Genomic DNA, 72089 nt, shown 5'->3' with positions numbered 1-72089 from the left:
ATATCTAAAGAATGGAAAAACAAACACCACTGGTACTTGCTATTAAATTGAAAGTAACCAGTAAGCAAACATGTAAACAGAGGGAAGTAAAAGTCAGTGGAAATCAGGCAGGGAGTAGAGGGGAGGAGGCCATGGGTGAAAACCTACTTACCCGAGACAGTGAGCACTATCTGGGTGATGGGCACTCTTACGGCTCTGACTCAGGCATTACAAAAGTGATCCATGTAGCTAAAAACATATGTACCCTCATAATATCTGAAATTAAAAAAAGGAAAAAAAGAGAAAATTCTAAATAAATTATACTAAGAGATGAAAAAAAAAAAAAAAAAAGAAGTCCTTATCTTGGTGTTGCTACATTTGGATTATAATAATTTAATTTATAATTTATAATAATTTATAATACAAATCAGAAAAATAAAACACTAAGTGACTATTTTGGAGTAAATATTAGTGAGTTCATTGATTTATACAATATATATTCTCAGTTGTCAACTTAAATTATATTTTTGTTTGTATTTTTTTCTTATTTACTAAAATTAGGGGGCAGGGTGAAATGAATGGCAGATTAATGTAAAAAATGGAAATCAATTTTGTTTCTTTTTGTCTTCATTTGTTTGTTTTCTTGAGAGGGGTATAGTTGTCTATAGTAGTCAACCTGCAGATGTGGTGGTACTACAATCACTGATTATGAATCGTTTGAGTTTATCTCATTACTAGCAATAGATTAGTTGTGTCAGCTGAGGATTAGACATTTTTACCTAATTATCTGTATGAGACTAATGAACATATCAATTTGGAGAATCATATTTTTCATATTTCCCTCATAGAACTATATTGGGTTTTTGTCTCTTGTTAATTAAATGTTGGGTGTTAAGATTAGAAACTTTTGGCCAGACCAGTATCATAAAGACTTTCTGTTTTGGTTTCTTCTAGTAGTTTTATAGTTTCACATTACATATTTAATCCATTTTGAGTTGACTTTTGTATATGGTGAGAGATGGGGGTCTAGTTTCATTGTTCTGCATGTAAACATTTAATATATAGTTTTCTCAGCACCATTTATTGAAGAGACTGTTTTCTCCCACAGTATGTGCTCTTGACATTTTGTTGAAAATCAGTTTGCTGTAAATGCATGGATTTATTTCTCGGCTCTCTCTTTCGTTCCATTGGTCTATGTGTCTGTTTTTATGCCAGTACCACGATGTTTTGGTTACTATAGCTTTGTAGTATATTTAGAAGTCAGGTAGTGTGATACCTCTAGTTTTGTTCTTTTTGCTCAAGACTGCTTCAGCTATCTGGGGTCTTTCTTGGCTCCATACAAATTTTAGGACTTTTTTCCTATTTCTGTGAAGAATGTCATTGATATTTTGATAGGGAATAAATTGAATCTGTAGATCACTTTGGGCAGTATGGGTATTTTAATGATATTAATTCTTTCAATCCCTAAACATATTGGGCAGGGATTTTTTGGATAGGACCTCAAAAGCACAGGCAACAAAAGCAAAAATAGGCAAATTGGAAAGTGTAGCTATCCAGCATATATAAGGAACTCAAATGACTCAATAGTAAAAAATATTAATAAATGATTTGTTTAATAAATGGTCAAAGGACCTAAATAGACATTTCTCAGAAAAGACATATTAATGGGCAGCAGGTATATGACAAGATACTGAATATCACTAATCACAAAGGAATGCAAATCAAAACTGCAATGAGATATAACCTCACCCCATTTAGGATGGTTACAATCAAAAAGCCAAAAAATAACAAATGTCACCGAGGATGTGGAGAAAAGGGAACTTCTATACTCTGTTGGTAGAAATGTACATTAGTACAGCCATTACAGGAAACAGTATGGAAGTTCCTCAAAAAATTAAAAATATAATTATCATATGCTCCAACAATTTCACTACTATGTCTATAACCAAAGGAATCGAAATCAGTATGTTTAAGAGATATCTGCACTCTCTTGTTTATTACAGCACTGCTCACAGTAGCCAAGAGATGGAATCAACCTATATATCCATAAACAGATGAATGAATACAAAATGTGGAACATATAAATGTATACACAATTGGATACTATTCAGCTAAAAAAAGGAAGAAAATACTGTCATTTATAACAACATAAATAAATATGGAAGACACAATCTTAAATGAAATAAGTCATAACCAGAAAGACAAAAACCAAATTATCTCACTTATATGTAGACTCTAAAAAAGTTGATCTCATAGAAATAGTGATTAGAATAGTGGTTACCAAAGAGTAAGGTGGGGGAAAGGTAAGAGGGTGAGATGGGGAGAGGCAGGTCAACAGGTACAAAGTTGCAGTTAGATAGGAAGAATAATTTCTGATGTTCTATTACATACTAGGGTAACTATAGCTAATAACAATAAAGCTAATATATTTCAAAATGACAAGAGTGAATAATACACAAGAATTTTATATCCTCAGTCTCACATACCCCAGATTTAGGAAACACAAAACAATTTTGGGGAAAAAAATAGCAGAAAGTTTATAACATAAGCACTGAATTCTTTTTCTAAAGCCTTTATCATTTCTTTGCATTGATAACTTTCAAAATCTTTTTCTAGTAATTCAAAGAAATTAAGTAATTATATAATTAGCATAATAAATTTAATTATATAATTAAAACAATATTTAATTATACAATTAGCATAGTATAATAATTATATAATTAGCTTAATTCATCAGTAACAGTTACTGTCCACATCAAAAAATGTCTTTTGCATGTTTCCTTTTCCATAGACTCTAAAATATTTTCATTTCTTTCCATGGGCACATAAAATCTCTCATCTATTATTTTCATAAATGTCATGTGAGAAGTTTATCAATTCTTTTTAAACATTAAAAGGAGAAATTAGAGAAATTGATTATGACACGATGTGCTTTGAAGATAATTATTTGCAATAATTTTTGCTTAATATAGATGTCATGTAAATATATTATAATAAATAGTTTATACATTCTCATGATAATTTATAGATATAAAATTATATTAATATTTCTTATTTAAAAATTTAAATACTTCAGGATTTAAATATTAGGCAACTATGACATTAATTTTAATAAGTGGGAAAACTGCAAAGATCAATTGTCCCAGAACTTCCATTCTTAAAAAATAGAGGTCAAAATATAAGACAATTTATAGAAATCTGACAAAAAGTACGTTATAGTTAACAAAAGCACCATGACAAATAATTCCTTACCTGTAAAGTTAAGGATATATAACTGTGAATAGCATGATGCATCATAAATTTCAAATTTGGCTAACTTATTATTTTTTGCTCTCATGTGATATCATTTATTTTGATAAAAAACATGTTTTAAGATAAGACTATTCAGTAAATAGGAAGCTAATTCATTAAATTTGTTAGCAAGTTTATTAATTTAAAATTTGTCTTCTCTTTTTCATCCCTGAAAATAGATGAAATAAAATAACTTGCCATCTATGAGATCATACACAGGGATTAAAAATAGACATTGTTTATGTTTGAAAAGACTAAAAAGTAAGAAGTTAGAAGCAACTGAAGGAATGTTGGGTTTAAAATGAGAACTTCTAGCCTTGAATTACAGGCTTTATGGAAGACATCTTAGCTTGCCCCAATTATTTTAACAAAGGACACAGAACCACAGAAAGGTACTGATATAATATTATTTCGTGAGCATATGCAAATAATATGGCAGAAGAGCATAGCCTTCCTCTTGCTCTTGGACAGGGATACTCATGAAAATATAGCATTTTCATCATGTGTATTTTATAAATATTACAAAACAACTTTTACTTCCATTTCTACCTTTGTAAGTGGAATAGAATAATTGGTAGGCAGCTTCAAATTCAATCAACCATCTTAATTTCTATAAAAGCTACTTTCCCCATGACACTATTATTTTTTAGAAATTCCTACAGAAAAAAAATTCACTTTATTCAGCTGTGGGTGGCACAATTGGTATTCAAATATTATTCTCTATGCAAATATAAATGATTTTGTTTAATGTAAAATAATACAGTTGATTAAATTTTAGTACCTAGATATCATTTTTAAATGCAGTATTAACAAAAGCCAAATAATGATGTAAGTATCTAAAACGGCTAAAGAAATACAGATATATACCTAAAACTGGAAACCAGTTATTTCAGGCTTTCAGTAGCAAATAAGATTTACTATTAATAGAACGCTAGTGTGCTGAAGTAACTATGCAATATTTATTGCCATGTAATTCAATTCAACTTTAAAAATGTAACATTATTCTCTATAATGAATTCTAAACATACTCTATACCAGAAAAATCATTTCAATTAATTAAATATATAATTTCAATATGCTTTTAAAATATACTTTAAAATGCTTTTACTGGATTATTTTGTCTGAAAGCCTCTCTTTTCTTTCTTTTTCCCCTCTTTCTTTCGTTTCTTCCCTTCTTCCTTCTTTTCTTCCCTCCTTTTTTCCTTCCTTCCTCCCTCCCTCCCTCCCTCCCTTCCTTCCTTCCACCCTTCTCTTCTTTCATTCAGTCTTCAATTAACTATTCAAAAATGTACATTGTATACTTAATATGTACCAAGGACTGTGTTTGCTCTTGGAAGAAGAAATGAAAATCTAAGAATTCAAAAGGAACTTTCAAGGTAGGTGAACCCATTAGTTGCCTTGTAATCCAACCTGATGAATTTCTCAAAACAAAAATGTCATGAATCAGCACTCAAATCAAGAAATAACCAAAAACCCCAAAGGCCCTTTCTTGATTCTTCCCAGTCACTGCCTGATACACAAAGCCAGTGTTGGGCTAATTAACTCTCAGGAAGAGCAAATAAACCAACTACTAATTTGCAGAATTTCCCCATTATTCTAGTATTAAAACCCACACCATGAGCTAGCTCATGCTACCAACTGAATGTGGAATTAGAAAGAGCAGCAAAGGATTTGCAGTTTGGAGAAAGCAGAAGCCATCCTCAACATGTTGCTGCGTGAAGAGTACAAGAATCATTATTTCTAAAGCAAGAGATTAGATTTATCTGCTTTTGAACTTTTACAAAAATGATCTTTTACATGAGGCATCTTTCATTTAATATTAAGTATGAGATTGTTTCTGGTAGTTTTGTGCAGTGTGTTTATTTTCATCGCTATGTGACGTACAGTTGTAGGAATATATCACAGTTAATTTAGCCTTTCTATACTTGATAGACATTTGAGTAGTTTCCAACTTAAGGCTATTAGAACTAACTAGTACTATTACGGGTTCACTTGTGTATGTTTCTTATCACATATGTATGCATTTCTGTTGACTATTTACCTAGTCATGAAATTACTGAGTTAAAAGTATGTGCAACAGTAGTAGGCATTGTCAAATAGTAATGATACAAAGTAGACATACTATTTTACTCTCCCACTAGCAATATGTTAGTGATTCATTTTACTACATTGGAAACAGTCATTTCATTTATTTTTTACTTCATTTTTTAGTCAGGTCAATGGAAGTATAATCACTAACAGTAACATTCAATGACTTTTGACAAATGTATACAATCATATAATCACCACCCCAATTAAGATACAGAACCTACTTCTTCCTACTTGAGCAATTTTTACCACCAAAGTTCAGGGAACACTATAACCAAATGTTCTAACTTTAGGTGATCCCAGCCAGCATTTACAGCTGGAGAAGTAGGGGAAAAAGAGCTTCCCTTCAAATAAATACATTTTAACCTCAGTGAAAAATCAGAAGATTATATGTGGTCCTTCTTGGGTCCCATGGCTACCCCAGGACTGATCATCATACCAGGCATAGGAGGAAATATAAATGGACAGACTGGAGTCAAGATTCTCTGATGGAGATTCCACTTTGGAAAACAATTTGTCAGGTTTTATTTTTTCATATTATACCCATCTATTCCACTCCTAGTAGAAATAAACACATGAAAGGATATGTCCATTCAAAGGTATGCACATGAATGTTCATGGCAGATTTATTTGTAATAGCAAAAAACTGGAAACAATCCAAATGTTCACTGGCAGGTGACTTAGCTGTTGATAAAAACACTGGTATATATATATAATGGGAAAATACTCAGTAGTAAGAATACAACCAATGACACATGTAGCAACATGAATAAACCTCAAAAGAATTATGCTGAGTGATCAAAAACACTAAATATTCATATTTATTGTATGATTCCACTTATATGGAATGCAGACTCATGGATAGTGACAAAAGGTAGATCAGTCGCCTGAAGATGGAGTAGGGATAGGAAGGAGGACAAGGACAGAAAAAGACATGAGGAAACATTTGGGGGTAATAGCAATGGATACATTCATTACTTTAATATGTTGATAGCTTCATGTATGTATGGAAATGTAAAAAATTATCAAATTGTACAATTGAAGTATGTGTAGTTTATTGCATATCAATAAAGCTTTGAAATAAATGGATACAAATTCACTTACATGACCAGAAAGTTCTTGAGAAATTCTGTTTTCTCCCCTATTTTATTCTTGTATGTGCTCATAGACTATGTTAAAATGCATTTCACATCCTACTATCCTTTTATGTCCAAATATCTTCAGCTAAATATCAACTATCACCATAATTTCTTGGTTTCTGTCTAGTTCATTAGTAATTATTAGCTATGCTTTAGCAATGCATTGAAATGTTAAAGATATACTCATGTATTCTTAATACTCTACTCTCTGATTCCAATAATAATACATTATGCTATTAGCAATTATATAGAATATTACCACTTTTGTATAGCTACAATTAACCCTGATCTTACACAGACTGGCTATCTTAAGTCAATCATGAGTTTATAAAAGAAGGTAGCATTGTGAAACTAGAAAATTTGACTAATAAGAAAGAACACAGAATGCTTTCAATGCAAGAAATAATGATACTTATTTTTTATTATCTTCAACTATTGTAAAACGTCTTGTATTTTTTATGATTAGCCCTGTTTGAAACCAAATTTTAAAAATACTAGCTATTTAATACCAAATAAATGGACTAATGGTATTTTATGTAAGAAATAATGGGAATTGATGCTATTTCTTCCAATTATTAAAATAGTATTTCTATACCTTTAAAATGAGCTGTGATAGGGAATTGAATTGTTTTTAACTCCATTATTATTGTTCATTAATAAACATTATATTACCACTTCTTTAAAGGAGCCTTTAAAATATTACCAACTTACTTTAAAGTCTACACACAAAAAAATTGAAATAAACTATTTTTCCTTGAAACGGGGTTATTTATTTAATTTTATAGTGTCTAATTTCCCTATCCAGCAATTGATACTATCAAATTGTAGTTAACTGCAGTTAACTGCTGAAATACATTGTTTGTATGTGAGCCAGATCATCTGTCAGTCCTTGAAAGAAGACTTTACAGAGCTATATATATTGTAGTCCAATTTGTATCACTGACTTTAAACATTGGGTAATTGATACTCCATGTTGTCAGTAAGCCTATTTCACAGCAGCTGAATGATTTTAGTATGTGCTTCTTAGAGTAACATTTCCCTTGTGACTCCCAGTTTAATTTAGATTGACTGACTTCTGTATCATTGGAAGTTGCCAAAATTATATCAGTGTGCTTTGGATCTAGTCTCACTCTTCCAAAAACCTACATAGATTTAAGATGTTCAGAAAATACCTCATGGTTTCCTTCTGAGTCATCTTTTTTCGTTCCCTCACCACCCTTGTCAGTATCTACATTGGGCAAATTGCCCAGAAATTCCCTTCTGCTCCATTTAAAATGTGAAAACAAAATAGACTGAGAGAGGGAGGCAAGCCAGGAAAAGTCACTTTTGATTGACCTATGTCCATGGTCAACAGCAATCATCACAGATGTAGGTTGCTGTATTCTGATAAAATTCAGAAAAAATATAATGGTATGAACTCATTCTTCATGCTACTAAAAAATTTTCCAATACCTTAAGTGAATAGTACTTTAAACACATTTGCTATTGATATATTAAATATAAATATGTTAAACATTTAGTATTAAAATGTTAAATATGTGTGGATAAAAATATTTTAAAAGTCATCATATAATCAGAAAACAGAGCTAGATATATATTCATAGTTCTCTCAATAGAAGTAATATTTATCTAATGCAAAATTTGTAAGTAAACTGCAATTACACACGTTAAGCCTGAATTTTCTATTCAGATTTATGTATAAATATAAGAAATGCTACTTTAGATTTAAAAAAAAAAACACTTCAATTCTGTATAATTCTGTAGATTAGGGAAATGCGGGAAGTTAGTCTATCTCTGTCCCTTAATGTTCATGGGAGCAAGGATATATATGATTATGTTTACAAAAAAGTTAAAATGTAATGGCTAGATAAATGAATATAAAGATTTTTGACAACTAATAGGTGGGATTCCATCATTAAATCAGGCCCAGAATGACCTATTTGTCTACATTATGTCTTCTAATCCCTGAACATCTTGGTATTTATGAGCTCAGTTCCAAAGTACCACCTACAAGCAAGCACTTATTCTCCACAGGAAGCCAAGGTTTTTCTGTTCTAGGTCACACTGTTTAGCTGACAAGCTCCTTTATCCTTAACGAATGTAAGCATTTTGTTCCTGATGTGGCTATGTTCTCCAGGGGCTTAGTAATTCAGAAAGAAAGCATTTTGAATTGAAAAATAGGTTAGCAAGGGATCTGGCAGTGGAGAGAGCACTAGAGGCAACCTGAGCTGCTCAGGGAAAAGGCTTAGCTGCTCTTCAGGGAGAAAGCTTTGCTGCTCTAATACTGGCAAGCATGCCGAATTATCACTTTACAACCTCAGTTTAGTGCCCTTGAGAGAGGTCTAGTAAGACTGTTGAAATAACTGCTTTCTTTAGCAGTTCTTTTTATATTTAGCATCCACGGACTTAAAATGCATGTATGGGAATTACATTTATTCAAGAACCTACTGACCTTCTGTACTTCATACTAACTACTTATTTCAGAGAAAATCCAACTGAAAGTAAGAAAATAGCTTACTATCACCTTGCGAAATAGCATGAGACGATGGAAAGATGGGAGGACCCTCAAGTCTTTGAACATTCTGGGCAATGTAATGGACCATGACAGTCCTTCCCAAACTTACAAAAAAAGACTTGTGTTATTTTCACATTATCCAAAGGCTTTATCCCTTAGAAATCTCAGGAGTGTCTCTACAGTAGCACTTCACTTATTATGCAGAAAGCATGGGTGCATGTGCAGAATATAATCAGATATTAAGCCTGAAGTAAATTATCACTGAGGCACTTACAAAAGATAAGCAACTTGTAGAGAATATCAACATTACAACTGAGAATGGATGTTACTTTGACTGAATGCTTTGAACAGTATGACTTTCTGAATAGTTTTTATGTTGCCTAGATGCAAAAAAAAAAAAAAAAAAGAAATGAAAAGAAAAGAAAATATAATTCTCAGTATAGAACCTTTACATTTACATGTATTAAATATCAAAAAAGAAAAAAAGGAATACATGATTATTGAATAAGAACAATTTAAAAATGGTCAATACTAACTAAAAAGAATAAACCTGTTTATGGAAGGAAGGTCATTGCAAATTTAAAGTTGAAAAATATTTTAAGACAATTTCCTCTAATTGTTAAATTTTTGTTTTTAATATATACTCAAAGACATTTGATAAACAATTAATACTAGCAAAATAGAAAAATAATGCCTTAAAAAGAATTGAAATTTAAAATTAAACCATTTAGATATATTTATTCTCATCTTTTAATGAAATGGGACTCAACTACTGTATGAGAGATTTACATTAAATTAAAAATATAGCCCTAAAAAATAAGAGTTGTATTAAAAGATTAATAGGATATTTTTAGATTAGGATAGTAATAGGATGATGATCTTTAAAACAAAATAACCTGATGAAAAAGAATTAATATAAAGTGTTATGATAATAAATGTAATGCAATGCTAATATGATGTAATAACCAATATACAAATTTTTGTCTAGATACACTCCATTTATCTAGTAATAGTTTCCCTTTTGGACCACTTGGCATGAGGTCTTCTTTGTCACACAAGTCAGTAATTCAAGCAGAATCAGAAAAAAAAAATTATCAAGTATTAGATTGTAGTTTAAAAATAACTTTTCAGTTGTATGGCATATATATATATATATATATACACACACACACACACACATATATACACACACACACATATATATGCATATATATATGAGAGTAATTGTTAACTAATTTGCCCTAATCTTCTTCTCTAGAGCTGAGGAACAACATATTTCTCTAGACTACTGGAGAAAAAGAAAAATAAAAGCAGAGATATAATAGACTTATGGGATTAGAATTTTAGAAAAAGGCCATGTGCTTTCTACCATGGGAGATTAGCTTCAGTGGGAATGGTGATTACATTGCAAAAGAAGTAGTGATATTCACAAGTAGACCTACATCTCCATCCTATGTGGTCACCTGGGAGATGAAGCCACACAAGAATTATTTAAATTACCAGTGCTGGAGTATAATAGAGCACGAAAGGGGGAAAGTCTGCAATGATGGTGTTAGAGGCGAAGAGGGCCAAAGAAATCACCATCACTCTTCTGCAACCCCAGATTAGTAAGGGTGTTAGAGTTAAAATTATATACTCCAATAAGGGTGTGAAATTTATGAGATATGTGTGAGAGAGAGAGAATTAGAAAATATGGTAGTGAAAGCAGATAGAATGGGTTATAGCAACCTGTCTACCAAAGGATTAACTAGGAATAGTAATGTAAACACTGGTGTGGAGGGATGGCCATGTTTGAGGATGATGTCATCTAGCCATGATTCCACAATATCACAATGCTACTGAAGCACCTGGAATTTAGAGGCCGCTGCCTCAGAATAAAAGAAAGTGTAATCAGAATTCTAAATAGACTTGAGTTTATTTTTAATTTACCAAGAAAATTCTGATTTTATTGTATTTATCATTATTTGGCAAAGTAAAGTATTCTATTCTTGGACAAAATATGGGCTTGAAATTTTAAAAAGGACAAAAGCTCTATTTCTTCTTGACTGAATTTATGATCTAAAAAATCTATCCGCACACTATAATGCTAAATAACACTTTCAATAATATAACTAATATTTACAGAATGTGCCAAATGCTAAGGTATTAATTTATATGCTTTTCACAATAAACCATAAGAAAAGTGCCGTGGTTATTTCCATTTTACACACGAGAAATTGATATACAAAAATAAGAAGTAGCTATCTCAAGCTATTGAGCTGATAGATACAGGGTTTTGAAATCAGGCAAATCTGACTCCAGACTCTGGACTCCCAATCACCATGTGTTGTACTATTACAAATAAATCAGTGCATTATGAGCTAAAAACTAAGATAAAATAACAAAAATAATTTGGTAACAGATGAAATGTGTGAAGCTAAGATATTATAAATGGGCATTTATGATAAAGCACACTAGTTTGAAACCCTGTTTAATTTTGCTTTTCTTTTTAATATACCTGAAATATTAGAAATACACAACATGGTGTCCCCTTTTGAATGCTCATGGTTATTGGTTTTGTTTCTGTAGTTTTATGAGAGCAGGATCTTGAGATCAACTGGACGTGGATGAGTGATTGGGATTAGAAAGCCATGGATGAATACTAGATTTGTTCAGATTAAGTGTTTAACAATAATTCTTTTCACTGAGGTAAAGAATCATGAAAAGTTTCATCTTTAGGGAGAAGATAATGCTTTCAATTTTAGAAAATTAGCATTTGTGATACTTATGATATACATAAGTGGAATTAGGCCATATTGGGCACTACTTTATGTGACCGTTATGTGGTCCCACATCTATGCTGTGTGTAAGCCTGAAATTAATGGAAATGATTTCATGAAGTAACAGAAAATTTTAATTCAGTACATACTAATTTTAAAATATTGCTTTGAACATGTTGTCCTGATGTTGGGATGGGATTTTTAAATGATTATTTTAATATCTAATATTAAAGTATAATTTAGATAGAAATAAATTAATTTTATAATATCATTAACTCTCAAAACATGGATATTTAAGAATAAATTCCCCTCATATATAAAAGCATGAAAACTACAAAAATAAAAACTGGAAGTTCTATGAAAACATTAATATATATGCCACCTTTTAAAAATGTTTGTGGTTTTTCTGGGGATTTCAGAGAAATATATTTTAGTTTATTATGGTGACCTACAATTTATGTTATACCAACTCATATACAGTGTAAAAGCCTTAAAAGTATATATTTCTATTCCCTCCCTATCTCTGCAGTATTTATGTTATGTATTATATTCTCAAATATTATCCGTATAGTATACTCTTTTTTATTCATTTAGACAATCAATTATCTTTAGAGCAATGTAAAATAATTGGGCTTTTTATCCTTATTTTTATCTCTTCTGGCACTCTTTATTTCTTTGTGTAGTTTCAATTTCCATCTGCTTCCATACTCCTTCTGCCTTAAGAAATCCCTTTAACATTTATTTTAGTGCAGACTTGTTGGCAATGGACTCTTCCAGTGTCTATTTCTCTGAAAATGTCTTCATTTAATTGTTATTTTTAGCTATATATTTAATGGATATAGAATTCTGGGTTGACTTTTTCTTTCAGTTCTTTTAAGATTTTTATACCATTGGCTTCTGGCTTGCATAACTGCTGACAAGCAGTTCACTGTAATGTTTGCTTTTATTTCTCTCTAGGTAATATTGCTATTTTTATGTGGCTTAATTCAACATGTTTTCTTTACCTGTGGTTTTCAGTATGATTATTCTAAGTTTTTCTTTATTTTTTTTAATTTTTGTATTAATCTTTCTTGTGGTTCTCTGAGTTTATTGGATCTTCTTAGTCATCTCTTCAAATATTTATCTCCCATTCTCTCTGTAATTTCCTTCTCAAATTCTAATTAACTGTATTTTATTACATTTTATTAATATATTATCACACAATTCTTGGATTCTCGGGTGTTTTTGCTTTTTTAAATTTTTTGCTTTTTTCCCCCTTGTGCTTAAGTTTAAATAATTTTTATTGACCTGATATAAAATTTACTACTTCTTTCTTCAGCTCTGACCATTCTGTTATTTAGCTTGCTGATGTAATTCATCTCTGTTCTTATGTTTTCATTTATTTCTAGAATTTGCCTTTTATTTTTCCCTTCTCTGCTGAAATTCCCCATCTATCTGTGTATAATATTGTTTTTTTTTTTACTAGCTCCTTTAACATTTTGATCATTATTATTTTAAAGTACTTGCATGTGAGTTCCAACATTTGGATTATCTCTGAGTCTAATTCTGTTGATTTCTTTATCTCTTGACACTGTTTGGTTTGTTTTGATTTTACTTGCTTTTATATGAGTCTCCTAATTTCTAAAGAAACACAAATCAACAGGTGTAAGAAAATCTTAGCTTATGAGATAATTATTTATGTCCAGATTGTTAGTACTTTTTTTTATTGTTATTCTTGTTATGCTATTTAGTGTGAAAAAGGGCAGGGGTAAGGGTTGAGTCAATATATCCAATAGTTTACCTAGGTTGTTTTTTGCTATGGTTGTTGTAACATTCAGTAAACCACATAATTCAAATTTCTCCAGCAGTAGGCTGCTACCATTATGTGCCTAGTGTGAGGCTCTGGAAAATACATGTCAATACTCCTGTTCAGTCATTAGTTTGTAGCAGTCCCTACATACCTGCTTCATACAGAGGATCTCTCTTCACTTTCTTGTTCCTCTCTAGCCACAGAACACCACTGCTTATGACTAGGCACACAATTTATGTTGGGGCAGAGGGATGATTCAGGGTATTTTTGAGCCACCCTCAGCATCAGACACTCAAGATGGGGCATTCTCAGTACTACCTAACCCTCACTTTAATGGGATCCAAATTGTCACTTGTTGTGCTGGCTTATAGGGAAGAAATCATATCTTTCCCCCTCCCCCGCAGTGGTAAAAAAAAAAACACTTGCTTTATATCATTGCAAGTTTTCTCCCCCACAGTCGGGACAGAAGATTGCACTTTTCCTTCCACGGGAGTCATGTATCTGTCTGTGGTCACTGTCTGGAGGTTCCCCTCTCCCTACCCCACAGTTACACGTCTGCATTTGTTAGTGCAAAAGCCTGGGCCCAAAATTAATCCCTGCCCCTCCCTTGGTGCAGAAGTAATTCTTCTTTTCCACCTCCCCCAGAAGCAGTGATCCTTTACCTGGTCCCAAGTGGGAATGGGGTGGAGTGTGAGAAGATTTTTAAGTTTCTTTAAAAGCTGATGCATTTTCTCCTCCTAATTCCCCTGAAACAGTGGATTTTTGCCTGAGTTCACAGAGCCAGATAATTTTCTGCTTCAGCAACCTAAGGTTTTTGATTCTTAGGAGAAAAACAAATGTACATGCAGTCGCATAGTTTTTGCCTTCAGTTTCCTTATTTTAATAATAATGAGTTGAATTGGATCATTATTTTCAATTTTAGCCTTTTGCAGTTTTAACATTCTCATTTTCATAAGTCCTAGTTTGGCATTTCAGCACTAAATCAAGTGCAGATAGTTATCAGTTATGTGAATAAAGTGTTTTGATTGAGAACGAAAGTGTTGATATAGGCACAAATTGGGAAATGAACCTTCTCAGCAGTATATGGCACTGGTTCCAAATGTAAAATCCTGTCTAGGGTTAACAAAGAATGGCTCTTGGGACTATTGCCCTTTCAGGGAAAACAACAACAACAACAAAAAAAAAAAACCCAAAAAAACAACACTCAATGCTTTACATCTCATGTCTGGATTATTAAGATAATTACATACCTGGTCTTCATTTTATGTCCTCTCACTTAGAAACATTTCCTTAAAAACTACATTGACATATTAGAGTCTTTGAATGATGTTAGACTATATTTTTCTCACAAATTCATCAGGGTCATCCTGCCTTTAAATGCTTTATAAAATTTCCCATTTTTTTTTTAAATCTTATTTGAGCTGGAAGATCTCTAACAAATCCCTCCTATGCCACAAAGCCTGTATTCATCTTCCCTCTCTTCCTTGCTGAAATTTGTTTAAGAATTGTGATACTAAAATGCTCATGCATTGTTTTTTTAATTTGAATATATAGTGTTTTTAATCTGAACATAAAATAGTGGCCTAACTTGAAAACAAGTTCTTCTAGAAACCATTAAATGTGTATATATCTTTTGTGTTCATCCACAATCTAACATGGGGAGAATCAGCACCAGAATCATTATCATAACCCATTTTTCCTGTTGGTACTAAACATATTAGGAAATATTTATTGAGAAATTAGTATCTTTCAGAAACTGTCATGCATTCGACACACATCATATCATGAGAACTGAATAGCTAGGTACTTTTACTATTAATGTCTTAAGAGTAAGAATATTTAGTCCTAGAGATGTTAAAGAATGTGCCCAAATAGCATAGGGAGAATTGGAATTCTGAGATTCTAACTGTAATGGACGAATGATGGGAAAATCAATGTTTGCCAAATGTAATTATCAAGCCATCATAGGTGTCAGGAGGCTTTTGAGTTGCTAGGCTCAATTCACCTAAGCAGATAGTATTAGTACTTAGTTAAATCTACTTCATTAAAGCAAAATTCCAGGTATCATTTCCCAAGGTTTTTGGTATCAAAAACATCTTTTTTTTCAAGTTCAGTACAACTCTGAGGTTTTGGATAACGTGGAATAAAGTTTTCTATATTATAGCTCAACTTGTATGCTTTATTAAAGGTAACATATTAGGGTTTCAATTCAACTCAAACATATTTATCAGCAAATACACTTTCTTAGTCATGATTCCAAATGTTTGTTGAAGCTCAAAACGTTAAATGATTGATACCACTAATTTTAATTAGATTAACAGAAAGTAATTTTGGTGTTTAGTAACAATAACAGAAGGGGCTATACATTTTGTTCTCTGTTTCTCCCTTTCTCTTCTGTTTCTCCCTTTCTCTTCTTTTTTTTTTTTAATTTTTATTTTTCTGAGGTTTTTAAAATCCCATAGGTACAGACTGGAGAATGAAACAAAATACTCAGAACTGCCTAACCTAGGATGAAATATTTTGGTACTGTGATTTGGGGTTGAAATAAGTTTCACAGAACTTTTATACAGATACACAGGCAAAAGAAGGGGAAAGGATTCCAACAAGAAGCTCTGCTATGCTATCAGGAATCTCAACCACTTATTTTTGTGAGAGCTGTAGGAGCTTTGCCACACACAGAGTCATGTAAACAGAAGTTATGAAGGTTGTAGGTTCAGGAAAGATATTTAAAACCCTTCTGTGTTGCTCTATTTTCTACAGAGGTTTTCCACCAAGAGGTTTTTACACTTTATAAGAATGTTTCACTTGAGAAAAACAAATATCAAAATCTTACAAATTATTTTTTAAGAGAAGAGCTTTATTTCATGTTTAATTTATTTAGCTAACCCTGTAGCTAAGATTTCATGCTGAACACATTTTTTTTTTATAATCCTGTAAAGGTAGGTGATATAATTTATGGAACACCAGCTGCCTCTTGGGTTGTTTAGAAAGAACTTAAAAAGAAATGGACCCAGAAGAAGCTTCTTGATCTTGTAAAATTCTGTGTCCTTGACTCAAGTTTGTATAGCATCTCATTAAATATAAATATAAACAGAAGATTAGATGATTTATTTGAAACACTGAATTCCTTTTAAAAATAAAATGAAAAACAACTACCAGATAGGAAAACCAGGTCAGCATTATTTGAATTGCACCTTATTAAAAATTTCTGTTTTATTTATTCATGTTTTACTTATATGGGATATATATAACTTATGATGTTTTCCAATTTTAGTCTTAATGGTGCTTTCTCACACTTTCATTACTAGAAATAAGAACATCCTAATATCAGTAAACAAAACTGATTGGTTTTATAAAATGTTCCTAGTAAATCTGGTTGAAAATGGAAATTTTTTATGGCTTTTTAAAATCTGTATTGGTAAATCCTGGACTAAGCTATCCAAAATTAGGGCTCCTGAAATTCTAAATATGTCTAAAACTGTAAAATATTGTCACCAAACTTGATATAATATATTCTATTTCTATGCTATGCTTGTAATTTTTTATTCTGGAAAAAGATACAAAATAAAGTTTACTTTTTAATCATTTTTGATTGTACAATTCTGTGGCATTAAGTATATTTACACAGTTTGTTGTGAAATCATTACCAACATCCATTTTTAGAAATTTTCTTCTCCAACTAAAACTCTGTACCCTTTAAATACTAACTCCTCATTTCCCTTCTCACCTTAGCTCCTGGCAACCACCATTCTACTTTCGGTCTCTACAAATTTGACTACTCAAAGTAACTTATATAAGTGTCAGCATATAATATTTGTCCTTTGGTGACTTGCTTATTTCACTTAGCATAATTTATTTAAGGTTCATCTATATTGTAGCATGCGTCCATATTTCTTTTCTTTGTGAGACTGAATAATACTCCATTGTAGTATTAATATGTACCACATTTTGTCTATCCATTCACCTGTCAACATTCCCTTGGGTTGCTTCCTCCCTTTTGCTGTTGTGAATAATACTAATATGGGCATACAGCCCAAGTATCTGTTTAAGTCTCTGTTTTCATTTATTTGGCTATGTGTTTACATTTTTAATTCAAAGTAAAAAAAAAAAAACTTTTTTAAAGCATCAAAATACAAATGAGTACAACATTAGTAAAATATTAGAAATTAGGTTAAGGGGAAAATAAAGAAGAAATTGAACCATAAGTCACTAAGTAGCATGAGAGAATTTCAAAAGGAGGAAAGGAAGATTGAGACTATAATATCAAATTAAACAGTAGTTAGATCTGTATATAGATAATTTTAACATGTAGTCATATGTCTGCCTGTGAGCTGGTATTTATATTCTTTCATTATTTCAGTTTTCTAAAAGTGCAATTTGAGAATTTTGTGATGTTAAATAACCGAAACATGTCATATATTTGGATATATTATCTTTGAGTACAGGCTGAGTGTTATTGAGTGCAGTTATAAATTAATATGATAACAGAGTTAGTCTGCAAAACTTAGGAAAAATATATATTTGCACATACAAATGTATTTGTTGGCTGGGCGCGATGGCTCATGCCTGTAATCCTAGCACTCTGGGAGGTCGAGGCGAGAGGATCACTAGAGGTCAGGAGTTCGAGACCAGCCTGAGCAAGAGCGAGACCCCATCTCTACTAAAAATAGAAAGAAATGATCTGGGCAGCTAAAAATATATAGAAAAAATTAGCCGGGCCCGGTGGCACATGCCTGTAGTCCCAGCTACTCAGGAGGCTGAGGCAGAAGGATTGCTTGAGGCCAGGAGTTTGAGGTTGCTGTGAGCTAGGCTGATGCCACGGCATTCTAGCTTGGGCAACAGAGCAAGACTGTCTCAAAAAAAAAAAAAAATTATTTGTTTACAAAGCTCAATTGTATCATTCAATTAAATTATCATTTCTAACTATTGGCAGAGTAGCATCAGCAAAATAGCTGACTAGAGATGCCTGGTGTTCATCCCCCCAGTTAAGAAGGACCAAGGCAATGAATAAACAACTAAGATTTGACTGGAGTATTGAAGGGAGCGTGCTAGAATGCAGTGGGGAAGTGGAGAAGCACCTGTGGTGATTGAAGATCAGGAGGGCAATGTGGAGGCACTGGACCCTGCAGCCTTGTTTTCCCTGCCCAGGTTCGATCTGCTCGCTGTCAGGAGGGACTTCTCCTTTCAAAGAAAACATAAGCAAAAGATCCCCACCAGCCCCTATTGTTACCACAAACACCTATGTTTCTTACTATAGGAGAATCACAAAGTCCCCTGAAGCCTTGAGCCCAATGTGAAGAGCTGTAAGAAATTCACACAGCTGCGTTGCCCTGGATTAGGAGCACAAAGTGTACACTTCTCACACCTACCCACCTCCTATAAACCCAGCTGCTACAGCACAGTATAATCTTGAGTGCAGAGTCATCTCTGGAGTGCACTGTACCCTAGGGGACAATAGCCACTGCACCTCTCCAACACTGGGGCTCCATCTTCATTTTGCCAAGCCCACGTGGGTGGCTAAATCCCATAACCATGGCACAGCAGGGAAACAAACCCCTGCTGCTGGACTTTTAGCCAGATAAGCAGCCTGCCAGTCCCACCCAGTGCAAACTCACTCTTGAGTCTGCTTAAGCACTAAGTACCCTCCCTCAGAGGAGCCCCCCAAGCAGCTACATGCCCATGCTCAGGACCTGAGGAACAGTTCCACAGTCCCCCCATCCCCCATAGACATGCCCTGCTGGGCATGCCCCAGGCTGGCTGAGCAGTCATGTATTGGGGTCACCAGCAGACATACCCTCAGGACAATGAAGGAGCTGTGCACCCACAGACTGGGCCTAAGAAATAGCCCTACTAGTCACCTCTGGCAGGCATGCCCCCAGGCCAGCTAATCAGCCCTGCACCTAAGTCCAAGGCCAACAAAACACCTCCCTGGGCCATCCCCTGCAGAAACACACCCAGGCCAGCTGAGCAACCATAAAGTCATGTCACAGGTCTGAGAAACAGCTCTGTGACTACCCCTGACAGACATGCTCAGGCCAGCCAAGCAACCAGCCACTCACGTCTTGGAATTGAGAAACAGCCCCATGTTTCAAAACCAGCATGCATGCCTCTGGCCATCCATGCTGCCTTGTATCTGCATCCCAGGCCTGAGAAGAAGCCCTGTGGGACCTCCCTAGCAGACATATCCCCAGGCTGGCTGAACACCTGTGTACCCTTATCCTGAACTGGAGAAATAGCTCGTAGGCCACGCACAGCAGATGTGAACCCAGGCTACGAAGAAGCTGTGTAACCATATTCCATAGCCCAGTAGGTTGCTGGGCTATGGACATATTCCCTGGTTGGCCAAGTAACCACACACATGCATCCATGGCTTGAAAAATAGCCCTGTGGGCCACTCCTGACAATTGCACCCCCAGGCCAGTTGGGCAACCTTGTGTCTGTGCCCCAGGCTAGAGTAACAGTCCTGTGGCCCCATGTCCAGTAAACCAAACCTCAAGTTGGCTGGCCTACTGTGTGCATTATTTCACTCCTGATCTGAGAAATAGCTCAATGAGCCCATCCACAGCAAATCTTTACCACCTTGCCAAAAACTGTCAACTTAGGCCACTGAGAAACTCACAAATGCCACTAGTGTGGATCAAGGCCAACACACCCCAAACAACATCCCAAGACCCATTCATACAAATAAGTCTTTCCCTACTCCATAAAACCTACTCCATAAAATTGTAAAAGGTCACTTTTGCACCAAATGTGTAGAAATCAATGTAGGGATACATCAAATATGAAACAGCAAGGAAGCATGATATCTCCAAAGGAACATAATAATTCTCTAGTAACATATGCAAACATAAGTAAAGATATTAAATGCCAGAAAAATAATTTAAAATAATAATATTAAGAAAACTCAGTGAGATACAAGAGGATACAGATAGACAATTCAACAAAATCAGGAAAATAATTTATGATTTGCATGAGAAATTCAACAAAGGAATAGATATAAAAAAGAAACAAACCATGATCCTAGAACTAAACAATTCAATGCATGAAATAAAAAATACAATTGAGAGCTTCAGCAATGGACTAAATCAAGAATAAAAAGAAAATTCTGAATGAAGACAGGTATTTTGAAATGACACATGTAGACAAAAAGCAAAAAGAATAAAGAATAAAAAAGAATAAAGAAAGCCTATAGGGTTTATGGAACACCATTAAGTGAACAGATATTTATATTCTGGTTGATAAAAAAAAGGGAAAGGAAGGGCAAAGGTGAGGAACGCATATTTAAAAATCATAGCAAAAAACTTCTTAAATCCTGGGAGAGAGAAGGACATGCAGGTACAGGATGCTCAAAGAACCCAAATAGATTCAACCCAAACAGGTTCTCTCTGAAGCATATTATAATCAAATTGTCAAAAGTCAAAGACAAAGAAAGAATTCTAAAAGTAACAATAGCACAGTGTTAAGTCATACTTAAGAGGATTCACATTAGACTAACAGCAGAATCCTCAGCAGAAACTTTACAGGCCAGGAGATGATGAAATGACAAATTCAAAGTACTGAGAGAAAAATATATTGGCAGCCAAGAATATAATACCCAGCTAATCTATCCTTTAACAATGAAGTGGAATTAAAGTATTATATTTCACAGACAAGCAAAAACTAAGATAATTCATCACCACTAGACTGGCTTTAAAAGAAGTGCTCCAGGGATTCTTACATCTAGAAGTGAAAGGACAACAACAACTATCATGAAAAAAATACAAAACTCACTGGTAGAGTCCATACACATACGAAAAAGAAAGTAATCAAACCTTATCACTACAGAAAATCCCACAATAAACAATAAGAGAAGAAGTAAGAAAAAAGATACACAAAACAACCAAAAACTATCAATAAAATGACAGGAGTAAGTCCTCACCTATCAATAATTACTTAGAATGTAAATTGATTAAATTGCCCATTTAAAATATATAAACTCTCTGAATGGATTTAAAAAAGACACAATTTTATGCAGCCTACAAGAAACTCACTTCATCTGTCACAATACAAATGAACTAAAAGTGAAGGGATGGAAAAATATATCGCATACAAATGGAAATCAAAAGTGAACCAGGGTACATTATATTTATATCATACAAAACAGACTTTAAGTCAAAAGCTATAAAAAGAGACAAAGAACATCATATAATAATAAAGGACTAAATGCACAAGAGAATATGACAATTGTAAATGTATACACATCCAAAAACAGAGCACTCAGATATGTAAAGTAAATATGATTAGATCTGAAAGGAGAGAAAGATCCCAATACAATAAGAGCAGGAGACTTCAATATTCCATTCTCAGCATTGCACAGATTACCTAGACAGAAAATCAACAAAGAAACATAAGATTTAAACTATATCTCAGACCAAATGGAGCTAGCAGACATTTACAAATACTTCACCCAACAGCTTCAGAATACACATTCTTTTCATCAGCACATGGAATATTTTCCAGGCTTGATCATATGTTAGGACACAAAACAAATTTCAAATTATTTTTAAAAATTGAAATCATATCAAGAATCTTATAGAACTGGAAATCAATAACAAGAGTAACAACTGAAACTATAAAAATACATGAAGATTAAACATGCTTCTGAATGATCAATGGGTAAAGAAAGAAATTAAGAATGAAAACATTTTTTAAAACAAATAAAAATAGAGACACAATATACCAAAATCTATGAGACATAGCAAAAGCAGGCAAGTTGATAGCAATAAATGCCTACATGAAAAAACTAGAAATTATTAAAATAAATAATCTAACACTGAACCTCAAGAAACTAGAAAAGTACAAACAAACCAAACCTATAATTAGTAGAAGAAAAGATATAACAAAGATCAGAGCAGAAATCAGTGACAATGAGACTAAAAAATTTACAAGAGATCAATAAGACAACAAACTGGTTTTGAAAAGATGAAGAAAATTGACAAACCATTAGCTAGACTAAACAAGAAAAAAAGAGAGAAGACACAAATAAAAACAGAAACAAAAATGCAGACATCACAATGTATACTACGGGAAAAGAAAGGATCATTAGAGACCATTATATGTCAATTAATTCAAAAACCTAGAGAAAGTAGATAAATTCCTGGACATATGACCTACCAAGATTGACTCAAGAAGGAATAGAAAATCTGAACAGAAAAATAACAAGTAACAAGATTGAGTTAGTCCTAACAATAAAAACATCTCTCAATAAAGAAAAGTCCAGGGCTGGATGGTTTCACTTCTGAATTTCACTAAACTCTTTAAAGAAAAATTATTTCCAAATCATCCCTAAATAATTTAAAATTGAAGCAGAGGGGATTCTTTCTCATTGCATGAGGCCAGAATTAACCTGATATCAAAATTAGGTAAGGACACAACAACAACGAAAAAAAGAAAACTACAGTCCAATATTCCTGATGAACACAGACACAAATATCCTTAGCAAAATACTAGCAAACCAAATCCAAAAATGCATCAGAAAGATAATATATCATGATTAAGTGGTATTTAGTGCAGGAATGTAAGGATGATTCAACATATGAAAATCAATAAACATAAATTATATCAATAGAATGTAGAAGAAAAAATCATATGATAATCTCAATGCATAAAAAGTATTTGAGAAAATTCAATATTCCTTCATGATAATAACTTTCAACCTATTAGGTACAAAAGGAAAGTATCACAACATAATAAATGCCACATATGACAAACCCACAGCTAACATCTTACTCAATGGGGAAAAGTTGAAAACATTTTCCCTAAGAAGTGGGACCAGAAAAAGATGCTCCACTCTCAGGACTCTTGTTCCACATAGTACTACAAGTCACAGCCAGAACAATTAGGCAAGAAAAAGAAATAAAGGGTATCCATGTTGGAAAGGAGGAAATCAAACTGCCCCAGTTTGCAGATGACATGATTTTATATAAAGAAAAACTTAACAACTCTACCAAAAAAACTCTTAGATTTGTTAAATAGATTGAGTAAAGTTGCATGATACAAAATCAATAAACAAAAATCAGTAGCATTTCTGTACACGAATAATGAACTCTGAAAAAGAAATCAAGAAGGCAATTACATTTAAGATAGCTACAAATATATATGTGTGTATACATATATATATATATATGAGTAAATTTAACCGAGGTAAAACACGTCTTCAAGGAAAACTACAAAACAATGATGAAAAAAATTTAAGAGGATGCAAACAAATAGAAAATATCCCATGTTCGTGGATCAGAAGAATGACTATTGTTTAAATGATAATCCTTCCCAAAGCAATCTACAAATTCAGTGCAAGCTCTATCAAGATACCAATGACATTATTCACAGAAATAGAAAACAGAATCCTAAATTCTGAATGGAACCACAAAAGATACCAAACAGCCAAGCAATCCTGAGCAAAAGAATAAAGCTGGAGGTGTCATACTACCAGACTTCAAAATGTACTACAAAGATATAGTAAACATATTGCCATGGTACTGGCATAAAAGCAGACACATAGATTAATGGAACATAATAGAGAATCCAGTAATAAATCTATGCATTTACAGTGAACCAATTTTTCACAAATGTACTAAGAATACTCATTGGGAAAAGGGTAGGGTCTTCAAAAAACAGTGCTGGGAAAACTGTATATATGTATGCAGAAGAATGAAACCATACCGCTACCTCTCACCCTATACAAAAAAAAAAAAAAACAACTCAAAATGGATCAAACATGGATATACAACCCAAAACAATAAAACTACTAGAAGAAAACTCTTCAGGACATTGATCTATGGAAATATTTTATGAATAAGACCTCAAAAGAACAGGCAATAAAAGCAAAAATAAACAAACAGGATTATATCAGACTACAACAGGTTTGCACAGCAAAGGAAACAATCAGCAGAGTGAAAGGACAACCTGCAGAATGGGAGAAAATATTTGCAAACTACTCATTTGAAAGGGGACTAATATTTAGAATATACTCGGAACTCAAACATCTCACCAGCAAAAAAAAAGCAGTCCAATTAATAAAAAAGGCGGGGTGGGGGGGCGCGGGCAAACGATCTGAGCAGCCGTTTCTCAAAAGAAGACAAATAAAAGGCCAATAAATATATGAAAAAAATGCTCAACATCACTAATCATCTGGGAAATGCAAATCAAAACCGCAATCATGTATCACCTCACCCCAGTTAGGATGGCTACTATAAAAAAGACAAAAATATAACAAATGTTGGCAAGGATCCAGAGAAAAGGAAACTCATATGCTATTGGTGGGAATGTAAAACTACTACAGCCACTATGGAGAACAGTATGGAAGTTCCTCAAAAAACTACAAATAGAAGTGTCCTATGATCCAGAAATACCACTCTTGTACATTTATCCTAAGGGAAAAAAATCAGTATATTGAAGAGATATCTGCAACCCCATGTTTATCACAGCACTATTCATAATAGCCAAGATATGAAATCAACCTAGGTTCCAAAAAACAGATGGATGAATAAAGAAAATGTGGAATATATGCACGATGGAATACTATTCAGCCATAAAAAGAATGAAATCCTGTTATTTGCAACAACAGATGGAACTAGAAGAAATTATGTCAAGTGAAATAAACCAGAAACATAAAGACCTAACTAAATGAGATTCATAAGTTGTGTCAATATTGTTAAGATATCTACTCTTCCCAAAATTACCTATAGCAATCCCAATCAAAATCCTAGCTGTATTTCATCTTTTAGAAACTGACAATCTAAAATTCTAAAATTTACATAGATGTACCAAGGACCTAAAATGGCAGATCACTTTGATAGACAATATATTTGGAGAACTTACACCACCTGGTTTGAAGACTTTTTATAAAGTTATATTAATTAAGACAATGGAGTACTAGTATAAAGTTAGACAAACAGTTCAACAGCATAGAAAGACTAGGTATAAATGTTTACATGTATGGTTAACTACTTTTTTTTTTTAAGTTTAAGGCAATTCATGGACACAAAGATAATATGATGAACAAATGAAGCTGAAACAATTAGATATTCGTGTATGTGTGTGTATCTCAGTATTTTATACCTGAGAAGTATGAGGGTGTATCGCAAAGGCTAAGAAGCTTTTGGCGGTGTTTGACTTGTTTATTATCTTGTTCATGGTTATTGTTGAATCGACATGTGCATATGTCAAAGTCATCTCATTTACACCTTAAATATATGCAGTGCGCTGTACATTCATTATACATAAAGCTGTGAAAATTTTATCAAGACATATACTAAATGTACATTTCATTTATTTTAATATATATAAATATAAACCTTAAAATAGAAAACACAATGGAAAGATATAGTTTATAAAGTAAAAAAAAGTACAAATATAGGAAAGAGATGTTACGGAGGTGTTTTTAGCTCAATGTTGGGCTTTTCTTACTTTTGACTGGCATTTTTATGGGAAAAAGTAGTGGAAAAGATAAAGATTTTGTTCAGTAGAAAAGCTAAATATTTCTTTCTAGTGGAACAGATAACCCCCAAAGATTATGGTTTCTGGCCATGCTGGATACTAATCAGTATTATAACCAACCCCAAAATTTTATCTTTAGATTAACTAAAAACAACTAGCTTCTTTCATGTTCTGGGAATGATTTTATTAATAATGTGTTACTAGAATCCTCATCACTTAATGAGTTAAATAATGTCTTTGATATGTGTTTTTTAATATTTGTATTGGAGTCATAATTTTACCTATAAAAATAATACTTTAACAAATAAAATAATTAAATAGTGTATGAAAACTTTTAACATTTCAACAGTGGTGCAACTCTATGTGCATATTTAAATTCTTATTTGATTAAGGATAGCAAATAGAAAATAAATTACTTTAATAATAGAGAAAACAGAACTGTTGCAAGGTGTTAAAAACTGAGCTGGAGCTAGGGTCCCCTGCTGCCTTCTTTCTGTGTAAAATATCTGATTCAAGGGAGCTTTCTTTGAACATTATTCGAATATGTCGCATAATAAATAGTATCCTATGCCTTAGAAGCAAGTACATCATTAAAAAGCATTGTAATAAAAATTCCCATATGCATGGAACTATTATTTTGTCTGAATTTTTATTAGCATGAGGAACAATATTACTTTTATATTATTCTGGTTTACTGCCAAATTGCAATGAAATAGCATTCTCTTTACACTTTTGGAAAACCAATTTCGAATTTTCAGCTTCCAGCAGGTTTTCCATTACGACTTGAACTACAATACCTTACCTGACACCACAGCCCTTACAACTTGTAAGCCATATATATACATTTTTTTATTTAGACAGCTTGTTTAAAGTGCAAGTAAATTCTTTCTCATATTTTGGGGGGACCTTCAGCTTTTATGGATTTGCTATTCAAAGGCAGGGTTTAATTGGAATTAAACTACTTTCAAATGCCACATGATAGAAAAAAACACCTTTTTCCTTCTTTATCCCAGCACTTATAACTTTTATTCAAGAGTTTATTCATTCAAGACACATTAATATGGTGGTTAAGAGTACAATTTATGCACTAAGACTGTGTGTTCAAATATTTAATAACTACAAAATAATGTACAATTTAGTCAATCTCTATATTTGAAATTTTAAAGTCTATAATAATGGTACCTATGAAATAAATTATGTGAATTAAACTAAAAATCTTCTTTTAGCAGTATGGCTAATTAGGTAATTAGAGAATGATCCCCAATAAAATAAATACAAATAAAATATTAAATAAAATTTGAACATGTATAGAGACACATATATTAATATATACACACATATACATATGCACAATATTGCAATGATCTGAATGTTTGTGCCCCCTCATACTTAGTGGTGTTGAAACCTAATTCTCAATGTGATTGTATTAAAAGATGGGTCCTTTGGGAGGTGATTAAGTCAGGAGGGCATAACCCTCATGAATGTGGTGAGTATCCTTATAAAAGAGGTCCAAGGGAGCTTGTTTGCCCCTTCTACCACGGGAGGTTGCAGCAAGAAAGCACCATTTATGAGGAAGCAGGCCCTCACCAAACATTGAATTTGTGGCTTGATCTTGGTCTTCCCAGCCTCTAGGACTATCAGAAATAAATTTATGTTGTTTTTAAGCCACTCAGTTTATGATATTTTTGTTATACCAGCCCAAACTAACTAAGTCAAATATATACATGTTGTGTGTGTGTGTGAGTGAGTGCAACAAATTGGGAAGCTAGTGTCAAATTAATGAGTCCACAGAACCCCAATACAAAGTCACAGAAATCTTGGAGCAAAGCAACCCTTTATACACTTTTATTTTTGAGGGGATTTTGATCTTCAGCTTTCCTGGTTGCATGTACATTTGATAAGGGAATATTTATGTTTTTTTTTCCAAATGAGTTGTTTAATACTTATTAATACAAAGCTTAGACCTTTGAAAGGATACAATTTCATGGGCAAAGTAAATGAGAAATTTACATAAATAATAGAAAGAAATGGTAAGAAAACGTGTCTCTACCTTGTAACTGAGCAAAAGAAAATAAATTACCTCTGAAGTTTCTAGCCCTAAGGTGCACCACATGCAGGATATTTTGTGCAGCTTCATGCTACCTGGTCTGAAAATCCTAAACAAAAAATATAATTGAAAGTGTTTGCAGTTTGGTAGTACTTATGCTTACAGAAGACTAGCAGCAACAAATCTTAAGTCCTTTGTGGAGGAGCTCAATTTCCACGAATTTCTCAAAGAATTCCCATGGATAAACTTTTAAAGAAAAACAGTAGCTCACAGCTAAAAAAATAATAACAATGACAACTCAGCATGAATGATTCATAGGACAGACAATAGCAGGTGATATTAGGTAGAGATCCACAAAGACCTCAAGAGACCAGATTTATCAGACACTAACTATGAAAAAAAATGTTTATGTGTTCAAAAAATAGCAAAAACTTAAAAATGCAAGAAGTTTCAAGAATCCATACAGAAACCCCAAGAAGATTTGAAAGTAAGAAACAATTTGAGATTCCTAATATGAAAAATTAATTATTATAATTAAAAATATATGGATAATTCTGCTTGTAAGTAAGATACAGTATATCATGATGTGCCGGTATTTCAACTGCAGCAATTAATTAAAGAAAGATAAATTTACAAAAATCTTATTACAGTTCATGAAAAGCTATTGAAGCAAGAAGAATTAAGTAATTTTAAAATTACTGAGAGGAAAACTTATTTAAAATGATATACTTCTATTTCTTTTTTTTTTTTCCCTTTAACATTTACTAATTTCAGGGATCATCTGAAATTTTGGCTTGGTTTAGAAAGACCTCTGGTGGGCTTTAGAGAAATCAGTAAATTTTTTAGTGGTTGCAAGAGACTAAAATGTAAATTGTAGAAGTGTAGCATAAAAACTAACTGGTTTCCTTGTGGGCCATTTTCTGAGTTGTTAAACTGCATAGGAGGCTGAAAGCTAGGACAAATGTAAAGGAAAGGCAGAATGAAATCTCCTGCAGTCTCCTAAGCATTAGATAAGAAAACACCATCCTGTAAGAGAACTGCCTCAAGCACATTTTGGTTTTTCACTCAAGAAATTTGTCAGATTTTGAAATTGAGTGATCAGAATGCTGGAGAACGGGCTCAACTGAAGTGCAAAATTGTATTTCTCATAGTTTTTTAGGGCTGAGGAGAAATAAACCTGTAAACTCAATTAAAAACTAAGAGTATCACATATTAGGAAAGGGGTGGACGAATCTTATTTTAGTCTTCCTAAAACTGCAAACAAAATACAACAAAAGTCAATATCAGACTCTTTGGAGATTATCAGTTCCTCACTGCCTTAACATATGAATGAACACCCTTGCTGGATGATAATATGATTGGGGAGGGTGTTTTATATGTAAACTCCACCATAAAACTTAATATAACTAGACATATGAAGAGACCTAGTACCAATAGGAGGAAATATAAACAACACACAAATGACTCAGAGGTTGTATTTAGCAGACAAAGACTTTAAAGTAGCCATTATTACTATGTTCATAAAATACAGAAAAATAGAAAAACTAAATAATTACATTGACCAGTTCAAATAGAATTTAATTATAGAAAATATCGCAAAGATAAATGTTAAATAGAGGTCAGAAAGTTAAGTCTGATCACAATGAGTTTACTAGTATTAGACTTGACCTTCTCTAAATGACAATAAAATTAGAGAAAATATGATTTTAAACTTTAGACTTCCAGAAGGCTAGAGCAGGGATCCCCTAGCTTTCCGCCTAGAAGCACTTTGTGTACTTCAGCACAAGCAGGGAGAATACAAGCAGAACGTGGCACTCTGGATGAGCTGAAGAGCCAGCGTTTGGAGTTTGAAAACGCTGAGATAACTGGATTTTAGGAAAAAATACTAAAGAACAGAGAGATATACAGAAATAAAAGACTAGAAATCTTATACGTTTCCCTGAGGATGTCGTTGAATAGAGAAGTATAACTTATAAGGAGAAACATCCCCTAGATCCACAAATGATGCCCTGAGAACTGTAAATTGAACAATTTAGGAACTGTTCAGAGAACTAAGAAATTTTTGGCTTCTAATCAACAGTTAAAATATGCTAGTACTAAGAGCTACAAAATTCAAGAATATGCAACATCTAGGACATGCTTAATGGACTGCAGTTAACAAAATGTGTAGGCAAATTAAAGAAGATACTTTGAAACAAAGTCCATTGAAGCTCCTGTTAGAATGTGTGGGCCATATAAGCAGCGACCTTGTTGAATTATCAATAACTTCAGTATGGCTTGTGCATAGTATTTGCTTAACAAACTTTTGTTGCATGAAGTGCTAATACATTATGGACTGTCCTTTCCAGTTTCCATTACTAAATTCCTTATGGCAGCGGTCCCCAACCATTTTGGTACCAGGGATTGGTTTCATGGAAGACAATTTTTCCAGGGACCCGCGGGTGGGGATGACTTCAGGATGATTCTAGTGTATAACATTTATTGTACAGTCAAACATCTCTGCTAATGATAATCTGTATTTGCAGCCACTCCCCAGCACTAGCATCACCACCTCAGCTCCACCTCAGCTCATCAGGCATTAGATTCTCATAGGGAACATACAACCTAGATCCCTCGCATGTGCAGTTTGCAGTAGGGTTCGCGCTTCTTCGAGAATGTGGTGCTGCCACTGGTATGACAGGAGGCGGAGCTTATGCGGTGATGGGAGCGCGATGGGGATTGGGAGCTGCTGTGTACGTACAGATGAAGCTTCCCTTGCTGGCTCACTGCTCACCTCCTGCTGTGCAGCCCAGTTCCTAACAGGCCACAGACTGGTCCCAGTCTGCTGCCCTGGGGTGGGGACCACAGCCTTATGATATTCTGAACTTTCTAAAAAGCTTTCTCAGAAAAATTAAGTGATTTGCTCAGGTCACATAGATATTAATTGAAAATATAGGTTCAAACCTATGTCTCCATAGAAACTTTTTAGTATGTTAAACATTCACAGTAGATCACATTATGTATATATTTACATTTATCAAGAAGTACTATCTAAATCAATAGTTTACCTAAAAACACATTCAAATCACAATGGTATTTTTCAGCCTATCAGTCAGAAACACATGAAAAGCCTATTTGACATTATCCATAGGAGTGCTTGGCTAAAACTCCTGTTTTGTCCTAAATAGCTTATATATCCTATAGTAGATAAACTTCTAATTGACTTTTCAACTTGCCTGTATAAGTGTGTATATTCCATCACTGGGTTAGTAAAACTTGTTTAATGATGTTTTATGTGATACGTATTTCTGTTTTTTAAATAATACATAAGTAATTTTGACAATATCCTTAAATCATGACATAAGCTGATTTTTTTTATTCATTAGAAAACATTCATATCTGGTAAAGTTAATTTTCAAAATTAAAAAATATATATGTAAACTTTATTCAGAACATTATTACAAATGCTGTTGTCTGGTATACTTTAAGAAATAGAATTTTTATTTTCCATGTTAAATCAATTCAAATGTTACAAAACACCTATACTATTTTAAAAAGAAAAAGACAAACTAAATATCTAAAATTTCTATTATCTTCCTTTAAAAAACTTATACAATCATAATTGAGAGTCACCATATATATTGCTGCAAAATTTAAGAAACACACACCAGTAAATTAGGAGCGCAAATTGAGCACAGTTGACACAACAGCTTTCTGACTAGTGCAGATGGCTCAACATCCAAAGTGGCTGTTTTAGGCACTCATAGTCTCTTTCCACAATGACAGTCTCTTCAGTTTCCTGTCCGGATACCTGTCAAAATGTTCTTTTCTCTTCACTATTTTTTTCTATATTGCTCACCTGGGCTATAGAAATAAACTTCAACTGTATGTATTTGCCTCTACTGTTTGATTGAATCAATTATTATCTCACAATTACCAGAGTTAACCTCTTAAAATTTATAATGTTGCTATTTTGCACATATCTTACAACAGTATTTTATTCCCTATAGATAGGAAATCCAGACTTCTGGGTCAGGCAAAGTCAGTGTATCAAATGTTATTTCAGTCTCCCATCCTATTGTACTCTCTATCTATTATACTTACTTTATCTTTCCTCTATAGTTTTTCTCTATTTCTTAGGATGTGCTATTTTATCCTTACAGGGTAATTGTCAGGCAGATATGAAAACTAGAATAACTTGAGGTACTTTCTATATTTCTCTTTTCTCCACTGAACTGAGAGTTATTCAAGATGAACAAGATTATGTTGTTTATTTCAAAGCTGTTTTAGTGAATAGTCTATAGTAAGTACTCAGTGAAAGGTTTTCCAATTAAATAATTGTTTTTCTCTCTCCCTAAGTATATGTAAACAAGTTTGAATGATGTACAAAACATACATGTTCTAAACTGGTTTTCACAGAATTTAAAAATAAAAAAATACCACCAAGGATGCACAACAGCCAAAGCAATCTTGAATTAAATAAAAGAGAATATAGAGCTAAGTTTAGGCTAAATAATATTACCAAAGTAAATCATCTTGTTTTCATCAATGTATTAGTGAATTGTTTTACAAGACACTGAACTGAAACAACAGCAATTTTTCAAGTAATCACACTGATTTCCAAGGTCACTAAGTATTGAAAAGCTATGCAAATCATATCTTTAGGCAATATTGATTTTTCAAAGTTTTTTTTTCAAAAATAAGTAAGTGTTGTTAAAGTCTTCACTATATCAACCAGCATTTCAACATAGAATAAAAATTCAGAATTCTTCATAGAGTATCATATTCAGAAACTATAAACATGCCTCCAATTATGCATATAATATGGAGTGAGAAAGCTCATTTTCCTGTATCTTAACAAGTGATTCAGCAAAGGATCGATTATTCCAAGCAATTTCAAGGCTATAACCAGCCCTAATGTCCTGAAAATGAAGTAATTGGAAATTTAGCAACATTTAATTTGGTGATAACACATTTTAACTTAGAATTTCCTGATTTCTGTGTCTTTAAAATTTTAACAGTTTCAACAGCTAATCAACATACTTCGTTTTATAATAAAGGATAACAATGAAAATAAAAGAAAAAATATCAAGAACAACACAATGGGATGAAATTTTAATCATATGTTTCTCATTTGACACAAAGGCTCTGAACTGGAAATGTACTGTCTTCCTACTTACAGTATCACAAATGCTAAATTAAAATGTTATAATTATATAGCTGCCCTTTAGAAAGTTTTTCCATCTCATACATTTTCATAGATTATATAAATACACAAATTTTAAATATAAAAATTTCAATGAATCTCTCCTATAACTCTCTTGTAAGTTTTTTAATATTTAATAAGTTTTATTTTAGAAAAGTTTTATATTTGCAGAAATTTTGCATGAGTTGTTCAGATAATTCCCATACCCTGACCCAGTTTCCCCTATTGTTAACATCTTCCCTTATTATGGCACATTTGTCACAACTAATAAAAATTTGTTGACAAGAATTCACTTTTCTAGGATATAGGACTTAATATCCTGGCAAGAACCTCAGAGAAAGTGGAAAACTCACTCCTAACATAACTTTTAAAAGCTTGAAAGTGATGGCCATTGCTGAAAAGGTAAAAATACCTGACTTTCCATGGCATATGGTAGAGGTTGGGGAGGGGAAAGAGTCAGAGGAATGAGCATGATGGAATAGTTATATTCTGTGAGGCTAGAAAATTTATCAGAAGTAAATTGATGGTAGAGCCCAGAGAACACTCTATTCATCAAGGCTATGAAGAATGCATCAATGAAAGGGATGGCAGCATTATGAAGTTCAGTGTTGGTTCTTCTCTTTAGAGCAGAACTGATAGTAGCAAGTTAGTCACAGAGCTTGGCTTATTAGTAACTAATTGTTGGCACTTAGTGTACTCATTGTTAATAGCAATGAATATGACAGATCTCCAGAGGGCAGCCCTTAACTGCCAGAAGCCATAATGCTACAATTATAATGCCAAATGGCAGATTGGTGGGTCTGTCATGGGGCTGCACCTGTAAAGAGTTCTGGAGATGATTAACAGAACACAGCATTCTGTTTGAGAGGCAACAACAACAACAACAAAAAAAAGTGAAGCAAATGAAGGTGTTGCTTAACATCTGCAAACAGAAGAAAGCACAAAGGGAGTAGCAAGAAGATGAGCCCCAATAATGTCACAATCAATTTTTAGTTCCTGAGCTTGAGTCAATTTTCAGATATGGAAATCATTGATTGAATAGGTGGCCAGTTCCCAAGAGGAATAGTCTTACAACACTGCTGCAATTATATCTTGTAATGATTTTTCCACCTTTGCCACAAAGAGACCTACAGCCATTTATTCAGTTGAATTTATCTTGGAGAAAAGGAAATATTAGGACATTTCACAGACTATTTCACAAAGGTCCTGAATCGACATTGATAACCAGAAGCCTAAAGCATCAATATCATACCCTGTTAGAGTGGGAGTTACATAGGGGCCAGGTAATAAATGGAAGTAGAGATAAAGTGCACTTGTTAAACAACTCACCCACTTGTAATTTCTCCAGCCCTCCCCTGCAAATATATAACCTTCACTTTGGGTATGTTTCAAGTGAAATAAGAGCTGTCATAGTGTGAAAGGCCAAGTGGAAGTCTCTGACTATGTCCCTCCCACTACCCAAGATAGTGAATAAAAATAGTATAGCTTCCCAGAAGAGAAGGGAATGGGGACAATGGGCTATAAATACCACCTTTAAAGATCTAAATGATATGAAGATGGTTTTCTTGTAATATTTGCATGTAATTAACTAGTCTGCCTTCTGTAGAAACCAGATGGACCCAGGAAGATGACTGCTCAAACAACTGGCAATTCAAATCACAACTACCACACAGAACATGGTATTGTTGCTCAAGCACATGATATATGGCCATTTATCTGACAAACGTATTGCTTTTCTATTCCAATTAGGAAGAAGAGCAGAAGTAATTTCCATTGTGTGGACTCAATTCATTCACAGCTTCAAACCAGGGCTACACTAACTCTCTTGTCTGCTGTCATAAAACAGTTACAAAAAATATATACTACTTTCATATCATGAATATCCCTTAAATCCAATATGTCAATGACGCCACAGTATTGGCTGGAATAAGAAAGAGGGGACTAGTATGCTGGAATCCACAGATACACCTGAACACCAGATAGTAGATGATAAATCCAGCAAAGTTTCAGAAACTTGTCACTTCAGCAAAATTTTTAGGGTGAGCCGGTGGTTACATTACAAGTATTACACGACAATTTCTCCAAAGTAAGACATAAATTACTACATCTTACTGATTCTACTATGAAGAAGAAAGTACAGTGCTGACAGGTTTCTTCAGGTTTTGTGAACAGCCTGTTCCACTGCCAGCCCATATACTGAGTGAGATGGTGGTGACTAGGGTAGGAAAGGGTTCTGCAGTATGTCCAGGCTGTGGTAAAGCAGTTCAGCTGCTGTTTCAATCTGGTAGTACCTACGTTGCTAAAGGGATCAATATTGGGGAAAATCGAGTATGAAGTTCATGGAAATCTCCAGTGGAAGACTTACAATGCAGGCTCCTAATGTTCTGTAGCAAAATCATGTAATCTGCTGCAAAGAAATTCACACATCTTTGGGAAAAGCTCCTGGTGTATTACTGGTCCTTGGTAGAGGCAGAACATTTAACAATGGGACACCAAGTGACCATGTGTCTGGACCTTCCACTGTGTGCTTGGTTCTGATGAATGTGCTGTGCTCAGTCATGAAGTTGGATAGGCCCAGAGGCAATCCTTCCTAAGATGAATATGGTACATCAAAATGTGAACCTGAGCAGGATCAGAGACCATAAGCAAGCTGCATTAGCACATATCAAAGACCCTGCAATCACCCAATGTGAGCCCCTCTCTCAGCTCATACCTATTGGCCTACTTGGGGTCCTGTGAAACCAGTTGAGGGGAGGGGAAAACCTAAAGTTTTGTTTATAGATAGGCTAGTTTGGATATATGCATAAGCCAGAAATGGATAGTGACTACATTATAGTCCCATTCTTGGATGGAAAATGTTCCTAGAAAGAACTATAAGTAATATGTCAACCATTTGTATAAAGGAGTGGCTTAAGGTGAGAATACATATGGACTTCCAGGTAGTGGCTAATGGCCTGGCAACTGGATCAGGGACTGACAGGCAAAGATCTGGAGGATAAGCAACAAGGAGGTTTGAGGTGGAGGCATATGAATAAACATCTGGGAAGGAGTATGAAATATGAAGGTTGTTAAATCACATGTTAATGCCCATTGAAAAGCGTCCATGATGGAAAAGGTTACCATCAGCCACACTAGAAATGACACAGTGGGCACAGGGACAGAGTGGGCATGATTGCAAGATGAAGACTGTACATGGGTTGAACAGCATGTGGTGCTCACTTACAAAGACCAATCTAGCTACAGTCTCTTCTGAATGTTTAACTTGCCTGCAAGATAATTCAATACACTCAGGTTCAATTATGGCCCAATTCCTTCAGGAGACCAAGCAGACACTTGGTGACAAGTCAGGAAAGTAGCAGTTAGTCATCACAGCGATATATTTCCCATAAAATCTTCAAAGAAAACTATAGTCCTATGTCTCCTACAACGTTCTCAAGCATTGCAGCTGTGAAATTATTATGGTTGGTTATAAGGCCTCATTAAAGATGGAACTACAAAATCTTCCCATAAAAATTCTTCAGTTCAGAATGGCTTACATCAAATCTCAAAACTTCTGCTTCAACAAAATTAGGGTAAAGGAAAATAAATTCTTCAATTTATAGAACATTACAGTAACTTTTTTTCTATTGCGATTTAATACATTTACATTTACAGGCAAATACACTAAAGCTACATTTCAATAAATTTTGATGACTGCACATAGTCATACAGCTTAAAGCCCTATCTGAATGTAGAACTTTTACATAAACTCAAAAGATCCCTAGTATTTCATCCTAGTCAAATCCTATACCTCCAAAGTCAGCCATTATTCAGATTTTTCACCATGAATTAGCATTGTCTGTTGTAGAACCTCACATCCATGGGATCAGATAGTATGCTCACTTTAGTGTCTGACTTCTCTCAGCATGGTTTTGAGGTTCATCCATGTTATAGTAATTTATTCCTGCTTATTGGTGCATCATTCCTACATAACAATATAAGTTTATTATCCATTAACCTATTAAATGAATGTTTATTTTATTTTTATTTTTGGACTATTATGAATAAAACTATTATAAATATGCTTGTCATGTCCTTTTGTAGACATATATTTTCATTTGTCTTGGGTAACTATCAAGATGTGAAATGGATAGGTTCTATAAAAGGTATATGCTTAACTTGAAGGAAAAAAAAAATGCCAGAATGATTCCAGCTATTTGCAACATAATAAATTATTGCCAGCAATATATGGAGATTTTGTTGTTCCACATCCTTGCCAGAATTTGAAGTTGTCATTCTTTTTAAATTTAGCTATCTAGGACATATGTAGTAGATCTCTTTGCAGTTTTGAGTTGAATTTTCAAATGAACAATGATATTGAGTACTAGTTTATATTAATAATGATTATTTGATGTTTTTGTGAAGTACCTGTTAAAATCTTTCCCCATTTTCATAAGCTTGTCTTTTACTTATTGACTTTTTGGAGTTATTAAATATTCTAAATATAATTACTTTTTAAAATATAACAAATATTTCTTCCATCTGTGACTTGCTAGTTCATTGTTTTTAATTTTAAGGAATTTCAATTCATTACAATTTCATGTTTATATTTAGTGCTTCCTGGGACCCATTTAAAATATCTTTGTCTACCCAAGGTTGGGAGATATACTATATTTCTTTTCAGACTTCTTAGGTATTTTAATTAAGTGGGTAAATATAAAATACTTTTTTATTGTTTCTTAATATTTTAACAGATAACTAGGACAAAAGCCATAAAAATTCATTGTTAGGCTTCTAAGAAATATGAAAGCAAATAGTAAGACAACGTGTGCTCTAGGTACAAGAGCAGAGAAATATGGGCAGTATCCTGTTTCAAAGTTCTTAGAACATGTGAGAAGGGGAATTTGAAGATAGACTGCAAAACATTAAATATACAAATTTGTAAACCAATAAAAGATAAGCAAAAGAATATACATGATAAGGTAATAAACTAGGTAAAATGCTAAAAAATGAAGACATGAAAGAATGTAAGAAAAAATCACAGGTGATAGAAATAGAAAATGAATAAAATGGTACACATTAACCTGGATATGTTGAAAAACACATCAAATATAAATGAGTTACACAATATAATAAAAAAATACAGACAGTGAGGCTGATTAAAATGACAATACTCAACTATATATTGTCTGTAAGAAACCCACTTGAAAAAAAAATGTAGCTTTGTTCCAGAAAAAAAATATTTAAGTCATAGAAGGAATTATATATGGTCTTTCAGGTGACCAATTCCTATTCAGTAGCCCACCAAGAGTGACCCCATTAGAACAAGAAATGCCCAGGAAATGCAAAGATATTAGGAGCCTTCTGTCAGGAGCTGGAGTCAAAGACCAAACATTACAAGAAAAGGTGCACCTAGTACCCTTATTACTCAGGGAATCACAATTTTTAGGAGCTCTCTGGCAGGAACTGGAGACAGAGACCAACTATATATTTTTACTATGTCAAAGAAGCTAACAGTGTTTCACTGGGAAGTGATGGTTGAATATAAGGCTCAATAGTGACTAATTTCTTGATATGGAAGCTGTCTCCCATCACTCAGTACTTGACAACATGGCAAGGACACATGAACCTGGTTCTAATATGCTACCAATATAGATATTTGAGGCTTGAGAGTAGCAGCCTACAATAAAGTACGTGGAAATGCTAAGATTGCCATGGCAGAGTACAGAATGGAAGATTCAGAAAGTTCGGATGTGTTAGAATGGGTTTATTATGTGAGGTCAAAGAAGAAACTGCCTGGCTGGATTTCTCCGGAAAGTACAGAAGATACTCCCTTCACTAAGCCAAAGAGAAATGTAAAAGTAGGACACTGGTATCTCTGAGAGGTTCACAGGCCAAGGCAAAGATCAATAAATTAGTTCCAAACTTATCAGCTATTAGGGAATCAGAAATTATGCTGATAGAACTGACTTGGAATCAAACAGGAAGTAAAATTAGTAAAATGTTCAGCCAGGGGAAATGATGAAGCCAGCCATCCAAAATTAGACAGAATAGGAGCATTAATTAAATAAGAGAACATAAGACAGCAGAGAGAGCAGAAGAAAAGGTACAAAGGCCTCTGTTAGCAACTCTCTATTTGTCTTTTTCCAGAAAGAATGGCTATTTTGCATGATGTTTTCACCTTAAAATATGCAAGTTCAAAGACCAGAGAAGGTTAGAAGATATCACACTTAGGTCTTTATAAGAGTTGTCTGAACTTTTCAGGTAAACGAGATAGAAAAGAGAAACTGGAGGTAAGAAAGTTAGTAAACTGAGTAAGCCAATAATCCAGATGTGAGGTCTCTCAAGGGCACTTTTAAAGTAACACAGAAAAGCTGAGAGTGAAAGATATTCAGTTGTAAAAAGCAATATCACTCACATATTAATTTTGTATTGTGAGTGAGTGAGAGAAACTATAAATACAGAGAAGTCTCATTTTTTTGTTGAAAAAACTGCAGCTAAAGTAAAATAAGGGATTTGATTAATGTAATGTGGTAAATTTGGAGAAATGCTAGAATCACAATCATTCTCCAATTTATTTTATGATTTTATACTGTCGACTCATTTCATACATTTATTTATGTTTCTCTTTAATATACTGTCAGCAGATGAGGGCAGCAGGATACATATTATTCACTCTCAGGATTTTTTTTTTTTTTTTTGAGAGTAAGCATGACATTTATATTCTTAGAGGAGCAAGAAGGATTCCAACATTTCTTGAATGTAATTACCTGTTAGAAATATAGTAGATACTTGGAATGTGTTGCCTTATTTATATGTCCCAGAAATATTAAAAGATAAATGGTATTATTTCTGTATCTAAAGATGCCAAAATTTAGAAATAAGGAAGGTATATTGGTCTGCTAGAGCTGTAAATACCTAGACTAGGTGGTTTAAACAACAGAAATTTATTTCTCTCAGTTCTGGAGGCTAGAAGTTTGAAATCAAGGTGTCAGCAGTGTATGTTTCTTTTGAAGCCTCTGTCTTTGGCTTATAGCTGGCCGTCTTCTCCTCTTTGTCTTCATAGGTCTTCTTCCCTACATATTTATACCCTAATCTCTACTTATAAGGATTCTGGTAATATTGGCTTAGGGGCAATTCTAATGATTTCATTTTACCTATTTAAAGACTATATTTCCAAACATAGTCATATTTTGTGGTCCTGGGTGTTAGGAATTTAACATATGCATTGGGGGTGGTGGTGGACATAATGCAGGCCATCACAGGAGGTAAAATATGTTCAAGCAACTGTCAAAGACAGAAAATGGTAGAGCCAGAAAGTCATAGTTCTTTGCAATACCGCATCATGGTTATTATTAAGCACACGTTGGGGGTTTGGGGATGAAAAGAAGGGTTAACTCTAATATCAATTATTTGCTAGGATACATTCACTGGGGATCTTTATATCAATTAATTAGTTACATTGTCTGCCTTAGCATATACAATTTATAATTTTATATAAAAAAGGCCAAAACAAAATCATTGTTTTTTTTCTTTTATATACCTGCAAGATACAACAATTCTTCTGGTAACTTGTTCTATTAATGCCACAAAACTATAGAATTCTGGCTTTGATGGAGTAATTCAGATCCAATCAGTTTTCCATTTAGGAAATACAATATTTATTTTATTATGACATGTCCACCCAATTTTTTTTACTAAATTTCAAAACTTTATATTTTGATTGTAAATTATAGCAGAACTTGCAAACATTAATATTTGCATTGTTTTACAAATCTGTTACCATATTGTGTGCATTTTAACCCAACTATCTAATGAGAAAGTTCACCAAATGATTCAATACAAAAAAAGTCCTCTCTGAGGTACATTGTAGTCAAATTGTCAAACGTCAAAGACAAACAGAGAATTCTAAAAGCAGCAAGAGAAAAGTATCAAGTCACATGTATGGGAATCTGCAACAGATTTAATGAAGATTTCTCAGCAGAAATCTGAAGGCTAAGAGAGAATGAGTGGATATATTCAAACTGCTGAAAGCAGAAAAAATAAATAAATTACTGCCATAAAAAAATACTACATCCAACAAAGCTATCATTTACTAATGGAGGAGAAATAAAATAATCATCAGACAAGCCCTGAAGGAATTCATCACCATTAGAATAGTTCTATAAGAAATGCTTAAGGGAGTCCTACACTGGAAGTGAAAGGATGATATCTGCCATCATGAAAACACACAAAGGAACAAACTAACTGATAGGATACACAAATGAGAAACATAAAAGAATCAAACATTATCAATACATAAAGAAGACAAATTACAAAAATAATAAGAGAGTGATAAAAAACAATGATATGCAAAACAATTATAAGTTAATTTTAAAAATGCCAAGAATATGTCAATAACACTTTGAATGTAAACAGTAAAATTCCCCAGTTAAAAAGATAAATCCTGACTGAAGGAATAAAAAAGCAAAATCCAACTAAATATTGCCTACCAGATATGCCCTTCACCCATAAAAACACACAAAACCTGAAAATGAAAGGATGGAAAAAGATATTACACAAAAGTAAATCAAAAACATAGAGAAGTAGCTATATGTATATCAGACAAAATAGACTCTAAGACAAAATCAAAAAAAGAGTCAAAGAAGGTCATTATATAATAATACGGAATCAATTTATCAAGAGGATATAACAATTGTATATATATATACCCATCCAACATGAGAACACCCAGATATATGATGAAAATAATATTGTACCCAAAAGAGTAATTGACCCTAAAACAATAATAGTTGGGCACTTCAGTACCCCACTTTCAATATTGGACAGATTATCTAGACAGAAGGTCAACGAAGAAACATCAGCCTTAATTGCATTATAGACCAAATGGATCTAAGAGACATTTACGTAATATTTCATTCAACAGCTTTAGAATGCATATTCTTTTAGCAATATTATTTTATTTATTTATTTTAAATTTCAGAATATTATGGAAGTACAAACATTTTGGTTACATAATATAGAGCATATTCTTGTTATCAGAACATGGAACATTCTCCAGGACAGATCATATTTATCAGGCTACAAAACAAATCACAACAAATATAAATAATCAAAATTAGATCAAGTATCTTCTCATTTCACAATGGAAAAATTCTATAAATCAATTATAAGAGGAACTCTGAAAACTTTATAAATACATGGAAATTAAATGCCATCCTCCTGAATAGTCATTATATCAATGAAGAAACAAAGAAGTAAACAAAAAAAAATTACTGGAAACAAATACAAATGGAAACACAACATGCTAACACCTATGGAATACATCAAAAGCAGTAGTAAGAGGGAAATTTATAGCAGTAAACACAGTAAACACCTATAGCATAAAAGTAAAATGATGCTAAATAAATGACCTAATGACATATCCTAAGAGACTAGAAAAGCAAAAACAAACTGAATCCAAAATTAGAACAAAATAAATAAGTATAACCTCTATGGAAAGTAATATGAAGATATCTCAAAGAATTAAAAGTATAACTACCATTTGATCCAACAATCCCACTAATGGGTATCTGCCCAAAGGTAAAAAGATATTCTATAAAAAACAAACAAACAAACAAACAAAAATGCCTGCACTAGACTGTTTATAGCAGCACAATTCACAATTGCAATGATGTGGAAACAACCCGAATGCCCATTAATACATGAGTGGATTAATAAAATGTGGTATATGTATACCATAGAGCACTACTTAGCCATAAAAAAATGGTGAACTACCTCTTGTATTATCCTGGATGGAGCTGCAGCCCATTCTTCTAAGTATCACAAGAATGGAAAAACAAGCACCACATGTAATCACCATTAAATAGGTACTAATTGATCAGTACTCATGTGTACATATGGAAGTAACATTCACTAGGTGTCGGGCAGGTGGGAGGAAGATGGAGGGGATGGGTAATTTCACACCTAACGGGTGTGGTGCACACTATCTGGAAGACGGGCAGTGCAAAGGCAATGTACATAACCAAAGTGTTTGTACCCCCATAATATTCTGAAATTAAAAAAAATAAAAAATAAAATTGAGTGAAAAAGAAATAATAAGATTAGAGCAGAAATAAACTAAATGGAAACTAAAAAAAATACAAAAGATCAGCAAAGCAAAAAATGTTTTTGAAAAGATAAAAAAAATTGAAAAACCTTTCACCAGACTAAGAAAAAAGGAGAGAAGACTCAAATAATTAAAATCAACAATGATTAACAACTATTCAACAACAAATTAGAAAACCTAAGGGAAATGGACAAATTCCTGTTCACATATAACCTACCACAAATGAAATAAGAAGTTATAGAGAACTTGAACAGACCAATAACAAGTAATGAGATTTAATCATTAATAAAGTCTCCCAAAAAATAAAAACCCAGGAATGCATATCTTAACTGCTGAATTATACTAAATTTGAAAGACCTAACACCAATACCTCTCAAAGTATTCCAAATATTTGAAGAGGATAGAATTCTTCCTAACCCATTCTATGAGGCTAGCATGACCCTGATACCAAAACCAAACAAGAATACAACTAAAACAAAGCAAAACTAGAAACCCATATCCCTTATGAACATAGATGCAAATATCCTCAGCAAAATACTAGCAAACCAAATTCAACAACACACCAAAAAGATAATATACCATGATTAAGTGGGATTTATCATAGGAATGAAAGAATGGTTTAAATCCATAATTGTGATATATCACATCAACAGAAAAAGAGGAAAAATGTAATAATCACAATAAAGGCAGAAAAATTGTCAGATGAAATTCAACATCCCTTCATGATGAAAAAAAATTCTCAATAAATTTTGTATAGAAGGAATATTTCTCAACACAATGAAGGCCATATGTGACAAACCCACAGCTAACATTATACTGAATAAGGAAAAGCTGAAAGCCACTTCTCTAAGATCTAGAACAAGGCAAGGATTACCACTGTCATCACATTTATTCAGCATAGTACTGGAAGTCCTAGTTAGAGCAATTAAGCCAGAGGAAAAAAAAAATAAAAGACTTTCAAATTTAAAAAAAAGTCAACTTATCCCTCTTTTCAGATAGAGTGATTTTATATATAAAAGAAACATAAAGACTTACCAAAAATCTTATAAAACTAATAAACAAATTCAATAAAGTTGTAGGATGCAAAATCAATATACAAAATCAGGAGTGTTTCTATATAACAATAACAAACTAGCTAACAAAGAAACAAAGAAAGAAATACCATTTTCATAGCTACACAAAATTTAAAATACCTAAAATAAATTTAACCAAGGAGTTGAAGGATCTCTACAATAAAAACTACAGACATTGATGGATGAATTTGGAAAGGATGCCAACAGATAGAAAGATATCCCATGTTCATGGATCAGAAAAACTAATATTGTTAAAATGAACTTATTACCCAAAGCAACCTACAGATTCAATTCAATTCCTATCAAAATACCAATGATGTTCTTCACAGAAATAGAAAAAAAAAAAATTCTAAATTCACATGGAGTGAAAAAAGACCATAAATATCCAAAGAAATCCTTAGCAAAAATAAGAAAGCTGAAGGCATCACACTACCTGACTTTAAAGTACACTACAAAGCTATCGTAACCAAAATAGTATTGTATTGGTATAAAAACAGACACATAGACCAATGAAATAAAATACAGAATCCAGAAATTAATGAATATATCTACAACCAACTGATTTTTGACCAAGGTGCCAAGAACATATACTGGGAAAACGATACCCTCTGGGAAAATTTATTACATACAGAGATAAATGAAACTAGATCTCCAAATCTCATATACAAAAATCAACTCAAAATGGATTAAAGACTTAAATGTAATATATAAAACTAAAAAACTATTAGAGTAAAGCATAGGGGAAATGCTTCAGGATATTGGTCTAGGCAAAAATTGTATGGGTAAAACTTCAAAAGCAAAAAGCACAGACAACAAAAACAAAAACAGAAAAATAGGACTATATTGAACTAAAGAGCTTCTGCACAGTAAAGGGAACAATCAATGGAGTGAAGAGACAACACTTAGAATGGGAGAAAAGATTTGTACACTATTAATCTGACAATGGACTGGAACAACTCAATTGCAAAAAAAAAATCTGATTTTAAAAATGGGCAAAATATCTAAATAGACATTTCTCAATAAAAGACATACAAATGGTCAATAAATATATGAAAAAATCCTCAATATCCATTATCATCAGAGAAGTATAAATAAAAACCACAATAAGATATAATCTCACTCCAGTTAGAATGGCTACCATCAAAAAGACAAAATATAACAAATGCTGGCAAGGATATGGAGAAAAGGAAACTCATACACTGTTGCTAGGAATGTAAATTAATACAGCCATTATGTACAACATAACGGGGAGTATCATAGAAAAACTAAAACTAGAACTAACATATAATTCAGCAATTTCTCTACTGGGTATTTTCTAATGAAAAGGAAATTAGTATATTGAAGAATTACCTCCAAACCATCCTTATTGCAGCTGTATTCACATTACCCACAATAAGAAATCAATCTAAATATCCATCAATAGATGAATGCATAAAGAAAATGTGGTGTGTGTGTGTATATATTATATATATGTAATCAAATACTCAGCTATAAAAAAGAATAAAATCCTGTGCTTTGCAGCAACATTGATGAACCTGGAGGACATTATATTAAGTGAAATAAGCCAAGAACAGAAAGAAAAATATTGCATGTTTTCAGTTACAAGTGTGAGCTGAAAAACATAAATTGAACTTACAGAGGTGAAGAATAAAATTGCGATTATTGCAGGCTGGGAATATAGAGGGATGGGGAAAATAGGGATAGATTGGTTAAAGATACAAGGTTACAGGTCGATAGGAGGAGTAAGTTTTAATGTCCTGTAGCACTGTAGGGTGAAAATGGTTAACCATTAGTGTCTATTTTAAAAAGCTAGAAGAGAATATTTTGAATATTCTCAACACACAGGGATGATAAATGTTTGAGGTTATAAAGATTCTAATTACTCTTATTTGACCACTATACATTCTACACATATATTGAATATCATTCTCTATCCCATAATTATGCCCAATTATTATGTGTCAACTAAAAATAGAAGAAAAAACTCCAAATTGCATCTGTCTAAAAATACATTTAAAAGATAAATAAAAATTAAAATACAAAACCAAACCATTTTCAGTACTCACTCAACCAAGAGAGTAGTATGTTCTAACTTCAGTAACTGATAAAAATAGTATATTTTATTTATGCACATTCCTTTTAAAAATAAACAGGCATTTATATTTCAAAGTTTATATGTACAGTTAATGCATCATTTACCTCAATTATTCAGCTGATAAGTAATATTTGGATAATGTCATATGTTAAATATTTCTGCTCAAATAGTGTTCTTACATTTTAGAATCTAATATCAAATCTTTATTGAAGAAGTGTAGTCCTTATTTTGTCTATTTGGCAATAATTATAATTTATAAACAATTAGATATTTGGGAAGCTACTATTTTCCATATTTCTGTGTATATATACTCTATTTTCTTGCTGATTTCATAATGGGGTGTGTGTATACCATTCTATTAGATGCTCTTAACAATTTTATTATTCTTTACTTAAAGCCAATGAGGTCAGCAATGTAATTGCTGTAATTTGGTTGACCAAAGGATGCAACTAATCAGAGGATGACAAAGAAACCAATTTCTCATTATTGGATGAAATTACTTGATCCTGTAAAAGTTGTGTTTTTGTTCTTCAGATTTGTTTGCTTGTTTGTTTGTTTTGATGGTCCCTATAAAGCTCTTTTATATTAATAGGAGAAATTTCTTACTATAGTCTCTGCTTCTGGTTAAACCTGTTTTATACCTTTAAAATTTAAAGTAACATTTATCATTTGTTTAAGTTCTAAAAAGATTTTTTAGCTGGTTATATTTAGTAGGCTTTTTTTTTTCTTTATGCACCTCCAATTTAACTAGAAGTCATTATATGATGACTGACCCATATGTCAATATGTTGCACGGACAACTTTTTTTTTTTTAATGTAAAAGTAGCTCAATTTGGATGTATCGTGTTGTCCAAGGATAACTATTCTATGTACAGTTCCAAATATTTCCTACTAGCCCCTGTTACTTTGCTCAGCAATTTAAAAATTGTGGCAACTTTTTATTACGAACCTGTCCTTCCAAATAGCTCATGTTAATAAGTTTTAGGTAAGTTGGTTTTCTTAAATGTAAATCTTATACAGAGGAAATAAATACTTTTACATATTCCAGTTTATTTGAAAGTTCAATTTATTTTTAAATTATTGGGACTCAATCTGATGCTATAACTTTGATATAAATCTGCTGGGTTACCCAGAAGCAGCAATTTTACAATCTTTATGTGTTTTATCACATAGATTTTATCACTTTAATATGATAATGGGTCATTCTCCACTCAACCACTGGCAAAGCATGACATTTTTACAATCCCCATTACCTCTGCAATACACTTAAATTTGATTTATAGGTACTGTTTTATGGCATGTTTGTCCTTAGGAGACACTGAGCAATGAGATAAAGAATATTAATGTGATTGGCTTTCAGAATAAGGGAATATCTTAGTTGTCATAATCTGTAGATGCAATGCTGACTGAAACAAAAAAAAATATCAAATTGTAAAGCAAGAGAAAATCAGCATTTTGCTTATTCAGAAATGTAAATAAAAAGCTAATAGAAACAAATGGGAAAAGGTGGATGAGTTAGAAACAGTATTTTAAAAAATAAAAATTAGGAATATAAAATTAAATTATATATGACAGAAATCAGGTATAAAGTCATGTGCTAAATCATGACATTTTGATCAATGATGTACCATATACCATGATGGTCCCATAAGATTATAATGTGGTATTTTTACTGTACCTTTTCTATGTTTAGGTATATCAATACTTACCGTTGTGTTACAGTTGTCTGCAGTATTCAGTACACTAACATCAGTACAGGTTTGTAACGTAGAAGCAATGGGGTACACCATATAGCTTAGGTGTGTAGTAGGCTATACCACCTGGGTTTGTGTAAGTATACTCTATGTTCACACAATGACAAAATTCACAATGTCTTTTTGCTAAAGTATGATTTATTGTGGAGATTCTGTATACCTTTAAAAATGTAATATGAATTTGAAAATCTTTTCATACACAGAGAGAGAGGGAGATGGTCTGTGTGTGTATATATTTATATACACACACATATTTAACCCCATATTCCTACAAAAATTTTAATTATATTTTATCTGTGTGATTATATAATTAATTTCTGTCTTCCAAATAATACTAACACCATAAACATAACAAACATGTCTAATTTGCTCACTACTTTATCTCAGTGCTTAACATGTTACCTGAGACCTGCTAGCATTCAGTGAACACCTGATAACTAAGCAGGTGAGATGAATGAATGCTCACACATATGGCTGACAATATATGAAACAGCTTTAGAAAACAAAAAGAGATAGAACATTATCTACTACATCTTTCAGTGTCTCTAAATAGAACCTCTTGTTAAAAATAAATCATAGAAATTACAAATTATTTCCATTAAATGTTTTGTTTCATTTAACAATGTGTGTGTGAATATGTATGTGCTACTGTGTACATGTGAGTAGATATATGTATATTTGTGTGGATCACTGTGTAGACCTGAAGAAAGAAATGTATACATTTATGTATCTTCACACACATACGCATGTATATATATATGTGTGTATATATATATATTTTGTCTGAGGCTATACAGACAATAAAACTGACTATTTCTTCTTTGCCTTCTTGTATATTTTGTTTCCAGGAATCTCAAAAGAAATTCAGAATCCAAATATAAACTTGCCATCAGGATGTATAACCTAAATCTCTGTGATGATCTGCCTCCCTAATTCTTGCCCCTATTCTAACTTTACTTTCCCATATGCTTAAATTTTAAAATATTCTGTGCATATACGTATATATTAATATAAGGTTATTGTAAATGGTTTTAATAGTGATCCAATAATGAAGCATAAACAAATAAATACTCTGTTTCAGTTACATTTTACCCACTGTAAGAGTGGAAATCATCAAGATAAAGATTATGGAATATAGACTGTTAGATTATCCCTTCTGCTATGAATCTATTTAAATCCTATTGCCAATAATTTACAAAACAAAATAACCATAAGTACTTTCATACCAATGATTTATGTTGTTTTAATACAAAAATTTCCTAGAGATCCTGTCTTTGCTGAAAATATAAACTACTTCTCTTCTTTTTTAATATGATTGAGAGGCTCTATTTAGAAAATGTTGTAATTAAGAAAACATCTTATAGCAAGGATTTGCACAAGAAAATCTTGGTTTATGCCTTTTCTTGCTTCTAAGCTCTTCCTTTTACTGCCAAATGTGTTCTGCTTTGTATAACAAATTGTACGGCTACATTATTTATAATAAATACTATTTACTTTATATCCCAAATCTATCCCTCTTCCATTCGTCCTTGCTAACACATCCAGACTTTGTAGTAAAATAAATGTAAAACAAGGCAAAGTGCTCCTTTCAAGACTGCTTTTTCTTAAGGACACGTTGGTACCTGACCACACAAGTAAATTTTTCTTCCAAGAATATATACCTATGTCTACACTTCAGAGATTCTGAGGTTAGAATGTAGCCATTGATAGCTCTGGCTTTTATTGAGTCTAGAAGAATTTATTATTATCATAAAATAATGCTGCAATTTGAACTAAAATTATTTAAAACTCATATATTTGTTTTAAAATTAGATCTAGTAATATGGCCATTTTATCATGCATAAACTTAAAAACTTTCTCTGGTCACAATTCCTTGTACAACAGTTTTGTTAGCATTAACGATTTTTAAATTTAGATGACACCACTGTTCTCTAGCCTGAGTGACAGTGAGATTCTGTCTCAAAAAAAATTAAATTTAGAAAAACAGAGAATAATTTAATAAATTATGGAGTATCAATTGCCCAAAATTAATAGATATTGACATTTATTTTTTCAAATATTATTTACATAAATATGTTAAATATTACACACAAAATTTAAATAACTTTTTTTCCCTCCTTAAGCTCCCTCCCCTCCTATCTTTCCCCAAAACAATATTTACATCATAAATATTGTAGGTGTTCTGCAAGTTCACCTTTGTATATTTAACATATAAAGTTATACACACAAACAATAATAGTGACTACTTTTCGTGCTTCCATTATTTACTCATTTTAACATTTACTTATGCTATTAAGTAAACATTTAGTATTTGATTATTTTATAATAGCATTCCCGGTATTCTATTGTGTTCACTATTTCCTTTTCCTCTTTTATTTCTTATACTGGTTTGAATGTCATTCATTTCATTTCTCTCCTAGAAGTGGTTATGTTTAAAATTAGTAATATCCATACTTTAGTCAAGGTTGCTCTCATCTTACTACATTTTATATAAGGACCTTGGGACACTTTAAATATGATCACCTACTTCATGCCATATTATTAGTAGCACCCTAGTTTTATACCTGAGATACTAGTCATCCCTGTTTACAGCCAATATTGATTTAGATCACTCATTATTTGCCAATTTTACTATTCTCCATTGTTTATTGTAACACTTCTATTCTCTCCCTTCTTTCTGTCTGTGAACATTTTTTATTATCTCCTTTAGCAACAATGTCTGGGTGTAAAACTATTTTTGCTAGTCTGAAAATGTTTTTTATTTTTTTCTTCAGTATTGAATGACAGTTTTTTCTTGGCATAGAATTCTAAGTCTCTGTTTTGTTTCAAAACTTATAAGATATTATCTCATTTATAGGCACATGGGATTGCTTTTGAAAAGTCTGGTGTGTTATTTTTGTTGATTTACTCTGCCCTATGGCCTCAGAATTCCTCATCATTTCTTTAATTTTTACAGTGGCACCTGATACACTTAATACTTTTTTGACCAAATGATTTACTCAATCATCTGGGAAGATTAGATGGACTAGATTTAACACTGATACATTATAATTACGGAACAGACATATCTAATGTGAGAAGTAAAGGAAGATAAGGAACACATGCAACCAGTCAAAATGAATGTTGAATGCCTAAACAGCGTCTGATAGAATAGCATCTATTTAGCTTCTAAAAAGTAATAGAGGAATGATATGCAAAACTAGAACCTGACAACTTCATATAACTCAAAGTCACCTGCATGCACATAGAGCATGATAAGAAACAAGAAGGCAGTAAAGGAAAGCTGTTGTTACAGGAACCTTACAGCATCAAGTTCTTTGATGCTTCTCAAAGAAAGTAGAATCTGCTCAGTTATAGCACTTAATAAATTACTAAAAGAGAATAAAATTACAGTTACAGTAAATATTGGACATAAGGAAATTAGATGGGATTAGAAGATGTTTTACCTACAAGACCACATGTTTTTGTCATGTCAACCAAATATCTCATGTTAAGTAATCAAATTAGTGCACATGAACCCTGGCAGTTATTCATGAAAGTTATCCAAACATTGCCTATGACATCAAGGGAATATAACATAATTAATAGTAGCTGTCTTCTTCACCTCCAAGAGCCCTTTTATACTCAATTTCCTGATTTATTTCATATTAAACTATGAAATCCTGAGTTAAAATATAAGCTCTATAAGGGAAAACACTGTGTACAATCAGTCTTTGTATCCCATTGTCAAGTTTTATGCCTGAAACAAAGTGTATAAACAACCTCTTTAAATTTTGAACCCAAGTTCCTTATTCTTCATCCCCAGCACCTCAGTCCTCTCTGGAAAGGAGGGAAAACTGATTTTCCAAGTAACACTAAGGAATTAGAGGGATGATAGAAAACTGTGTTAATAATTGTAAAGGGCAAATGGTGCCTATATATAGCCTGTGCTCTATAAGTTTTTATTAAATAAATAAAAATGACAGTAAACATGAGATTTAGCATATGAAGAAGTGCAAATAATTTTAGTTAATCCATTTTAAATTTCTAATTTTCATTATTCTCATTTTTATTTATTTTTTAAATTTTATTTCATAATATTATGGGAGTACAAATGTTTTGGTTACATAAATTGCATTTGTACCATTTGAGTCAAAGTTGTAAGGGTGCCCATCCCCCAGATAGTGTGCATTGTACCTGTTAAGTATGAATTTACCCATTCCCTCCCACTCCCTCTCACCTGTTTGATTTCCAATGAATGCTATTTCCGTATGTGTTGATCCATTAGTTCCAATTTAAAAGTGAGTGCACGTGGTGTTTGTTTTTCCATTTTTGTGATACTTCACTTAGAAGTATCACAAGTATCCATCCAGGTTATTATTCTCATTTTTAAATAAAGGTAACAATAATGCTTCCCCTGAATAAACACTAAAGTCATTGTGAGAAATTACTTTGTAAATTATAATATTCTTGTCAAATGTTAACTTAGACTTGTTTTACAGTTTTTCTGGCAATGTTATTTATCCCAGGACCATTTCCATTTCCAAAAGAGGACATCTGTAGCAGGCACTACTTAACTCAGCAACAAATAACTAGACATTTAGCGAGAGACATACATCTTTGTGTGTATTTCTATAAGGCCAATATTGTGGCCATAATATGACATAATTGGTCTTGTCACACTCCTGCTTCAACACTGCTTAGAAAAATGGTTCTACTTTTCTACTTTCCTGTAGGCAATCAACAAGCCCTGCTATAACTTTAAGGTGCTCTAGGAAAGTGGTTCTCAAATATCAGTGTTTATTGAATCGTCAAGAGGGCATGTTGAAACTCAGATTGCTGCTTTCCCCACTCTGTAGGTTTCAATTTCACAGCTTTGTCATAGGGCTCAGGTATTTCTATTTCTATCGGTGTTCAGGAGATACTGATGCTCTTGGTCTGGGAAATACATTTTGAGAACCACTGTTCTCAGGCAAACATGCCCATGATGATAAATTAACATGAGATAACAAGTATTAATTTCCCAACAATATGTTAAGTATTTCATGGCAACATTATGAAGTGACAAGGAAATTTCCCTATTTTTTAATAAATAACTCACCTAATGTCACATAGCTGGTAAATGCCAAAGCTAACATTTGAGCCCAGGCAATGTGGCTCCAGAATCTATTCAGAGCTCAAGAATTCATGTGTTATCAGGACACTAGACTGCTTTTAAGCAGCAGCAGAATTTAAGTGAATAAACCTCTCATTGAATCTTTCTCCCATGTGCTATTTAACCTCCTTCTGATATCTCCAGCTCCACTTTGCCCCTGGTTTCAGATTATTGCTAGAGTGGGTCCCTTTTAAACTTTTACTGAATCTTTGTTACCTGCCTAGGGCAATGGATTTTAAGTCACATGTCAAAACCGGTTGTGATCAGAAAACTATTACTTCCCAAGCATGTCTCTAGTCTCCATTCCTATTATATTCTATTTCAGTGATTCCAAGTGATATTATGCTCGTTTTCTGCCATTCAACTGCATGTCCTGTTTGCTTGTGATTCCAAGACTCTTTTCCCAAGATACCACGTTTGTATCTCCACAGCCTTAAGCCATGTCATCGCCTCCATAAAGCGCGCACCATCTCTCCCAGGCATTTATCTGGTTCTGCTTCCCTGTTTGTGCTGCAGTTTCTACATGCCATTGTCAGAACAGTGTGGCAGAGAAGTATCATAAAAAAGAGATTCCGGTATCAGACTGCAAAAGTATTGAAACAGACGTGACAAGGGATGCCAGTTTCTTTTGCCTTCAACTCTTTCCTCATTTTCCTTGTTTTCAATTTTGTTCCTCACACTTTTTTTTAACACCTTCTTGCTGCTACTGAACTATGATAAACCACATTGCCCCCCCCCTCAAAAAAAAGCTCTTAAAAAGACTGTCCTGTAAATTATCAGGATGAGAATGTAACAGCAACACCAAAAAAATGTTGGAAAACTGGAATAATATCCAATAACCAAACATTTCAACCACAAGTTTTCCAGAAGTTACAGATGAAAACAGCTACCTGAGCCATGTCACCAGAACAAGGACCCTTCTTTTCTCCTTCCCCTGTTAAGTAGAGGTCTCCTTCTGTTACACAAGGAGAACACCTGGTAGTCAGGTCTCTCTCATGTGCATCAGCTGAGTAAAGCCTTTAACCTTTTTTTGAGTCACTTATTTACTTTTGACAAGAGCGAACAATATATTTTAATCCAAAGCTACCCATTTAATAACTGGTTCAACTAGAGAAAATTCACCAACACTGACAAGTTTTGATTTCTACATCTTTAAAAATATAGATTAAAAAATTAAATGAGACAATATTCGTAAAATGCCTGGCACACGATTCCCTTTACCCTGCATTTCCTCATTATTCATTCCATTATACTATAATTATATGAACATATATTTTTCCTCTTACAGTATTTTGAGTTATTGGGGAAGAGAAGAGAATGTTTATTCATTTGTTATAATAATCACCTAACCCACGTGTGGCATGAAGAATATAGCATGAGTATTACAATGTTTTCTGAATAAATGCACGAGTTATGGGACATTAATTTCTGTCTTCTCACAAATATTCCAAGCACATACACAAAATCATTTTAAAAAGTGATTGAAACTACCAATTTAGATATATGTTCCTGAAATAAACTTACATAACTTATTTCTTGGGAAGAATTGAAAATGTTTTATTCAGCCTTCTTCTTTTCCTTTCTGTTTCTTTTTGTAGTAAAGAAACCTTTTCAATAACTATCTCCGCACTCCTGCCCAAGCGCACACAGCTTCTGCTTCATTTTCATTGATTAGAAATTTCTTACCTGCTCATTCCTGAACCCATTACTTCATGGGCAAGCACATGGCCATGAAGAGAAGGAAAGAATCATTCAATCATACCTGGGAAGGAAGCCAGATTATAAAGGAGGAGGAGAGAGTCAAAGTGTTGCAACAAGACTCTTCTACATTTCCCCTGCTCCCTTGGACAGTCTCATCTCTCCCTATGGCTTTGATGACTCTGTATATATTACGTGTGTGTATATGTATAAATATGTATCCATGCAGATGATTTCAAATTGATTTTTCTAGTGTTCACATTCCTCCTGAATTACTATTCTCAATTTCTGATTTGCACATATTCTTGGACAGTGTAACCAAGGACACTGAATCAACAAATATCAAACTTAGTATGCCCAAAACTAAACTCCAATTTTCTTTCAAATGTATGCTTCCTTAGAATTTACTTTTTGTTAAGGGAGTTATTCTAGGGACTCAGCTAAAATGTGGGATCATGATAGCTTCCTCTTTCTTAATGATGTTCATCAATCAGCCATTAACATCATCTACATATTCTCCTTCATCCCTATATCTAGCATCTGCCCCCTTCACACAGGTACACTACCTTGTTTCAGACCTTCGTAATTTCTTATCTGACATTTTACAAAAATCCCTTAACCGATTTCCTGCTCACATATGAAGATAACTTTAAATGTATCCTGTTTCTCATTTACTATAATGTAATGCCACCTCTCCTCCCTCTGTCCCTTTTGGACATAGCCTGTGTTCTGGTTATACTCATCTATTTAGGATTCCCTGCATGTCTTGTGCCCTTTGACAAGGGATGCCTTTTATGCAATGTCCCCACTGCCTGGCTTACTTCACATTCACATTCTCTGCTGGGAAGATTTCTAATTACCCTTCAAGACTCAGCATTAATGTCACCTTTCTCTGATATCTTTCCTAGTACCCTTGGAAAGATTAGTTTTTCCTCCCTCTGAGAATAATCTGTACATATATCTACCATGGAACCTATCAACATGTATAATTGTGGCATGTTTATGCTTCTTTCTCCTTCTCTCAGCTTGACAGCTCTGCTATTCTTTGAGGTTCTGGTATATGTGAACTATGTATCGTTCAACTTTTTCTCCCCAGGGAAAAGCAGGTAGCTTCAGATGCTGTAAACTTTAAATTAATGTTTGAAATGCTTCTTGAATGCATGAACACAAGCCTGCTCTTCTGTTCCAAATATACTTTACTTTAGTGCAGACAAACAGTAAAGCTCTTGAAAATCTGAGCTGTTTAAAAAAAAATAAGAATTTTTAAATATCCTATGTTATTGTACAATATTATTTCTCTGAAGGAATATTCCCCTCTATATGCATAATAAATGGTCATTTTCAGACAATTATAATAATGGAAACTTTACAATTATTTTTCAGTTGTTCAGAACTCTGTATTAATAAATTTTCTATGTTAACATATGTTGTATAATTTATAACCTTTTAATTATACTTACAATTTCCATATAGAGTATTATTAATATTACATTGTTAAGAAATAAAATTTCACTGGATAAAAAAACAGTTTCTTAGAGTTTGATGTATAAAATTATATATTTGTCTGCAGAGGTAGACTTCATTCCACTGGCAAATAGCTCAAAAAGTTCAGACACACAGGAGGCAACTTATATCCCACTTTAAATGAAACTATTTATCTACTTGGACAAGATCCACTTTGCTGGGCACCAGTGTCTGATTGTCCCTTAAAAATCTGCTGTGGACTGCTGTTGCTGCTCATGGATGCTGTTCTTTTTGACCAGCAGCACCACCTCCTGTGGCCTCATGGAGCCTGTGGCTAGATGGCATTAAGTTCACCAGGTAGCACCAGTCTCAGTCAAGATCAGGGACCATTTCACTGGTTACAGGGAAGACTTGCAACTGCTTTGCAGAGCACTGGTGCCCTGCATGTTCCTCGGCACTATCATAACTGCTAGCTACCATTGATCTTCCTTTCTTTAATGCACTAAGACTTCTGCTGAGGACCAATGAACAGCCTTCTGGGCATGACTGCCTCTAGGTCCAGCTGCACCGTCCTGGATATTCAATTGTTTGGTGAGCAAAGACACCAGTGCTGCTGGGTGTTGCCAGCTTTCATTAGGCATTCCACTGCTCTGTCGGAGTTTTCTGGGTGCATAGGAGATAATGTTCTCTGGAGTATTCACTGTCCTGAAATGGAACTGTGTTTCATAGGAAAGTGCTAAACTTAGCAACATAGACCCAAATAAATAATATTCCTTATGCCACAATGTCAAACAGTTCTATGAACAGTTCATTATCTTCTCCTGCTCTTCCCTCACTGCTTCTTCTTATACTCTGATGTAAGTTCTTACAAGACTGAGCCAAGAGACATATTTAATCTTCAAACATCATGGTATTATAAGGCTCACTTCATCCTGTATCGATCAGAACAGTGCTTGCTATATGTAGATCCGTGACATATTCTCAATCAGATAAATTAGGGAAAACATAGCCTATTTTAAATCTATTATGAACATTCACACACACTCTATAAAATCCTCTGTGAAATGTGGCAATAAGATTAAGAAATTTCTTTCTTTAATTCATTTCATTTCATGCTCATGTTATCACAGGATGCTGTGTATCTGTGTTTCTCTGTGTGTTTGAATCGTCTAACTATATGATAGAGTTAGTGTCCGTGGAAATATGGACTAGGGCTTTTCTATGGAGCCTAGTTGTTTTCTTGACAATTTACTAAGCTTAATCTCTCATAGAAATATAATCAATCTCACATGAAGAAAGACTTCTGAGAGGTCCATCCCACAATGTCATTATCACTTATTACCAAAGAATGGTTAAAACTTAAAGACTTTAACTGGTATTTTCTATGTGTAATTTTAGGTATATATATTCTCTCTATATATACCACATGTACACATGTGTATTTGTATGCAAGTAGGTGTAAGTATGCATATGTATATATGCATGTTCACATGTGTGTGTTCATATGAAGCATTCACATATACACAACACACATACATGTGTATGTATGTACATGAATATATGAAATGTATTCGAATACTCACATAGAACTTTTACTCTATGGGGAAATAAATAAAATAATAAAAGTGATTTTTTTTCTGCATTTAATTATTGCTTTGGTCCTACATACCAAGAAAAGGCAAAACAAAATCACTATTCTAGGATATTTTTCCTGTAAAATCGTGTGTTTGAGAGATTGCAACTTTGGCCCATTTAATATCTCAGCCTGTGGTGTATTCTGTCTTTTCTCTGCCAAGTAGGTATCACATCTTTGGTTGAGGTTTTACTTCCCATGATCAAGGAAGGAGACTGGTCCCTTTGATTCCATGCCAGCCTGGGATGCCTGGAGTACAGTCTTTCCACAGATGTCCATTTATAAGATGCATCTGTCCTCACATCTCATTCTGCCAGCTGGCCTTGAGTAAGCTGGATGGCAGTGTGCAAAATCTCAGGCTGCTGGCCAGCAGGCTGCAGCATCAGTGTGCTGACTTCTAATCCTCATGGCTCATATCCCGGAGGGCACCAGAGGAACTTGGGAACATTATAAAAATATTGGTTCCAGGGAAGTCATTTCCCATTGTAGGAATATCAAGAAATATTACAAGTTCAGCATGAATACTGGCATATGCATAGGGGACTATTTCAAAAAAGTCAATTCAGACTAATTATTGTAGGGTAGCTGTGCATTGATAACACCTAGGCACAGTTAGCATCTTGCCATGAGTTTGAGGAAAACATCAAATGTATGGGATGAACAAGGAAGGCAGAGATATAACAAGCTTCCAGTGCCAGTTAGACATGGACAGGTGGTATTTCTCCAGGGAAATTTCAGGGTAAGCCTCACAGAATAGTTGGCTCAGCATTTTTAATTTCGATCCCTGCCTCATCTTCTGTTTTGCTGAAGAGCCAGAAACTACTGAACTAGAATGAAGTCCAAGGTTACCTTGACCATTCCATTGATAGAGGCATTCTATAAAAGAATTTCAGGCAGATTGATATTTGTGTTACTCCCTAGGTTTCGAGGTAGAAATATCCTCTTTCTTTATTCTCCTTTACCTTTGACAAGATTGCCTAAAGATTGTGTTTGAGAAAACTTACCTGTGTCTGTCTGTAGCTCATAGGTATATACAGGTGATGATCCAATGAAGTCTGGTTAACTTTTATTCCCTACTTATTTGGGATATAAAAGGTACTATTGCATTTTAGGTGATGGCAGGAGAAGCTAAACACAGAAGCTAAACATTAAATTTCAAGATGGAAGACCTGTCACCATTCTACATTGTCTGAACCATTTTCAAACATCATGCTAGGTAATATTACTTTAGGATTAGCAATTGTGCTTTTTCATTTGAAGCATTAGAAAGCTTAATATGCAAATAACAAACATTATAAGCAAAACCACAGCTTTGGCACAACAATATCTCTTTTTGACACAGACACAGATGTCCTTTAATCCTCTGTCTTATGTTATCTGGCTCACATATTCCTAATTGCTCAGGCTTTCCTATTGCCAAGAGGTGATTTTCTTTTTTGCTTTTTGTTTTTGTTTTCCTCCCAGTTATCAGAGACTTTTAATCTCAATGGAAAAATATATATTGCTGCATATTCAGTTGCAGTTTAGTTTTCCCTTGTCACTGAGATGAGGGAAGACAGATGGACTTACTATTGTTAGACATTGACAATAGCTAATCATGTCTTTGGGCAAGTTTCAAAGATAGACCTGGGAACATCTGAAGAATTAGGTGATAGAAAATTGTAACAAAAAGAATTTTAAATATTGCCTGAACTTTCAAATCAAAGTTTTCTGATTTTTTTTTTTTTTAAGGTAGCAGGTACTTGGACTTAAATATTCACCTGCTTTGGGGGCTTCTGTAAGGATGACATGAGGAAATGCTTTGTAAAGCTTTATGTACAGTATAATTTATTGTATAAAACTGAGATATATCTCTTATTTTACATAAAAGGCCTCCAGGAAGAAACTAGACAATCTCATATTTAGCGTTTTCAGTATAATGGATAAGACTGCCTTCTTCTAGGCAAGCAAACCTTTCTTTTTTGTTCAAAAATAAATTCTTTTTCATTGAACATTAATAAAAGACTCCCAGTCTGGAAAAGATGGTATAGATCTATTTCTTCCTGCTCCTCCTCACTCCTACTTAATAAGCACAGCTATAAAGTTTGGAAGTAACAAGAATGAACCAAAGGAGAAATGTGAAAGCTGGTAAAAATAAGGAGAACTGATTTTGGACCCCAGGTCTGAAAGAACAATAAAGCATCAGGTGCCTTATATACTCAAACCCAACAGAAGGCTGCATATATCTAGTGTTTCCTGACCCAGAATATAGAAACAAAAAGCAACCCAGATAGGCTCATTCCTCCCCTGGGTGAGACAGGAGTCCCTCTGACAACATTAGGTGGGCTAACACAACCTGAAAAGAGGATTAATAGAGAGACCTGCCTAAAAGACGTGGCCAGGGGAAATATTATTTTCCTTGCCAGACTTGAGGATTGCCCTGTACTGCCAAGGGACTCAGAAATAGGTGGATGAAACAGGCAGGAGATACTCAGCCACAGCAATTGGCTCAACCCAGCAAACCTCTTTGTCCCTGTGGGCCTGAGAATTTCCCCTCACACCCAGAAATAGTGGGGTGGATGGGGAAAACCAGTAAGTTGGACCCACCAAAAAAAGTAGACAATCCTAGAAAGCCTCTTAGGCTCCGGGCCTGAGATTGCCCTCCATACCAAGACGCATCTGATGACCATCCTCGAGGAACCCCTTCTATTCTTACAGGCAACAGCAGCAGAAATGAGTGGAAGCTATAGAAGCATCAGATAAACCAAGGAGACTGAAATAACACCTTAAAGACTGAAAATTAAACTGTCTGTGGAATCACGGCATACAAAAGTAGACTAGAACCTGCCTGCTAACCTTAAACAGGGTAGCTGCTTCCTAAAAGATTTCTTTTGGGCCTAGAGTCTTCTGATACAATAGAAAAAATATTGAATATACATAGAAAATCACATATAATGCCAAGAACCATGAAAATCACAACTTGCATGAGAAGACAATGAACTGACACAAATACTGAGGCAAATCAGATATTAAAATTATCTGACAAGGAATTTAAAGAAGCCCTCAAAGAAAAGTTTTAACAATCAATTTCAAATTATCTTGAAACAAATGAAAAATATAGAAAATCTTAGCAAAGAAATAAAGTATATAATAGAAGCAAATGGAAATTACAGAACTGAAAAATATGATGATAGAAATTAAAAAAAAAAATAACTTGCAGGGTAAGCTCAAAAGTAGAGTAAAGAAGAGAGAAAATAGAGTCAGTGAACTTGAGAATGGATCCATGAAATTTACCCAATCCGCACAACGGAGAGAAAATAGACTGGGGAAAAAATGAACAGAGCCTCAGGAAACTGAGTAATAACAAAAGATTAACATTCTTAAAATCAGAGTACCTGAGGAGAGGAGAAAGAGAATGAGACTGAAGAGTATTCAGAGAAATAATGGCTGAAAACATCCCTAATGTGACAAAAAAACATAAATGTGCAGATTCAAAGAGCTAAGTGATTCCAAACATGATAAACCCAAAGAAATTAGTGCCAAGATACATCATAATTAAACTTCTGAAAAGTAAAAAAAAAAAAAAAAGAAACGGTCTTAAAAGCAGCTAAGGAGAAAAAAATGAGTTGCCTATAAGGCAAATAAAATGACAATGGGTTTCTTATCTGAAACCATGGAGGCAGGAAAGAATTTACACAATATTTTTCAAGCTCTGCAAGAAAGAAACTATCAACTGTGAATTCTATATCCAAGAAAACTATCCTTTAGGAATGAAGAAGAAATAAGACATACTTAGGCAGAAGAAAATAAATAAGAATTTGTAAGTAGCAGAACTAGTCTTAAAGTTGACAAAAGGGAATTCTTTAAGAAAAAAGGAAATGATAAGAGAATTTGCAGCATCGTGAAAGAAGAAAATGATGAAAAAAGCAGGGATATTTGTATATAAAATAGACTATTCTTTTTCCTCACTAATTTTATATATATTATGATTAAAACAAAAACTAAAACCCTCACTTCCATCCAGGTTTCTTTACTTTACCCACTTTTAAATATTTTTATGTTGTCCTTTTACTTGAAGTGATAAACTGTTGTAGACTGAAATGAGTCACAAATGTATATTGTAATAGCCAGAAAAACTGTACCAAAACTATACAATGAGATACACCCAAAAATTCTGTTAAATATATCTGGCAGAAAAAGTTTAACACATAGGAAGGCAAGAAGAGAGAAATGGGAAAGAAACAAACAGAAGATAATAAAAGGGTGGATTGAAGCACTAACATATTAACTACCTTAAATGCAAGTGATATAAATGCACCTTTCAAAAGACAGAAACTGGCAAAGTAGACAAAGCCACCTGAGATCTAACTCAGTCATGGTAGACTTAAGAGGGTTTAGAATTCAACATTAGTGTTGGTCAAGATAAATAATTAAGAGTATCATTTATAGCTTAAGCATTCTTATTGTATTTTGGCCTATTATATTTTAACTAGTCATATTATTTTAAAATAAAAGAATTTTTTTTTATTTACAAAAAAACATAGGGTCTAAGAACAAAGAATGAGTCATTGAAGAGTATTTCTCTTAAAATATCATGAGGCAATACCAAGAAGAAAATTTCATCATATTCTATCTTTGGTTCTCAAATGTAGCATTAAATGTGTCATTATTTCCTTTAGATCAATACAAGTGATTTCACATAGTTCACAATCTTAAATGTTCAAATCATATACTACAAGGCTATAGTAACCAAAACAGCATGATACTGGCACAAGAACAGAGACATAGACCAATGGAACAGGAGTGACAATGCAGACATAAAACCATTCTCATGTAGCCATCTGATCTTTGACAAAGCAGACAAAAACATACACTGTGGAAAAGAATCGTTCTTCAATAAATGGTGCTGGGAAAATTGGATAGCCACATGTAGAAGACTGAAACAGAATCCACATCTTTTACCTCTCACAAAAATCAACTCATGGTGGATAACAGACTTAAACTAAGGCATGAAACCATAAGAATTCTAGAAGAAAACATTGGAAAAACTCTTAGAGACATTGGCCTAGGGAAAGAATTTATGAAAAAGATCCCAAAAGCAATCACAACATCAACAAAAATAAATAAATGGGACACGATCAAATTAAAAAGCTTCTGCACAGCTAAAGAAACTATCACTAGAGTCAATAGACAGCCTACAGAATGGAAGAAAATATTTGCATGCTATATATCTGATAAAGGGCTATCTAGGGTTATCCAAAGATAACTAAAATCTATATAGAACTCAGGAAAATCAGCAAGAAAAAAAAAATCTAACAACCCCATTAAAAAGTGGGCAAAGGACATAAACAGAAAGTTTTCAAAAGAAGACAGAGAAATGGCCAATAAACATGAAAAAATGCTCAATATCTCTAATCAACAGGGAAATGTAAATCAAAACCACAATGATGTCACTTATCTCCAATTAGAATGGCTTTTATTAAAAAGTCCCAGAACAACAAGTGTTGGTGTGAATGTGGAGATAGGAACACTCATACACTGCTGCTGGGACTGCAAATTAATAAAATGTCTATGGAAATTAATATGGAGATACCTCAAAGAACTACAAGTAGAACTACCATTTGATCCAGAAATCCCATTACTGGACATCTACCCAGAGGACAAAAAGACATTCTATAAAAAAGGCATCTTCACTAGAATGTTTATAGCAGCACAATTCACAATTGCAAATATGTGGAAACAACGTAAGTGCCCATCTATACATGAGTGGATTAACAAAATGTAGTATATGTGTACCATGGAGTACTACTCAGCCCCAAAAAACAATGGTGATCTAGCACCTCTTGTATTATCCTGGATGGAGCTGAGGCTCATTCTCCTAAATGGAGTATCACAAGAATGGAAAAACAAGCACCACGTATACTCACTGTCAAATTTGTGCTAATTAATCAACACTTATGTGCACATATTGAAGTAACATTCATCGGGTGTCGGGCAGGTGGGAATGGGGGGGAGGTGATGGATGAATTCACACCTAATGGGTGCACTGCGCACTGTCTGAGGGATGGGCATGGTTGTAGCTCTGACTTGGGCAGTGCAAAATCAATATATGTAACCTAAACATTTGTGCCCCCATAATATTCTGAAATTAAAACAAAAGTTTTCCATTAAGAAATAAAAATAAATAAAAATAAATAAATAAAAATGTTCAGCTCAAAATGTGTCCTAAAATAACGTACATGTATTTGGAATTTTGTATCCACATGTAAAATGGATGAGAATTTTATTACCCATTATTAATTCACTGCAGTTCAACTGAAGGTCTAAACTGGCACATCTTTATTTTGTGTTTATTAATTTGTTTATTAATTCATGTTAATCATTAAATTACAAGAACATTGCCTATAAATTGTATTGTTGGAAGCAGAAAATATTCTGTGGCATTAGAGAACTTTTTCATAGCTTTTGATTAAGTTTCAATTGTTTTATTACCCTCCTATCACTGTTGTTACTGAATGGAATAATGTATTGAAAGATCTTTTTAGAGAAATGATACAAACCTGTGAAAACTGTATTTTCAAATGAGATGGTTTCAATTTACTGTAGATTTCTATTGAAAAGTTAATTAAGTTTTGTAAAGGTGAACTTTTTAAGACATTTCTCAAAGTGGGCAATTATTGCTTTTTCTGACAGAGGCAATTAGAATGAGCAAGCTGTGGCCTTATTTAACTCTGCATTCAGACAAGGACGACTGTGTCTTTAACAACACCCCTGACAAATCCACATACTGATTTTATGGAAAAGTTATGGTAGCAATTCTAATTTTTAGCTTTGAACATGAGATCCATTCTTCTTTCCACAGTGTAAAAAGAGGTTTCTAATGGTTGAATTTAAGATATAAATAAGAGCTAAAATAATGACATATGTATATAACATTTCACGTACTTTATAATACCAAATTTACTTAATATGCTTTCATAGATCTATTTTGTATTTAGATTAGTTTGGCCTAAGAAAACAAATGAGTTATTGTCTTGACTAGGACTGAAGCTTTTGTTATTGTTTTGTTTAGAAACAAAAAGAGGGTAAAATATTAACTTTGAAAGGTAAGAGCTATATTTCTATTTTTTACATAACATAGCCAAAGGATACTGGCTCATATCAGTTTCCTGTCTAAGTGGAACATGTTATAATATCACATTTCCTTATAGAGTTGAAGAAGTAGTAAACATAATAGTCTTTTAGTTAAAATTTGTTGACATCAGCATGAACCCTTGTTTTTCCACTGCAAAATTCTTTATGAGAATTGTATTGCTTGTCAGCCATAGAGACTAAACACTCTCTTTCACCTAACTTCATCATTCCCTCTGTTAATATTGTACATTGTGACTGAGAATTATTGCTGAAATATTTAAATATGCAGGTCACCTAAGGGCTGTTAAACAGCAGGCATTATTTTTAAAAAAATAAGTATTTCATCTTCTTTGAAGAAATCAACAGCAGATTCATTTGTAAAGCAGCATTTTTGAACCCTAGCCCAGGAACTGAAACAATGGATAAAAAGAAAACGATGTTATTCTTGTGTTAATATAAGAAACACTCAGTAATTTTCAAAATGAGTTTGTCTCATGAATGTCCCATGAATGCTTTGGAGTCCTTGACACAACAATTATATAAGCATAAGTTGGAAATATATGTATAATGGAAGGGCTTGAATATCTGTGGAACAAATTCTCAGACCACCGTTCATGGTATTAATTTTGCATACAGTTTGAAAGCAATTTGTAATTCAGAGCTGGAATTAGGGTAAGACAAAGATAGAACAAGTTTATTATATACATTACTGGTTTTAAATGCACAATGAAATTGCTTACATTAACAATGCCATTGATTTGATTTCTATGGCAGGAATTCTTGTGCTTTTTATTAAGTTTTATATATTGATCTAGATGTTAATAGCACTTTTGTTCATTAAAAAGGTTTAATTTAATTACTCCAGGAAAGTCTAAATTCTGTTCTCTGAGTTTATTACCATTCTCAATTACATGCTCTGCACAGCTGTTGGAGTGACCTTTATAAAACACACAAACAAATCATGTCACTCCCCAGCTAAAAATTCTCCAAGAGCTCCCTATAGTCTTCCAGATAAAGTCCAAATTCCATAGCTGGACCACAAAATAGTTCGTGATCTGGCCCTTGATATCTGAGTTTTACTGCTTTAACAACCACCAGGGATAAATTGTGAAATCTCTCGTGCTATTTTTGGCATTTGATCTAAACATTTCTCAACTTTTCTTGGACTGTTCTTATCCCTCCACCATCTTTGTTTCTTTCCTGAAATCTTGCCCTGACTCTCAACTTGATTCTGACTCTGCCTTTCAATCTTTGGAATTTTTAATGTCCTCTCCAGCATTTTGCAGTATCCTCTGTTTTGGATACATTTCACTCTTAGAGTTTTTCCAGTGCTGAATACCCCAATATAACCCCTCACACTGATTCTTGCCTTAAGATCCTCTTCATGACATTCACTTACAAGGAGCATTTAGATGCTATATCTTCAGCCTTATCCTTCTACTTGCACCCCAAATTTCAACTGCACAACCTATCTTAACTACTTCTTGAACTTTAAATTCTTTTCCTCCCCTTTATTTTTTAATCTTTGTTAATCTCAGTGTCTTGAAGCATTTTTCTTCCTTCTTTGCACAAGGCAACTTGATTGTTACATGAAATAATAACCTCCTTAAGTAAACACCCATTTTGTTCATTGTTTCAACAAATACTTATTGAGCATTTATGTGTCATACACTCATTTTGGGGATACTGTAGAGACGAGATTAACCAATTTCCAACCCAGTGGAGTTTATATTTCAACAATGTGTCAGACTAGTCATAACTCTAATTTGAATATATGCTCTTAGATGGATTTATGAAAATAAACTCCATAACAGATTTTAGAGTGTAATTGCCTCTGTCTTATCCCTTATTAATCTACATATAAGTAAAAATAACTTTCTAATGTAGCATAAGTGATATATGTTATATTTCTCTATATCAATATATATTTTACAGTTGTGATTGGGATTTGGAATGAAGCTGATTATGATTAGGCCTCATATAAAGCCTTTACTAATGATATAACTCTAAGTATTAAAAAATATACAATTCTAGGTCAGAATTTGCAAGTCCAAATGACAAAATAAATGCTATTTATTCATGTAAAAACCTGAAAACTGTGATTGTAAAAAGAAGGCTTAGTGACAGTCTTTAATAATCAGAGGTTTCACATGAAAAATTGATATCTTAAATTCAATCCTTTAGGTTGTATTCTTCCTTTATAATAGACATGATACTGGAAGGAACAAAAAATAAATCAAAATAAAATATGTACTTTTCCTTGCTGCATAATTTCAGGATAATTTGGAAACTCTATATTCACAAATCAGCCCATATATGCCCGAAGTTCTCCTTCAAAATCAATTTATATTGATTAAGATACTTATCTATCAAGAAGTACATACTTATTGATAATTATTGTGTTGCCTTAACTTACCAACAAGTTGACATGAATAAATTTATAAAATGTTTCCCAATATGAAATCTGGAAGAGTGCATGCCCAGTTAAAATAACGGAAGTGTAAAATGACAGTTAGTTTAATGGTTCTGTCTCATTGAGTAGGTTCTATCTCTCTGAAATTTCAACTTAGATCAACATTATTCAGTGAAAACAAGAGGTTGTCTGATATCTAATTCCCTTATGAAATTATGGGCAGTATGTCAATATCTAATCCTTAAGCAATAAAGACATCAAAGACAGACAATATACAAGGAGGATTGAGTCAGACTGTGTTTCAAACCTATTTTATACCACTTAAAAATCTGAGCACATTTGGCAAATTAGTTGCATGCTCAATACATTCACTCATGCAGCAAATAGAAATTGAACACTTAAAATTATCAGGATCTGTCTAATTGAAGCCCATAGTCTCCCAGAAACAAACAAACAAACATATCAGGATGACTTAGTATAGTTGTGATGAGTCTTATGAAGTAATGCATAATACTCTGATAGGACATTAAAAGGAAAATAGCAGATTCAGTGTCTTCATCTCTAAAATATGCTTAACAGATGCAGTATGTCTACTTCATGTAGTCATAGGAGGTCTTTAAAAAGTAATGTATATAATGCATGTTATTTTAGCTTCTTTCACTTGGTAGGTACTTAAAATTTTTAAATATAGAACAAAAACAATCAACAGAAATGTGAAGATCAAATTTAGGTAGCAAACATGAAATCATCAGTTAATGACCAAAAGTTATGATTTGGGGGAGGGAAATTATTCAGTACATATTTGTATTCTACAGTGAAGATTTAAAACACCATCTCCATTTAACCCAGTTCCTTCAGTGTTAACTGTGGAGGCTTCTTGTTATGGTCTTTAACATTAGGCACATCTCAGAGTTAGTATTTGTGGATAAATTACTTAAGTGGAGAATATGAGAATATGGGACCCATGAGGGGAAAGTTGAGAGGATAGAATACATAAATATGACTATAATTCACAGTAACTTAGGTTGCTGTAATAAAAAACAATGTGAAAATCTTAGTGACTTAAAACAATAAAGATTCAATCAAGCCACATATCTATTAAGAGTTGGTCATGGCTCTGCCCCACATATTCTTTAAGCTGGGACACAAACTGAAATCAAAAGAAATATCAGCTCTTAAAGCTTATATGCCCAGAGGTGGCACACATCACTTCCCTTCACATTCCATTAGCTAAAGCAATCCATATGGTCAAATCTTTTGTCCTTTCAGAGAGAGTATAAAATTATCTCCAAAGGAGAGGAAAAAATAAGTATGAACAATATTAGGCTACCATGAAATTATAAAATAAATAACATTTTCGGGACACAAACTAACCAAATCCACCTCTTTTTATGAAGTACAGAATATACTTTAATATTATTTATTTATACTTCACATAATTAAATATTTCTTTATGACTTTAAAGGAGTTCAGAAAAAAAATGAAATAAAACAGAACTCTTCTCATGTTATTCTGGATCTACAGAGAACAAACATTCCATATGGCACCAGGATTGTTGCTTAATGTTTGGTGCATTGGGGATATTAGTGATTGACATTAGGCATGATGTATGCATACGACCTTGGGAAAATATTGTGAGTGTATTTGCAAAAAGTATAAAATCTTTTCCCATTGATTTCCTAGTATTATCTTTTCAAACCAGTAAGGCTTAATTATAATCACATTTTAAAAACAAACATATATTTGAACACTGGTTATAGAATAAATACATTTGAGACTACCCATTATGAGGATATAAGATGAATATATTTAACTGAAATTAAAATTCTTTAAGAAAATAGTAATAGAAAAAATGTAATCATGATGAAATAAAATTTAACTATTAATTAGAAAATATATATTTCAAGATTTTGGGAAAAAATAAAAATATAGCTTTCAATAAACTTAGTAATACTATGTTCTCAAATGTTCAGGAAACTAAAACTAAGTAATAAAAGCTAACTATAAACCGATCTGTTTTCAATTTCTACAGTTTATCTAATTACCTGAAATAGGTCCTTCTGCACATTCCTTGATTTCTCCATTTTTCTCCATTTCTCATGCCTACTTTCATCCATTTTATCTCTTCTGTTTTTAAGTCCATATAAAAGGGGATATGCCAGGTGTTCAGAGAGCCAAGGGCTACATATGATTAAATACTGTGGAACATAAAATTTATCTAAACTTAATTTTTATAAGATGTTTTTAGTGTTTGAAAATTTATTTAATCATATATAATAAGGAGACACATCAGGGGCAAAAGGAGATTCTGGTTAAACAGACCTAACAGGATCCTTAGTGAAGGAAGTTCAGGGTGGTCAGATATCTCCTAGAAGGTAGTGAGAGGTAAGGAATTTAACCAAAAATGGAAGCAGATATTGAGGGTTGGGAAATCTCGCTAAATTGAGTCAGCAAGATCCTTGTTAAATCTGAGTGAGGGAGGCCAGACAAGGATGGACACTGAAAGGCAAGGCCTAGAAGGCTTAAATATAGTTCAGTCAAAGATAGGTCTTTGTCACTACAAACATGCATGTAGAAATATTACCAAGTATAGATGCACAGAAAAACACTGAAAGAAAATAAAAGAAAATGTTTTTAGTGGCTCTATTACTTTTTGTAATTTATTATTTTCCATAATATGTATGTGGGGCTTAAAGGGATTAAAATGTCTATAATACTTTGAGTATATACTAATATATCCAAAGAATTAAGTATATTTACGATAATATATAACAGTTACCAAATGAGCTTGTTTTATGCAAGCAATTTTAGAATATCCAGAGTTCATTATGTGATATGTCATTAGCTGGCCTCTAATTTCTTCTACTGCCCATTTTATTAAAAATTTCCCAAGGGGTTGAATGGAGGAAATGCTGACTCTTTCCTTCAAAGCAGGATCAAGGAGCCAGTGGGAAAGAAAGTTGTCCAGGCTAACTAATATAGCATTTTACATTAAGAATGGATTCCATGTAACCCAACTATCCTTATCTTATACACTCAAATCTGAATTTAAGGTGACTTGATGTAAACAACTACCCCACCCGAAAGCCTGGGCCCAAAAGCCCTGTGGGTTTCAGAGGATCCAGCTTTCTTCAGAAGGTGGAAAGTGCATTGTAAAGTACAGAGGGAAACTTTCTTAAAAGTATCTTTTCTCATCACTCTATATTTTGCTCCTTATATAATAATTACAGCTGCTCTCCTGATACATATCTCTTATCCCAAACTTCTGTCAGGTGCTAGTGTTCTCTTTCCTTAGCTTTACAATCTCTCATATTTTCTTACTTAGAATAATCTTCTCTCTCCCTTTTTATCACCCTTAAAAGTATCCTCACTTTCTGTTCTTACCAGGATACCTCTTTTCCTTCCTTTCTTTCTTCTTTCCTTCCCTCCTTCCTTCCTTTTTTGTTTCCCTCCCTCCTTCCATCCTTCCTTTGCTTTTCTGAGAAAAAGAATGGAATGTGAAGGGAAGTGATGTGTGTCACCTCTGGGCATATAAGCTTTAAGAGCTGATATTTCTTTTCCTTTCAGTTTGTATCTCAGCTTAAAGAATATATGGGGCAGAGCCATGACCAACTCTTAATAGATATGTGGCTTGATTGAATCTTTATTGTTTTAAGTCACAAATAAATATGTATGTTCTGATTGTTCTGACTGGAACTTTCACTATTTTTCTCCCTCTCCTTGGGCCTGCTTATTCCTTGAAACACAACAATATTGAAATTTGGCCAATTAACAACCTTACAATACCCTAAGTGTTCATGTAAAGGAATAGTCACACCTCTCTCACTTTAAATCAAAAGCTAGAAAAGATTAAGCTTGGTGAGGAAGGCATGTTGGAAACCAAGAGAGGACAAAAGTCTACGCTAAACAGTCTACCAAGTTGTGAATGCAAAGGAAAATTTCTTGAAGAGAATTAAAAGTGCTACTCGAGTGAACACTGGAATGATTAGAAAGTGAAACAGCCTTATTGCTGATATGGGGAAAGTTTTAATGGTCTAAATAGAAGATGAAACCAACCACAATATTCTCTTAAGCCAAAGCCTAATCCTGAGCCAGGCCCTTCCTTTCTTTGATTCCATGAAGACTGAGAAGATAAGGAAGCTGCAGAAGAAAAGTTAGAAGCTAACAGAGATTAATTCATGAGATTAAAGGGAAGAAGCTAGCTCTATAATATAAAAGTACAAATTGAAACAGAAAATGCTAATGGGGTAGCGGCAGTAAGTTATCTAGAAGATTTAGATCACCGATGAAGATGTTTGTATTAAACAACTGATTTTTAAGACAAAACAGCCTAAACAACCTTATGTTGGAAGGAAA

Source organism: Eulemur rufifrons, chromosome 7 (assembly GCF_041146395.1).
Source record: "Eulemur rufifrons isolate Redbay chromosome 7, OSU_ERuf_1, whole genome shotgun sequence".
Taxonomy (NCBI): domain Eukaryota; kingdom Metazoa; phylum Chordata; class Mammalia; order Primates; family Lemuridae; genus Eulemur; species Eulemur rufifrons.
This window is presented reverse-complemented; position numbering follows the sequence as displayed.